We start from the raw sequence: 71,576 nt of genomic DNA, 5'->3' as shown, positions 1-71,576 counted from the left end.
AGATAAAACATATGTAAATCACTAAAACCCAGACTAGTGTAGACATATGCCTTAGGGTGTAGACAGGATGCACTGAAGGAATTCACGATAGGGGATTATTTTCTGATTGAAAGATGAAGAAAAGTTACACGTAGAATATGGCATCAGAATCAAGCCATGAGAATCCGTAGAAGACACAGAAGGCATCCTGGGCCTGGAGATGCACTACACCATGATCTACTCTCCCTCCTCCAATGAAGAAGCTCTTTCCTTAATTCCCTAGCCTTTCCCTAAATCCTTACTATTTGTCAAAGTCTTATTTTTGCCACCATGCATATAGGGCCACCTCTTGGAGGAAGGTGGTGCAATGTCCTATCCCCCTAACCAAACTGTGAGCGCCGAGAGGTCAAGGGCGTTTAGTTCTTTGTTTCCCTCAATGGTGCCTCATTCTCCACCGCACACTCGGGAGATGCTCCCTAAATACTGCAGATTGGTGATGAGCTTACCCCAGCTCAGTTCCACCACCTGTCTTCTCCACCTCCCTCCCCTTTATGCTGAGAGGGAGGAAACAAGGAAAAGGCAGCATGTACCTTCCTTCGCTCCTCAGCCGCTTCTAGTTTCTTCTGGATCTCTTCCAGGGATGGGTCTCGCCGCCTGGGCAGGGAGGCGTTGAACTCGGGCACCCCATCAAAGGAGGGTGGCTTCAGGATGACTTCGAAGGACTGGCCCGAGGTGCATTTGTTCAGCTCGATGACTTCCATGTCGGAAATGACGCACCAATTCAGGTCCACCGTGTCTGCTACAGAGGGTAGAGAAGGGGTTGCTCATGTCCTGAAGAATGCACAGGCACCCAGCCAGCACGCAGCGCATGCGCACGGAAGTGGGAGAGCTGGGGCCCCAAGCAAGCTGGAGACTGGGGTCTGGCTCAGTCCTGCACCCTAGTACCTAAGGGCGATGGCCTCTGACGGGGCTGAAGGAGTTTGTAGTCACAGTGAGGCTTCAGCCCCCAAGAGTAGGGGGCCCCAGGCAATGTGATTTCCTACGACGCTGGCTGCTTTTGCCTTTGCTTCCCCCACCAGCCTCCTCTGACTGCTGAGCTGCTCAATTTATCATCTGTGGTGACAGGCAGGGGTGCATTTCAGCCCCGCCCACCCCCGGCCACTGCCCATCTGACGCTCGGCCTGCGGAACCCCTCCGCTGCCTCCCTCCTACCCTGCGCTCTTCTTTCTCTCCAGTCAGCACTGTCTTTCCGCTGGCTTTCATCCTTCCTCCTACACTGTCTCCCACACCAGCCTAGACAGAAAAAACAACCTCAGGTCATCCGAGCATGCGTGTTCCTCGGTGCCAGACCAAACCAAACCCATCCCTGCTTCTAACCAGGTCATTAGGAGGTGACCTGGTCCCCGAGCACCCCTGGTGAGGACGTGGCCACCCAGTGCTCCTTGCTGGTGTCTTGGGGCTGTCTGGACTACAGGCCCCACACAGCATGGCTGTCACAGAATTTCCTCTTCCCACCTCTGGACTCTCCCAGAGCATTCTCTACCCTTCCCAGAGGAGACCTATTGACCTGGAAACTGACTCACATCGTCTCATCTTCTCTTCTGGTCTAGATGTTCCCCACAGGCAGAATCTCTGTCTGGCTCAGCTTTGCATACCCCCCAGTCCCGATTTGCTGGACGAATGCACAGAGGTGACAAGATCCAGTGCACTCTGGGGGCGCCTGATGCAGACCTTCGTGGCCTCCCCCTAGTGCCCAGGCTGCACCACTGCAGCTCAGACCCTCAGGCTCACCCGCTGTGATTTCATCGGCACTGGGAAGGAAACTGTGTCTGGGGATGAGAGTTTCACTGAACTGGGGTCGGGGTGCAGGATCCATGAGGACAGGACACAGGGCCCCCTGCCCCTCACTTTCCTGGCTGAGCCTTCACTGACCTTCATATTTGTAGGAAGACTTATTCAGGGGATCGGCCAGGAAGCAGGAGCAGAACAAGGAAACCAGCGGAAGCTCCTTCATCTTCTCTTTGTAGGCTGCGGAAACATCAAGTCAGGTGAGGATGACGCCTCTCCTAGCCTCAGAAGCCAGCGTCTCCGCGGGTCTGGGGCTCTGAGCAGCCCAGAGTTCCACAAAGGCACTCAAACCACGCAGACCCATGCCGAGGCTGGGGATCCAGGCCTTTTGCCCTGAGCCGTGCTGTTCAGGATCCCTGTGTGGGATTCGAACCCACTCCTGTCTCCTAGCGAAACCTGAGCCTTCCAGAGCATCAGATCCTTCTCCACAGGATGTCTCCTCCCCTTCCAGACCAGAAAGCAAAATGCACTCATGGAAAGGTCCCAAGCAGCAGTGCCTCAGCTCTCTATCCCCCAACATCTGCTCCAGGACATTCGGATTCTTTTTCTCCAGGACACAAGAGACCCACACTCCATTCTACTCCAAACACTTGGCAGCGCTGGCCTGCGGGGTTAAGGAGCTAGATTGGAGGGGGCCGTCCTCACCACCATCCCTCTAGTCTGCCCCTCATAAGGTCAGGCTGTGAGCCTTCTCTGACCTTTCCAACACAGTGCACAGAGCCTGGGGGTCGCTGGTGTCCCCAAAAGTTAGAACATATCCCCCCACCTTCTAGTCTATCTGTGTTTGGGATGTCAGGGGCCAGAGCTGCCCTGGCTCCTAAAAGTCCCTCCCCCTACTGCCCTGGGGCCCGTGTGTCTGGCTGCTCCGACTACAGCCCTTAGCTGACCCCTACCTAGCACAGCGCAGGTGTTCCCCCCATCCTCATTTCCTTGTACAATTTTTTGTTGAGATGAGAGTCTCAATATGTTGCCCAGGCTGGACTCAAACTCCTGGGCTCAAGTGATCCTCGTGCCTCAGACTCCTGATATCAGGGACTATAGGCATATGCCACTACACCTGGCTTCCTTTTACAAATTTGAAAATACATGTAACTGCAAAAATAATATATAGGCATCATAAAGTCTAAAAAAAAACACCACATATACAGATGAGCAAAAGGAAGAAAATCTTAGCTGTGACACATCCCCCACCACTTGCTCAACTTGTCGCTTATGGTGACAAGCAGTGGCGTGCCTTCTGCCACTGCCTGCATGTTCCCATGCCTCCCATCACTACCTGCACCGCCCCCCCCCACCCCGTGTGCTTCCTGCCAGCTGTGTACTTCCCTGCTTCTGTGAGTACATGTTGGGTGAAGGCAGAGGGAATAACCTATGCCCCATCACACATGGTTTTTGTACCTACCAGCAAGGGTCATGTTTCTGGGATCTGGTGGCTGAATCTAGCTGAAAGTCACAGAGTGGGTCTGTCACCAGCTTAGGACGCTGTTGCCAACCTGAGAAAAGGGGAGGACAGGATTTTACCATCGATGGATTAGACAGGTTATTCTCATAAGAAAGGTCTTTATACACTGGGGAGGGAATCTCAGGGGTACCTCATTTGCTCTTCCTCCAGGCCCTCTCCCCACCAACTCTTCCTGGGGGTCCCCCACCCCACCTCCCTCCCACATGACACTAAACAAGCTCAGATTCCATGCACTAATGATACTTCATAATTGGCTTTCCAATCTCAAGCCCCCCAGCACATGCAAGCATGAGTTTCCCGAAAACGTATGGATCATGGGGTGCTCATCTGTCTCCTTCCGTAGCTCAAGAACCTGGCGCAATTCAAGGGTTAGAGTGAGAGGCAAATCCTCTGGCAGAATCAGCTGGGAGGCATTCATAAAATAACTGTGTCCTGAACTTCTCCCTGCATATGCCCCAGAACTCTTTGGGCCAATTCTGATATGGGATGAGAAGGAATTGGACATAGGATGTTAGCAGGCCTCTTCAGATACCTCTCACCTTCCCTTTCCTGAGATGACTGACCTAAGCTGTGTTTGACCCTATTTAAGACAATCCGGGACACAGGAAAGAAAAACATTAAGGTGTCCAGTCGTCACTATGGGGCCAGCACACTGCCAGAAATCAGCATGAGGAATTGCTGTGGGGCACAGAGATAGGGCTCCACACCCCCGGAAGCCTGGGAGGGGTCCCTGGTGTCGGTAGCACCTGAGCGGTGCCTTGAGGATGAGTTAGAATCAGACAGGAGCTAGTAGGAGGGCATTCTACAAGGGAACATCATGGCCAAGGGTCAAGGTGAGAACACCGCTCAGTGTCCATGGGATCAGGTCGAGCTGGTTGACACTAGACCAGAAAGTGGGAAGAGGAGGGGGCGGGGCAGGAGACGAAAGAGGAGAGGCAGGGAAGGAGCAGATCTGGGAGGATCAGAAGAGTGGAGGTGATTGGAACCCACGAAGGCTACTACCAAGAGAGTGAGGAACGGCCAGCAGTGAGTGGCCATCCTCAGGACCATTTGATCCTCGGTCATCCTCTGTGGTCACTGTGCCAGGGGAGGGTGGCGAGAGCCAGCAAGCTCACTGCCTGCATCCTCGCCAGCCAAAGAGACTCTGAGACCCACTTAAAGCCCCTTGCCTTTCTGTGCTGGCTGGGGACTGGCAGGAGGCGGCAATGGGGCAGTGAACTCAACTCTGGCTTTAGGGCTAGACCAGTGTGCGGTCAAACACAAGCATCACCTCTCTTACCAGCTCTCGCTAGTCTTTTTCTCCATCTTAACTGTGCACAGAGCTGTACAAATTAAATGAGAAAAGCCCATGCATAGCATCCAGCAGACAGGAAGCGCTGAATAAATGTTAGTCTCTTTGCCCTGTATTTTGCATCAGAGCTGCTACCAGGTACCACACGCCCACTTCAGAGCCATTACCTCTGGCCCCGCAAGTAAGGACTGTTGTTTCCATGTGCAGATGGGGAAACTGAGGCTCGGAGGGTTTATGTGCCTGCTCAGGATGATGCAGCTAGCAAGTTAGAGTGCCCATTTGAACCGAGGTCCAGCTGGACTTAAAGTGCTTTGTTCTCCTTGTTCTCGTTGTTGTGCTTTGGAGCCAGAGGCCCCTGTCATTGCAGCACAATGGGTCTTCTTTCTGCAGAACTAAACTGGTCCTGACGGTACCAGTGAGTCCCTGAACAGAGAGGCAAGCCTGGTGCCTGCATGCGACTTCCCTGGTCATGACACCCCATCCCACAGTTTCTGCTCATGGCCAGGCTGACTGACAAGTCACAGTGAGTAAGCCCTTGCCAGAGAGGCAGTGGCCTTGGACTTCTACCTGGGGAAAGGATCAGAAGTGGAAGCGCAGACAGGTGGAGGGGAGGTAGAGAGGGATGCCTGAGAAAGAAGGCAGACTGAGTAGGAGCAGGCAGTTGGAGTCATGGAATGTGCCCCCAGCCCAAGCTAGAAATGATGATAGGACCCCGTGCTCAGGGAGCACTCTATACCCACCACATTATCCTAGTGAAACTTTGCATGAAGCTGGCTTAAGCTGACAAGACAGGCATCACAGCTTTGCTTTCAGATGAAGAATCTGGGGTTCAGAGAAGTTAAGACGCTTGCCTGAGGTCACACAGCTCTAAGGGTACAGAGCTGAGTCTAGTCTCCAGGTCTCTCAACTTGTAAGCTCTTCCACTGTAACCAGTGGAAGAACTAGATACTCACTAACGCTTTCTCTTGTGGTCCTGAGGACTCACAGAAAGCCAGCCTGGCCTGGGGATATGAGTTAACTTTAAAATATGTAGTAAGTGCTTTCTACATGGAAGGACATGGGCTAGGAGTTTTAGGAACACAGAGAAGGTCGGAAAGCCAGAGAAAGACGACCAGGGCAGGAAACAAGAGATGTTGTAGAGGTGGGCAGAGGTATGCATGGTCATGGTCAAGGGATTTGCAATGGAGACCTCTCAGTGTTACAGGGTACGGACTGCATGTTAAAAATGTGTGTTTACCGAGCAGCTGCTATGTGATAAACTCACTTCAATTTTCATAATAGCCTCATAAGGTAGGAATTACTATCCCCATTTTATAGAGAATGAAATTGAGGCTCAGAGAAGCTACGTGCCTTTTCAAGGCCATTCAGTACAGTCGGTTAAATAATGTCCCCTACATACACACATCCTCATCCTAACCCCCACAACCTGTGAATATGAGCTTATTTGGAAAAAGGGCTTAATGAAGGATCTCAAGAAGAGATCATTCCTGCTTGCCTGAGAAAGCCTTAAACCCAGTGGCAAGTGTCCTTATAAGCGAGACAGAGAGAAAAGAGAAGGCCATGTGCAGACAGAGGCAGAGATGGGAGCAAGGCAGCCACAAGCCAAGGAATGTTTGGGGTCGCCAAAACCTGCAAGAGGCAAGGACAGATCCTCCCCTGGAGTCTTCAACAGAGTTCAGTCCATTGACATCTCAGCTTTGAACTTCCAGCCTCCCAGTTAGTGGTAATGTGATACAGTAGCCCCGGGAAACTAATGCCCTCAGGAAGTACCTAAGCCAGGGCTCAACCCCATGGTTTTTTTCACCTCAGGTACTAGCATTCATTCATGGGCTGACTTGTTCCTCAAGATGATCTGTGTGGCTGGGCGCGGTGGCTCATGCCTGTAGTCCCAGCACTTTGGGAGGCTGAGGTGGGTGAATCTCTTTGAGGTCAGGAGTTTGAGACCAGCCTCACCAACATGGTGAAACCCCATCTCTATTAAAAATACAAAAATTAGCCAGGCATGGTGGCACGTGCCTGTAGTCTCAGCTACTAGGGAAGCTGAGGCAGCAGAATCACTTGCTTGAGCCTAGCAGTCGAAGGTTGCAGTGAGCCAAGATTGCGCCACTGAACTCCAGCCCGGGAGAGAGAGCGAGACTTCATCTCAAAAAACAAAAAAAGAGTGATCTATATACTTGTGCCTGTGGGTCCATGGGGCCCTTATAAATCCTCATGCCAACAGTCACATCATTTCTTTTGCACTCAAGACCCAAAAGATATGCCCGGGGGACATTCTGAGAAAGGACACAGAAGATAAAAAGGTGGGAAGCAGAGAGCACAGAGATGCAAGGAGTCTTTGCCACTGGGGGGCACCAGCCATGGCAGGAGACCCAACTTTATTCTTAATAACCTGCAGCATCTGTGCCCAGTGGGGCCGGTCACATGTGCCTCCCCAACACCTGGCCTGGTTGTGTGATGTTAGGTTGTCTTGTGGGGTTTGTTAAATGGCCATGGTCGTGTTACTATGCCACAGCAAAATACAGCCTACAATGGAGCAAGGGCCACCAAACCTCTCCTGTAACTGTCAAAGAAGGACAGTAAGGTTGTTATGCCCAAGGTCAGAGCACACAGAGTGCCAGGGATTCAGGTGGGCATGATGAAAATGAAGAGACAATAGAGGCCATAGGAGGCATGAGGCCAAGAATGCAAGTCCTCAATGGGAGATTCTAGCCAAGATGTCAGCCAGCAAAGCAATGTAAGGCAAAACCCAGTGCAGAGGCAAACCTCCATCCCCACCCCTCAGAGGCTCCTTATGTGTTTTCTGTTAGGTGAAAGCCAATCCTAGCCCTTCGATTGCCCCTGAAGAAGACCAGGAAATTCACTGCACCCAGCGGCAACAAAGATCAAAGGAGCCCCCTCTGGAAGGTCAATGTGGCAGTCATTCAGTCAATATCCAGAACGAGAGCTAGAGCTCAGGATGGCAGGCCCTCCAGCTCCTGCCTGGGGCTCACTCTCAAGCACGTCTGATGGACACAGACTGGTTGGTCAAGAGCCAAGGTCTCCCTGTGCGGCTGAGCCCCTGTGCTGGCAGGGATTGATCCAGCAGAGCAGGTAGAGAGAGGACTCAATTTATTTACGTATTCATTTGTTTAGTAAATTCTGTGCCAAGCCCTCTGCTAGATCTTCAGATGGCAAAGATTCGAGTGTGGCCTCATCCCAGGCTGTGATGAGGTTACTATGCAATTGAGGTTCTGCAGTGCCTATCACTTTGCAATGACTCTGAACCTGACTGTGTGCCGGGGATGTGGACCGGGTTTACTCAGGAACGCAGGAGGCCCACTGGGCTGCATGCAGGGTGCAGTGGGACAGAATGCTAGAATAGGAACTGGAAGATCACAAAGCCCTCCAGACCAGTGAAGGACTTTGTGCTTTATCTCCCACCCAGTAGGAAACCACCGATATCTTTTGAATGAGGGGAGAAGGGAACAGTGATGCTGATAATAATAGCAATAATAACAACTACCATTCTTGGGCAGGAAAAGCACAACTGTTATCTCATTTTTCTATTAGGTTCTTTGAGAATGAGGACATTGAATCTCAGCAGTTAAGTAAATTACACCATCACACAGGTAGGTAGGGGCAGAGCTGGGATTTAGGTCCTCATGTGTTTCACTGGAAAGCTTGTCTCTGTCTCTTTAGGTTCTGCTTCTAGTGTAAAAATATTCATCTGGCAGCATTCGTTTGGGGAAAAATTTAGGAGGGAAAGGCTGGCAGCCAAATAGCAGTATGGGTACAAAGTGTGGGTCGGACCTGCTGGATTGAGTTCCACTCTGAAGTTTTCACATCTCACCCAGCACTATTTTTCCATTTACAAACTGATCCATACATTTCCCCCAGCACCAGCATCTAAGAGTCTGTACAGAAAAGCAAGGAACCAGAGCTTTTTGTTGATGGCTTGAACCATTAGCATAATTGTTAAGAAATAAATTAGTGGGTGATAATCCCACCAAGCAGAGAGCCAGCCATAAGGAAACACGGAATGAGTAAGTTTTGATTGGAGGCAGACATGGCTAAGAGTGAAGTTGTAGGCTGTTGACTGAGGAGGGATCTCACAGTGGGATAGTGGGGAGAAAAAGGTGCTTAAAATGACGAGATCAGAGTCCTCGATTTCACCCAGAACATTTGAATGTCAGAGATGGAGAGAAAAGGCAATCACAAGCCCGTGGTTCTCAATTCAGTGCAGTCTCACTCCCAGAAACTACATGGGACCTTTCAACGGTCATGAGACTGAGGATGCTACAGGCATTTAGTGGGCAGGGGCTGTGGAGTCTAAATGTCTTGCATTGTACACATCAGTTCCACACAATAAACAACTGTCCCTTCCAAAATGCCAATAGCCTCCTTCCTGGTGACCAAAGATTCTGAGGTCACGCAGAGAACTCCTGGCAGAGATGGGATGGATTCCAGTGTCAATGCCCTTCTCCTTTATACTTGTTCCTTCTCTGCCCCTAAATACCATCCTGGATGAGAGGGGATAGCCCACATGGTCACCAGAGCAGCTCTGAATAAGAAAGTGGATATGCAGAAGGGAGGCCCCAGCAGGGCACTTGCTTGCAACCCACACTCCAAGGCTTTCAGCTGATGTCCAGGTAATTCAGCTGATGTCCAGGGGCAGACAGATAAGCACCAAGCTCTCAGATGACACGTGGCCACCTGCTGCCTGACCTCTTAGTGCCTCTGACTGCCCATAGGACAGAGTGAACAAGCATTTTATTGGTCACTGGAAGAAATACCCCAAGAATGCTTGCAGGATGTGGTCTATTTTTGAGGGATAAGCAGATAATGCATGTCCCAGTGGCTTGAATAGAGTTGTACCTGGAAAGGGTGTCAGAAGACAAATCTAGAAACTCTGGCCAAGAATCAGGATGAATACTTCATGGTTGTGGGGGCAATGAATTCTGACTAAGGTCCTCTAGCTACAAGCAGTACAGGAAGGTGGTTCTTTAAGTCTGTGCCCTATTGCCAATCTTCTTCAAAATCCAGTTGAGGTTATATATTTACCTGAAGTTAGCTGCATAAGCTATCTAAATGCCACTTTATTTGCTTTGGGATAGAATCATGTCAGCTCAGAACAGTGCCCCTGGTTATTTCATGCTGATTAAAAGGCTCTGATTGGCAGCCATGTGTCTTCTTTGGGTTTAAAATCAAAAGGAGATAAATTATTTTTTCATGAATGTGGTTTTCATTCTTTCTACAATATTTATTGAGTATTTCATTCTGTGCCAAGCCCTCTGCCAGATCCTAAAATAACCACAGGAGTTTTTGTTGGTGGGAAAGTAAAACAGGTCCCTGGGTGGGTATCTAGAGCCATTGGAGCCTTTGGAAGCTCTGCAGATGCTCTGCAGGCCTCAGCATGGTCTGCCGCGATAATGTGGACCATGCCATAAAGGGAGAAGGAGTGGGAATTAGAGCACAGACGAAGAAGGAACCAGTGAGACATACGGAGGGAAACTGGGCAAAACAGAACAGTGTGTGATTCACTGGGTCTGGGGAAATTGGCATTGTTTAATCACCTCTTAGGCTCTTGCTTCCAAGAGCATCAAGAGGAAGAAATGATGGGTGTCCCAGAGGTCAAGCTCTCTGCTCATTCTGCAGTCCCAGATCACCCTAGATCTGCGCTCAGCTCCTTTCTCTGGATTCATATTCTGCAGTTTGTTATCCAAACTCTCAAGTTGCCTAAAGCCCACCATGAATCAGGCCAACCAGTCCCAGGCTCCCGCCTTTTCTGATCTGTTCTGTTCTCCTGCCTCCCACCACCAGCCTCTGACAGCAGGACCCTAGGGGAGTGGACACGCAGCTCTCAGTTTTAATTGATGGAAAGGCCAGCAAGCTTTGGGCTTCAGTGGGGAGGGATAGGTATGCCTATGTGTGTGTAGGGGATGGAGTGGGAGCACTCATATGTGTGTGTAGGGGATGGAGTGGGAGCACTCACGTGTGTTAGGGATGGGGTGGGAGCACTCACGTGTGTGTGTCGGGGATGGAGTGGGAGTGTTCAGATGTGTATAGATGTATATACACACATGTATGTGTGTGTATATATGTATATGCAGAAGAATTAGTGTGACAGAAGATAAGTTCAGGGGCACAGACTTCCATTCTGGGCTGCTGGAGAGTGTGCGAGGCATGTGATCCAAGCGCCGTGTGAGGTCCTGGGTTAAAAGCACATGAAGGCATCAATATATAGGGCAAGCCCTTTTAATCTTACTCCCAATAACAACAATGCAATTGAATAATGCTTTATGATTACATCTATAGGCATATGTGCATCTTATAAGTAATGCTTTAACTACAAACATATTCACATTATATTTTAGAAATTCTATGTGACAGAAAAAAAGAAAATAAATCCCTGTTGTCTTGCTACTTTATGCTATTGGCATTTTCTTCTAGGTTGTTTTCCCCTCTGTCTACTATTTTTACATAAGCAAGGAACCAGGGCTTTTACAGAAGTAAGGGAATCTACACTAAAAATGTTTTAAAGATAGAGATGGGGTCTCACTGTGTTACCCATGCTGGCCTCAAGCTCCTGTGCTCAAGTGATCCTCTGGCCTCAGTCTCCCAAAGTGCTAGGATGACAGGCGTGAGCCACCGTGTCTGGCCAGGGCATATACATTTTATCATTTTATTCCCCACACCAAATCCTATACACACTTAATAGATCATCAATTTAGGTAAGTGACTTGATTTGCCCAAAGTCATACGAGTAGAAAGTGGTAAAAATGGGATTTGAATTGAAATCTTCTTATATCAAAGCCCATGCAATTTCTGAGAAAGCTCCATGCTATGTCCTCATATCCAAGGCCATCCTAGATGTAAGTGCAATGGATGATTGCTGATGGCATGTGATTGAAGGGCAAGCGAATACCCCATATCAGCCTGCCTTCTATGGGTGCATTCCATGCTTAAAATTCTCACCATTCTATCTATCCTTCAGCTCAGGCATTGCCTCAGAGAGTCCCTGTTAAAATGCACACACCTGACCTATCAAGTGTACTAAATTAATTCATCTTCATATCAGCAGAGGACAAGCAATGAAACTTGTAGAAATTCCCAGAGGTCCAGCTCTCTGCCCGTTCTGCAGTCCCAGAGTTAGTAGGAGCCATGGAGCTCTCTGGAGTTTCCATTCCTCCCTCTTTTCAGAGGAGGAGACAGGGAGCCCAAGAAGTGCCTTGCCTGAGGTTTCAGAGAGAACAGAGCCAAGCTTCTGGCCCACATTCAACTACACTGACAGAAATTCCTTATCTTTTGCAATATTGCTCTTGTTTTCTTTATTCTTTCATTCTCCAATGCTTTGTAAATTTTATGTATTACTTTTAATTTTAGCTTTATGTTAAAATCTTTTATGTCTATATTTCACTACATTAAGAATGAAAGAGTATCTAATGATTTTATTTGTGTGAGATGAAAGGTTTAGCAACAAACCTCTCTGTACAAACCTGGTTTTGTCAGAAAGATCTGGATTTTCAGTTCTGGATTATCATTATTAAGTTCTTTCTTACATTATTCATCCAACAAATATTGATTGAAGATCTACTGTGTGCACTATATAAAGCACTAGGGATACAGTGATGATCTTACAGACACATCCCCTAGCCTCAAGATGTTTGACATTTGCATTGAGCTTTATAAATATACCAATTTTAACTAGGCAATGGCTCTAAATTCTGGTGTTTTCTTTGCTTATGACCATCATTGACACCATGTAGGGTTTTTTGTTTTATTTTATTTCTTTCATTTGATAATTTTTTTATTAGCTAGAGTACTTGTTGGAGTAATTGTTTTTCAGAAAGGGATCATGTTTTGTTTTTGTTTTTGTTTTTGAGATGGAGTCTCCCTCTGTCACCCAGGGTGGAGTTCCGTGGTGCAATCTCAGCTCACTGCAACCTCTGTCTCCCTGGTTCAAGCGATTCTCCTGCCTCAGCCTCCCGAGGAGCTGGAATTACAGGCATGCGCCACCGGCATGCCCGGCTAATTTTTGCATTTGCAGTAGAGATGAAATTTCACCATATTGGCCAGGCTGGTCTTGAACTCCTGACCTCAAGTGATTCGCCCACCTCAGCCTCACAAAGTGTTGGGATTACAGGTGTAAGCCAGCATGCCCAGCCCATGGTTTGTTTCTTAAGTCCTTATGCATCTGGTTTGATGGCAGGTGCAAATGCTAGACAACCCTGTCCAGGATCAATAGCTGAATTGTGTTTGTGTTGTGGGCAGACAGAGCCTTCCTGAAAGGTGCTACCCTCTATCCAACTCTTTCTGCATACTCAGTGTGAACTTTTCTCTCTCTAGTCTGGCTGTCTAGGCACAGACCCACATGGTCCACTGACACTCTGCTCATCCTCCCCTACTGGGTCTTTCATCCTGGATCTGAGCTCAGCTCCTTTCTCTGAATTCATACTCTGCAGTTTGTTATCCAAACTCTCGAGTTGCCTAAAGCCCACCATGAATCAGGCCAACCAGCCCCAGGCTCCCACCTTTTCTGATCTGTTCTGTTCTCCTGCCTCCCACCACCAGCCTCTGACAGCAGGACCCTAGGGGAGTGGACACGCAGCTCTCAGTTTTACTTGATGGAAAGGCCAGCAAGCTTTGGGCTTCAGTGGGGAGGGATAGGTATGCCTGTGTGTGTGTAGGGGATGGAGTGGGAGCACTCAAATGTGTGTGTAGGGGATGGAGTGGGAGCACTCACATGTGTGTGTAGGGATGGGGTGGGAGCACTCATATGTGTGTGTAGGGATGGGGTGGGAGTGTTCAGATGTGGGGGTTCGTGTGTGCATGCATATGTAGGTGGGAAGGGGGCAAGTGTGCATGTATTCATTTGTCTTCCTAGAGGGACTAGAGATGTAAAACTCTGAAAAAAAAAAAAAAAAACAATTTTCAAATGGCAGGGAAGAATTTTTGGTATCCATCCGTCCCTAAAGAAAAACAGAAAAAGCAACCTTTCCCAGGCTGTCACATCTCTAAATACAGCAAATGCTAATTTAATAAGCAAACCAAATTATACATGATGCATGTTTATTTCTCAAGCTTAAAAAAATTGATTGGTTTCCTAAGTGGCATTACAAAAGTTACACTTTACATGTTGTATAATTCCCCAAAATTTCTATCCCTCCTCCCACAAAAGCAGTTTCATTTCTCCCCATCCGTGTCTTCAAAATCTCTGGGAATTCTGTTTCCAAATGAGAATCTCCAGGTAAGTATGAAATAATATAAAGATATCAGAGGGAGCAGGGGAGATAATCTTAGGGGTTCTTGAAAAATTAAGCCTTTCTTTGATTATGATCTTGATAATTAAATATCTTATTATTTAAAAGCACGAGCACAAAAGATCTGAATTTTTCCATTCCTTCTACACAGTTGGTTTAATATAGACACTATTCTCCTCCTTTCTTTATCTCTCTCTTACCTTCCTAATTTCTTTGTCCCATGTTCCTTTTCCCTGCTCAAGTACCCTATTCTCTGAACCTCAATTTGTCAATCTTTGTTGCTCTATTTTAAAAGTCATCAATCAGCCCACATCCCCCTACAGGAAAAATGTGGTTAAAATGGCCTAGTCCAGTGAAAGAAGACAGTCCCTTGGCCCTTGCGTTTCTTTGATTGAACTAAAGTGAAATCTAGCTATTAAGCAGCCATCCAACCAAAAATGCAGGACACTTCCACTGTCCCTCCACCTCCAGTCGACAACCTGGCCAGTATGGACAATATGAGACCAAACTTCTCCATCTTTGATAGGTCTTTTAGAATGAAGTAACTCACTAAAGAAGGACAGCTTCCCATAAAAAACAGTATTTGTATTTAACTGCAACTTAAAGGCACTTATTTTTTGCCTGGGAATAAGGACACACAGTGTACAACATGGATAAGCCTTGAGGACATTAGGCTCAGTGAAATAAGCCAATCACAAAAAGACAAGTACTGATTCCACTTATCTGAGGTACCTAGAGGAGTTAAATTTATAGAGAAAGAATGTAGGATGGGATTTTCCAGGGGCTGGGGCATAGGAGAATGGGGAGTTAGTGTTTAATGGGTATGGAGTTTCCGTTTTGCAAGATGAAAAGTGTTCTGAAGATTGGATGCACAACAACGTAAACCTCAATACTACTGATATTTACACTTAAAAATAGTTAGAATGGCAAATTTTATGTTATGTGTATTTACCACAGTTAAAAATTAAAAAAAAAAAAAAAAGGTTGACTATCTATTGGGAGTTTTTCATAGGCTTGTAGTCTCAGGGTTAGGAGAGGTAATTAGAGGTCACTTAGCCTAATGTTTCTCAAACTTTTTTGACTGAAACTCACAAAAAGTGCTACATTGTATATTATGATCCAGTATGTATATGTCATGATACGGACATATACACATATGTATGATTATGGATACAGACATATATGTACATTTGTACAGACAAATATCACATAACTGATATGTAACTGAAGACAGCATAGGAAGCATTATTTATCCTATTACGTGAGATGTGCTCTAGTTATTTTTTACTTTATCTTATTTCATTTTATTAAAACAAAAAACCATTTACAATCCATAGATTGATTTCATAGTGTACTAATGGGTCTCAGCCTGCAGTTAAAACACTAACCTAGACCAATCCCTAACATAATGCAAAAACCTCCTCCAAAGCCTCCCTGGTGGGTGGCCATCCAACTTCTGCTTGAATGCCTCCAGTGTTAGGGAACTCACTCCCTACAGGGCAGCGTGCTCTATGGTAGATCCATCTAGCATTTTCAGATCCTGCTCACTCCAGAGCTGTTCCAGGAGTGGCCTGGGTGGAGCTGAGAATGCCAGGAGGGCTGGGACCAGCTGACAGGTGCTCAGTGGTTTCCAAGTGGGGTGAAAGTACAGCTCCTAGCAGCAAAGTGGAGGGTTGGGGTGAGCCGGAGACTAGGGCAGCATTGCTGGGAAACTGTGGCTTCCTTCCGTGGAGCTGCCGATCAGACCTTTTCCCCTCTGCCTTCTCACTGCTCCAGCACTATGATTATTTCCTCATCTGAAGGATGATCTCATTCCCCTAGCACCCGCCTGTGGGAGAGGTTTCCTCCCCCTGGGAGGTGGGGGGCTCAGCCTCAGGTTGAGACAGATTCCCTCATATTCCCTCTCAACCTCCCACCCATCCCTCAAGCCTCAGCAGGCCACCTCTGGCCATTCCCACCTTGTATTCTCTTGGTCTTGAGACCAGGGGTATCCCTTCCTGGGGTATTCAGACAAGGGCGCATGAACATTCCTAACCTCTCCCTCCCACCCCCATACACACACACACACACACACACACACACACAGAGCATTCTGGAGACCTGCCCATGTTCAGGACAGCAAGACTCCACCACACCTGATTGTGTCTTCCTGGGAGAAATAAAACAAAGACAGCACCACCACGTGGGGAAGGCTGGCCGCTGGACATCAAAACCCTGGGTCCCAGGATGAGAAATTAATGATGCCTAAACTCCTGGCGAGGGTGGTGGGCTGCATAAGGAGGGGGGCGCTGGCCAGGGTCCCAGTCAGTGGCCAGGGCGTGGCAGTTCTGGGTGTCTGCAGTTTTCAGCTTTGGAGCCAGCCACCTCTGGCCAGGTAGGATTAGGCTGACCTCAGGGTGGGGCGGGGCCAGGAGGAGGTGATGATCTCATTGCATCCTGAGAACCAAGAGAAATAAGTAACCCGTGCATAGAGCTGAAGGAAAAGATGGGTGATAAAAATGGGAATGGGAGACAAGAAAAGCTGTGTCTGAGGAAGAAAAGGTAAAAACACAGGAGAGCTTCCCACTTGAAACGGATCTTCAGGTCACAGCCAGCTGCAGGGGCAGTCAGACTTGGCACAAAACCTTTCTCTCTAAGCAACAAAACATTTTTATGCAGAAATAACTCACCATAGCATCTGACAATTCCCACCCATCCTGCCTCTCCTGAGCTCTGGAATAAAAGTGGCACCTGGAGCCTACCCTCACCCCTTGGCCGAGCGCCATTCTTTTTGCCTCACCCCCTTTCCCCCAAGATCTGACAAAGTTTAAATGATTGAGTAAAACCAAAGGTGACACAATAGGTGCTAGGCCCCTCGCTTCTCCCCACTGTAGCTGCTGTCTTGTTTTTTCTTTTGCCTGAAAAGCCTCAAATTAGTTGCATTTTATTTCTACTTACGTGCAGTCCAGTTAGAAGCGAGCTGCTCTCTTCCTCACTCCCTCAATTAGTGGTACCCTGGGCTTCTCTCAACATCAGCACCACTGCTCGCTCTCGCCATGACATCACCTCCAAGCTCTGTGATTGGCCAGCAGTGGGTTGCTTGGCAATTGGACAGTCTCCTCTGGTGGAGCAGGGATTGCCTGAGTGAGTAACTCTTAGCAGGCCAGGGAGTGGAAGATGATGTCAGACAAAGAGCCTGCTTTCTCTGCTGCCTGTGGAGCTGGAGAACCAGAGGGGTGAGGGCAGAGAGGAAGAAAGAAAGAGGGAGTGGTACAGGGAAGGTTGGGGGGAAGCCACAGCTTGTGAGCTGAGGGGATAATGAATGATTTCCAGAATCTTTAGGTCCTTTAAATCTGGGGGTGAGAGAATATGGAATCCAGAGAAGAAATAAAAAAGAACAGATGAACCCTAAAAATAGCTTCCTGGAGGGCTTGGTGCCTGTTTCCAGCTCTGTCAGAAGGGCTGGTGGGTTTGAACGATGACTCAGAAGGCGGGGGGTTGCAGGGACTGCAAAAACCCTAGGATTGGGAGCTGATGAGGGCCCTGCACTGGAGTCTCTGGAGAGTAAGGCTTCCCTCTGGCCACCTTTGCAAAGGTATCAGCCACATCTCTGCTGACACTAGTGGGTCCTCACTGCCCCTCCCATCCAGCCCTCCTGGGCCTTCCAGAGGGAGCCACAGGTAGGAAGGTGGATTGGTCATTACACTGGTGATTCCTAAATATGGTGGATTTTTTAAAAACTTCAATAGGTTTTTGGGAAACAGGTGGTGTTTGGTTACATGAATAAGTTCTTTAGTGGTGATTTCTGAGATTTTGGTGCACCCACCACCCAAGCAGTGTACACTGTCCCCAGTGTGTAGTCTTTTATCCCTCACTCTCCTGCCACTCTTTCCCCCAAGTCTCCTAAGTGTCCATTGTATCATTCTTATGCCTTTGCGCCCTCATATCTTAGCTCCCACTTATGAATGAGAACATGTGATGTTTGGTTTTCCATTCCTGAGTCACTTCACTTAGAATAATGGTCTCCAATTCCACCCAGATTGCTGCAAATGCCATTATTTCATTCCTTTTTATGACTGAGTAGTATTCCATGGTATATATATATTATATTATATATACATATATAATATATAATATAATATAATATATAAAAATATAATATATAATATAATATATATTTATATATAATATATAAAATACATAATATAATATATATTTATATATATAAAAAACATTTCCTTTATCCACTTGTTAATTGGTGGGCATTTGGGCTGGTTCTATATTTTTGCAATTGTAAATTGTGCTGCCATAAGCATGCATGTGCAAGTATCTTTTTTGTACAATAACTTCTTTTCCTCTGGGTAGATATCCAGGAGTGGGATTGCTGGATCAAATGGTAGATTTACTTTTAGTTCTTTAAAAATTTTTCACACTGTTTTCCATAGTGGTTGTACTAGTTTACATTTCCATATGGTGAACTCTTGAGCGGAGATGACAGGTCAGTGATGGTGGCTTCTGTAGTTCCCTCAGGGAATGGGGGGGCCACTAACATAACCTTCACGGGCTGCTGCCCTCAGCCAGTGAGCTGGAGAGGGCAGGGTGAGGCAGGAGAGGAGCCAGGCAGCTGTGGAGCGAGACCCTCTCCTCCAGAACACCTCTAAAGATTAAAGCGCCCCAAGATGTGTCCATCATCCCCACATTCCACCATCCAGCCTGGCCTCATGTGTTCTTCTTGGAGGGCAGGGGTAATGTTTTTGGGTTTTTTTTGTTGGTTTTTTTTTTTTTTTTTTTTTTTGAGACAGAGTCTCACTCTGTCACCCAGGGCGGAGTGCAATGGTGCGATCTCGGCTCACTGCAACTTCCACCTCCAGGGTTCAAGCTATTCTCCTACCTCAGTCTCCCACGTAGCTGGTGCCCACCACCACGCCTGGCTAATTTTTGTATTTTTAGTAGAGACAGGGTTTCACCATATTGGTCAGGCTGGTCTTGAACTCCTGACCTCATGATCTGCCCGCCTCAGCCTCCCAAAGTGCTGGAATTGCAGGCATGAGCCACCGCGCCTGGCCAGGGAAGGGTAATTTTATTGTGGCCAAACATGTACAACATAACACTCACCATTTTCACTGTTTTGAAGTGTACAGCTCACTGGCCTCATGTGCACACACATTGTTGTGTAGCCATCACAGCTTTGCATCTCCAGAACTTTTGCATCTTCTCCAATATTCATATGTAACCAGTAAGCAATAACTCCCCTTTCCAGCTAACCCCAATCTGCTTCCTGTCTCTATGAATTTGCCTATTCTAGGCACCTCATATCAGTGAAATCGAACAGTATTGTCCTTTTGTATCTGGCTTCATTCACTTGGCATGTCTTCAAGGAGCATCCATGTTGTGGCATGTGTGAGAACTCCATCACCTTGCTCCCCCCACTCCTTGTTTTTTTAACCAAGTCTTGCTTTGTCACTGAGGCTGTAGTGCAGGGACGTGATCATGGCTCACTGCAACCTCTGCCTCCCAGGCTCAAGTGATACTCCCACCTCAGCCTCCCCAGTAGCTGGGACTACAGGCATGCACCACCAAACCCAGCTAATTTTTTGTAGAATCAGGTTTTCGCCAGGTTGGTCAGGCTGGTCTCAAACTTCTGGGATCCCACCTGCCTTGGCCTCCCAAAGTGCTGGGATTATAGGCATGAACCACCACGCCTGGCACCTCACCCTATTTTAGGAGGGTTTGTTAACCTTCTACCACCATGCCCCTATTGACTGAGAACACGAATAATAACAAAAGTTGCCTTGAATTCAGTCCATGCTTTAAAGTTATTATTTTTAAACTACAACAGCATCAATGAGCATTTGAAAATCATAGTTAATGCATGGATGTCACGTGTTCACCCTGCAGACTGTGCTGGGGAGTAAGTAGATTCTCAAGCTCTGGCACGAACCCCTGACCTGCACCCCACTGCCAGGATCTGCAGGCTGGCATCTCACCGCAGCACCCCGTGTGATTCTCCAGGAGGCCTCATGTAGACACACATCTCCAAGCCCCCACTTCACATCAGCAGGGGTGGGCCCCAGTTAGGCTGCCAGCTCCTGGCCAAGGGGTGGCCAGCATGAGGAATGAGCCCTTACAGCCTTTGAGGTTTTCAAAGCACACCAGGGCTGAATCTATGGCGTAATCCCCTCAGCAGGGCTGCAAGGACGGCAGGACGAACACTGTGCTGTTTGACATTCAGTGAGTGTCATTGAACAACACACTTATCATTCATGCCACATGCCACTAACCCAGGACCCTCAGCCACCAAGCTGAGCCATTTCAGAGGGAATCAGGACAACTAAGGATATCAGAAAGTCATTCCCTCAACATGTGGAGACAGGAGAGGCCACACTGCATACGAGGCTGAAATTTGGAGTCCAAGCAAACCCCAGATGCATGGTTGTCCAGGCTGTGAAGGGGGCCTCTCTGTCCTCCCCCAGTATCTTCCCTCCCAGCCCTGAGAAGTCTGGAACTCCACAAATCTGCTGGCTCTGGAAAGTGAGGGATGGGGAGAGAAGGCAGTGGGTTGCCATGGTGACGGCAGCCAATCAGAGATCCTCTGCTGCTAGGGGAGGAGCAAGTTCAGTCTGAGTCCCCCTCACTAACTGTGAAGGAGGGTGGGGCTGGAATGGGGGATGGGGGAGAAAGAGATGGGACATCACTGCCTAACAGCAGAGACCAAGGTTGGGGAGAGGAGTCATGGGGAGGGCTGCTTTATTTCTAGGATTACATAGTTTCCATTTGGTACTAGGTTGTGATGGTTACACACACACGCACACACCACACACACTCAGTACATCTCACAACTGCCCTGTGAGAAAGGGATTACCCACCCCATTTATTTAAAAAAAAAAAAAAAAAAAAAAAGACTCTGATGGGAAAAGTAACCTCAAACAGCCTGCCTGTCATGTAGCGAGGCCTAGATTTGAACTCTGGGGAATGGGATGCAGGAGACACTGGCGAGAGAGTGAGTAAGGAAAGCAGGGTAGAGCCGCGGCCCCAAAGACCTACTGGGTGGGAGAGTCCCTGGGACTTCCCTGAGATGGCATAAAGCAATATGTTGCTAAAACAAGAAACACAGTGATGGTAAGAAAATGTACGAAGAATCAAGTCCATAGAACCAAGGGTGAGGAGAGACCAAAATCAGAAAAGAAATCAGCAAGGTCAAAACGAGGAGACTCAGAAGGATGGGATGGCGATCAGGGAGCAGGTGGAGGGGAAGGCAAGGTGGGCGCTGTGCTCCTCACACGTCTATATGGAAGGCCCCTGTGAGCGCCGTTGAGAAAGGTGGGCTGGCCCTGGACCTGCCAAGTCAACTTCAGGTTAGACCTGTTGCTTGTGATCAATCTACTCAAATGCTGGACTTCAGTCAAAGGAGCATAGGTCCCACACCGCACAGATCAGCAACATCACCTCTGCAGACACCACCTCTCACAGCCCAAGTTGCACTATAGCACCAATACTTGGATGGGGTGTGTGCGGCCATTCCCTAAATCCCCACGCATTGCCTGGCTGCACCATGGGGACCCGATTCCTATAGCTCTGCCCAGGAATCCCAGGGCAGCCACTGCTCGGTGACTTGACTTCACCATACAATAACTCACACTCACAGCCTCTCAGGCACAAAGGAAGGGGCCCCTGCCCTTCTCGGAGGTAGTTCTACCATAGGACCAGCTGGGAAGTCACCCTGAAGACCCTCATGGAGCCTGGGATTTCTTCCCAACCCTCAGAAAAGGCGGACCTAGTCTCACATGGGAATTCATAGTATCTAATCCATACATGCGTCTCTCTTCCACTCACACCGATGTGGTTTGTAAAAACTATAGAACATCAACGGGAATTTATCAATGGGAAATTGCAGTTTGTGGGATTTTCTTCTGTAGAATTTGTTGAGTTGAACATTATCAGTTATTGACTTGAAACAAGTAAAAACACGTTTGCACTGTCTAATTTTAAAAATGTGAACTCTGTTATGTTATGTCACCTGAAGAGTGGCTCTCCTGACTCATATGCTCTGGAGACACTAGTGGCTTAGATTTTCCTTCAACCAATTAAAACACAAATCAACTCAACCGATTTGAAGCCAAGCAAAGCTGGATTGCTAGAGCTGTTTGTTTATGCCCATGGTTAGATTTGTTAACTAAATTGTAATGGCGGTTAATATTTATAACCACAACATATGATGTTTATAAAAGCAATATTTATCAAGTGAGCTAAAACCTGTAAATCACTTAGAACAGTGCCTGGCACACAGTATGGGCTCAGTAAATGTTAGCTATTATTATGATGTCATTAAATACAAGAGCAGACTGTAAATGAATCTTAGGTTTGCAAGTAACAGAAGCACATTCCAAGGCTGTTTATTTAAAAAAAAAAAAAAAAGACAATTTATATTAAAATCTAACAGTAAAACAAATTTTAAATATTCACTAGGCATGGTGGCTCTCATCTATAATCCAAGCACTTTGGGAGGCCAAAGCAGAAGGACTGCTGAGCGCAGGAGTTCAAGACCAGCCTGGGCAACATAGCGAGACCCCATCTCAACAACAACAAAAAAATTTGAGAAACAAAAACAAACAAAACCCATTCAATCCAATTAGAAAAGGGGCAAAAGATATGAAGAGATGTTTCACCAATGAGGATATATAGATAGCAAACATATGCATGACAAAATATTCAACATTACTACCATAAGGCAAGTGCAATTTAAGACCATGATAAGGCCTCACTTGAGGTCAGGAGTAGGAGACCAGCCTGGCCAACATGGCAAAACCCCATCTCTAATAAAAATACAAAAATTAACCAGGTGCAGTGGCACGTGCCTGTAACCTCAGCTAATTGGGAGGCTGAGGCAGGAGAATCACTTGAAGCCAGGAGGCAGAGGTTGCAGTGAGCCGACATTGTGCCACTGCACTCCAGCCTTAGAGACAGACAGGACTCAGTCTCAAAAAAAACAAACCAAAAAAAAAAAAAACCAGTAGGCCAGGCATAGTGGTTCACACCTGTCATCCCGGCACTTTGGGAGGCCTAGACATTTTATCTCAGGAGTTCAAGACCAGCCTGGGCAACATAGTGAGACTCCTGTCTCTATTCATTAAAAGAAAAAAAAATAGTGACAATACCAAATGCTGGTGAGAATGCACAGAAACTAGGTAGTTCATGCATTGCTGGTGGCAACGGAAAATGGTACAACCATTCTGGAAAGTTGTTTGGGGGTTTCTTAACTAAACATATACTTGCCTGATCACCAAGCAATTGCACTCCTGGGCATGATTCCAAGAGAAATGAAAATATATTCACACAAAAATCTGTACACAAATATTCATCACAGTTTTATTCATAAAAGCCCCAAACTGGAAATAACCAACGTGCCCCTCAATAGGTGAACGGATAAACAAACTGTTGTTTATCCATACCATGGAATGCTATTGGTAACAAAAAGGGATGAACTACTGATACACACAGCAACTTGAGTGGATCTCAAGGGAATCAAACTGAGAAAAAAAAAAAAAAAAAGCCAGTCTCAAAAGGTCACAAAGTGTATGATTCCATTGATAGAATATTCACAAAAGGACAAGATTATAGAGGTGGAGAACAGACTGGTAGTTGCCAGGAGCTAGGAGTGGTGGAAAGAAGGAAGGATGACTCTAAAAGGGGTAGCAAAAAGAAAATCTTTGTGGGATGGAACAGTTGTGTGTCTTGATTGTGGTGGTAGTTACACCAGTCTACACATGGGATAAAATGACGTAGAACTATAGAAACACATTGCACCCATTTCTTGGTTTGACATTGTACCACAGTTTTGTAAAATGTAACCATGGGAGGAACTGAGTAGAGGGTAGGTGGGACCTCTCTATACTATGTTTGCAACTTCTTCTGAATCTGTAATTATTTCAAAATAAATAGTTACCAGAAAAGAAAAGGGGAGAAAAGGGGAGTTGGGAATAATTTATGGAACCCAAAACAGAGGGTTCCTTCCAAAAAAGAAGAGTCAGGAAAGCAATCATGAGTCAGTCATTTCTTTCTCTCTCTCTCCCTCTTTTGTTCTCTCTCTCACTCTTTCTCTCTCCCTCCCTTTCTTTCTCTCTCACCCTTTCTCCCTCTTTCTCTCTCTCCCTTTCTTTCTCTTTCCCTGTTTCTCTCTCTCCCTTTCTTTCTCTTTCCCTGTTTCTCTCTCTCCCTTTCTTTCTCTCTCTCCTTCTCTCTTGCTCTTTCTCTTTCTCTCTCTCCTTCTGTCTCCCTCTCTTTCTGTCTCCCTCTTTCTCTCTCTCTCCCTGTTTCTCTCTCCCTTTCTTCCTCTCCCTCTTTCTCTATCTTCTTCTTTCTCTCTCCCTCTTTCTCTCTCTCCCTTTCTCTCTCTCTCCCTTTCTTTCTTTCTCCCTCTCTCTCTTCCTTTTTCTTTCTCTCCCTTTCTTTCTCTTTCCCCCTCTTTCTCCCTCTCTCTTTCTCTCTCTCTCCTTCTGTATTTCTCTGCATCTCCTCTCTCTGCAAAGCTGCGTCATTCATCTTTGCACACCACCTTCTGTGCTGCTCCTGCATGTGGCTGCCTCACAGCCATGAAGGATGCCAGTGCTTTTTGGTGGTACTGCGTTTGTTGTAGTTGGGCCACACAGAGAAACTCATTAGCCTTCTCTTAGATTCAGTTCAAAGCTCTCAGGAAAACAAAATCCACTAACCCTGCCTGAGCCTGGAGTCCATGCCTCTTCCCATGGCAGTGGGGTCGCACAGTACAGATGTAACTGCCTCCGGGAATATGGTCACTTCCTCCTTTCTACACAGAGGTGAGGTCCTGATCCCAGGTAACGCCCCTTTCTCCTCCAGATCAGTCCCAGATGGATGGGTCTATAAAGCAAATGACAAAAGCCCACCATCTATAACCTGATACAGAACACTGGGAGAAAGGCTGGCCAGTAGCCATAAAGCTTTCCCACTTAAACACAAAGAAGGAAGGACCCTCAAGACAGAAGCCCCTGGGCAGGCTACTGGTGTTGAAACCACCTTTCCAAAAATTATTATCAGTGAGAAAATTATGGCAGTGGGAGAGATCTGATCTAGCCAAAACCCACTTGCCTTTGGCCTTCAAGCTGCCCTTAATTATTTCCGGGCTTAGGACAAGCTAACTTTAGGAGAGATTTAATTTACAGTTCAAATAATAATCAATAAATAATAAAGTTGAAATAATAACAGCCCTTCCCCAAAACTTTAGCCATTGTAAAGTTAATGAGAGATCGCCAGGCTAGGAGGAGGCTGAATTTGGCTAAGGTGCAGACAGAAACGACTGCCAGCCATTATTTCGGAGGTCACACAATATGCAACATCCTCTGTCTCTCCTACAGGTAACATCACTATTGGAGAACCTAAGATGGGCCGTTTGAGGTATCTCTTCAGGTTTTTTGCGCATCTGATGACCCACCTGGGCCCTCCAACTGCTCCTGCGGCCCCACCCGGAAGCAACTCAGTGTGCAGGAGGAACACTTCCCATGCCCCATGATTGCGCCCCCAACCAATCAGCAGCAACCACCCGTTGCCTCACTACCTCCACCCCTTCCTTCAAACTGCCTTTGATAAACCCTAGCCTCTAAATGCTCAGGAAGATTGACTTGAGTAAGAACTCTGTCTCCCCCATGACGTGACAGGCCTCAGGCCAATGAAACACCATGGTCTCCAGGAATTACTTTTGTCTGTGCATTGGGCAGGAAGAGCTCATCAGGCAGTTACAGTGTCAAGTGTGAACTGCCTCCCACGGGACACACAATGAAGCTTGTGGCCCCCTGCATGGTGACTCCAGCTGACACCCAACAGAGTTCCTTGGTGAGCCAGTAAACCACTATAGGCTCTGCCCACAGGGATACTGCCCTTGTCCAGGGTCCTCCGGGCCCACCTCGGAAGGAGACTGACAAGAAACTGACTGTGGTCATGTGATGCCTTCTGAAGGCAGCTGGCAGCCTTCGGCCTTGGCCTGCAGCTTGCCTGAGGGATGAAGGCGCCCTGTGTGTGGCTGATTTGTGTTGATCTGAAGACCCTGTTCTCTGGGCTTGAGGTTTTTTTTGGCAGCACAGCACCTATAAAACCTTAACTGGCAGCCCGTCAATTTAATTTAGGGAGACTCCATTTGTTGAAAGCTGTTTCTAGACAGCTTGCGAAGCTGAGCAGCCGAGCTGGGCCCTGCCTGTGGGGTTGCAGTTTCTTAGAAGGAAGGCGGAGGGCCCGGGTTCTCCGCTTCATGGATTTCGCCTTAGGGTGCGAAGGGCAGTTGAGAAAGCCCACCTTCACCTTGTTAGCTTGTAGATCATCCCAAACCTGGTTCCAAAGGGTGCTTCACAGTGGGAGGCACCCCCCATCTTGTCCAGCAAGAGGGTGCAGAAAAATGGACCGGAAGAAGTTTGGAAGATTCAGGGTTTCCCAGCTCCCCTGGCCTTTCCTGAATGTCCTTATTCCAAGTGCCAGAACCTCACTGTTTCATAATTGGTGCACCAAATTTAGTTCTCGATGTAGGTTGCTGCCGAGTGTAACTGCTGCAGCTCTGTGAGTCCTGTGATTAACTTCGAGAATTGACCCTAAGTGGTCTCAGATCCTATACTATGAGCAGAAAGGACTTCAGGAGCAGAGTTTGCATAACTGACCTAGTTTTCCTGGTTTTCCCCATTCACTTTAAGCCCAACAGCCTCAGACTTGACCCCATGCACTTTACTGAAATCCCAGTCACCAGCACGGCCTGACATCCTTCAACATGGCCTTACAATCCCCTAAAGCCTCCGTCTCAGTAGAAAAACTGTCCAAGTTCCAAAAACCAGCAACACTGATTTCACCAGCTGTTTCTGTTTGTATATCACTGACAGGCAGCCAGCTTCCCCCATCGCAGAATGATGGGATCCTATTGTCTCCGCGCCCTGAAACAGGTCAGTTATGTGGTTATGTGCAGCTTCATTTCCTAGTACCAGGTTGCATCTTATTTAGAGTTCATTTGGCTGCAAATTAACAGGAATCTACTCCAAATTACCATAAGCAAAAACAGGAAATTCATTCAAGAAAGATATCACAAAGAAACCAACACAAAAAGGACAGCTGGCTGGAATCAGGAATCAGCAGCAGTTCTCTCTCTCTCTCTCTCTCTCTCTCTCTCTCTCTCTCTCTCCCCCCTCCCTCTCCTTTCTCTCACCCCCACCTTATCCTGCATCTGCATCTTCCATCTCCAAGACAGATCCCCTCTCTGCTTCCAAGCAGTGGCCAGCCCACATTTCCTGGGGTGACAGAGAGACAGACTAGCCCTCTCTCCATCCTGATTTCAGAATGTCCAGGCAAGAGAATCCGTCTGGCTCACTTTAGGTCAGGTGTGTGTGTCTGGTGCCAAGGATTTTGACCAGGGGGTGGCCTGCATTGTGCAAATCTGTATGGGGTAGGGGTCCTGTTCTGGGGGGAGGGTAATGGAGAGCCCAGCAGACACCCCACATGTGTGCTCCATCAGGGTCAGCAACTAAAAAGCAAACGGTAATATTGTGCTCATTACAAAAATGCCTGAACCTAAGTTCATTGCCAGTGGTGGAACATTTTAATTGGGTTAGGCAAGCTGGGGATGGGAAAACGATTTGCCTTATGAGTATCCTGACCTCTAGCACTACAGCTGCCTCTCCCCATTGCAGAATCCCCAGGGCCTGAACACCCCTAGAGATGTCAGAGCAGGGTGTGCACAAATGAGTCTTTTAACATGGGTTGTCAGAAGGGCCAGAGACTGGGAGGGAAGGAAAGAGGGCGACCTCTTCCTCAGCTGTCCAGTTCTATCTGCTGCATGCTTTTATGTGCTGAAGGTGCTGGAAGCAGGGATCTGGAATCAGCTCTGGAGTCACCCAGCACATTCCCTCCCTGCCGCACTCAGGAGCACTTGACGAGGAAGGGGCCGGACTGGTCCACCTTCCCCAGTCCCCTAGGATTTAGATTTAAGGACAGTAGGGACTTGGAAAATCATAAAGTAGGTTTTAAAAAGGGGTGGAATAGGAAGAAATGCATACAGTCTGCTGTGACTGCCAACAAAACACTGCTGTGACTCTCATGCCTCTTCCTTTGTAGTTTAGGGTCGGCCTCGTTCTGCTCAATGGGTTCAAAACCAGTTTCAGATATACATACACCAAATTCAAGCAAGCACAGCATTTTTTTTTTTTTTTTTTTTTGAGACAGGGTCTCTTGCTCTGTCGCCCAGGCTGGAGTACAGTGGCAGGATCACGCTCATTGCAGCCTCGACCTCCTGGGCTCAAGCAAGCCTCCTGCCTCAGTCTCCCAAGTACCTGGGACTACAAGTGCACACCACTATACCCAGCTAATTTTTGTATTTTTTGTAGAGACAGGGTCCTACTTAGTTGCCTAGGCTAGTCTTCAACTCTGGGTTAAAGCAATCCCCCTGCCTCGGCCTCCCAGAATGTTGGGACTATAGGGGTGAGCCACTGTGCCTGGCCTGCCTGATTCTTCTTGTTTCAATCAGATAATGGAATATCATCTTTTCAGTCCCCAAAGCAGCTTCAGTTCAATGATCAATATATCCCATGGAAACTTCTGACTCTGACGTTACCACTCTGGCCCCCCTCCAGCCTGGGCATGTTTGTGGGTGGCGTCAGCTCCTTTTCTGCCCCTCTTGCCCCATCTGCCAGAATGTGATACAGGGGATAGGAAGGAGAGTGAGGGAAAGAAAGGTCGTCCAAGGCTCTGATGGTCATGATGATGACCTTGGCATTCTCTGCGCCTTGTAGGTGTTTAGAGCTTACTTTTCCCCTTGTAGCACTTTGGAGAGTTCTTCAAAGAGCCTCCCTCCACCTGCCACCCATTTCTTATTTTTATTTACTTAAAAAAATATATTTTTTAGAGACAGGGTCTCGCACTATCATGCAGGCTGGAGTGCAGTGGTGTGACCATTGCTCACTGTAGCCTCGAACTCCTGGGCTCAAGTGATCCTCCCACCTCAACCTCCCAAAGTGATGGGATTACACACAAGCCACATCTGCTCCTCAGGGCATTGCCACATGCCCTTTGTTCTGACAAAGCTAGCAGACTGTCCCTGAAGCAGCAGCCTCCCTTTCATCTGCCATCAGAGCAGTCAGCCAAGCGTGGACACTCTCTGTTGAATTGCTCGAGCAATGGTCAGATGGTGGCCCACTGTGACCTCCCAGCTCCAGGGGTCACATAGCAAGTATTCCGGTAGTGCATTCATGTTGGAGGAAGAGAAAGACACGTCCTTCATTCTTCATGGTTGTGGAAGCTTGGACTTGGGGTGGGAAGGAATTGGAATGGTGGGATTGGGAGGAAGGATGAGATCACAGCATACCAACAACACCCTCGCTGGGCACGGTGGCTCACGCCTAATAATCCCAGCACTTTGGGAGGCTGAAGCAGGTGGATCACCTGAGGTCAGGAGTTCGAGACCAGCCTGGCCAACGTGGTGAAACCCCATCTCTACTACAAATACAAAAAATAGCTGGGTGTGGTGGTGCACACCTGTAATCCTACCTACTCGGGAGGCTGAGGTAGGAGAATCGCTTGAACGCCGTAGGCGGAGGTTGCAGTGAGTCAAGATCACGCTATTGTACTCCCGCCTGGGAGACAGAGTGAGACTCCATCTCAAAAAACAAAAACAAAACAAAAAAAAAAAAAAAAAAAGGAAAGAAAAAAAAAAAAAGAAAAAAGGAAAGAAAAGAAATCTACCTTCTAACCTCAGCTCTGCCTTTGATTTTCTAACTTTTTATAGGCTGAAGAGGGAAGTCCACTGAGATTTGCAAAACAGGCTGTCAGCCTTCCTTGGGTACCCTGATTTGGGGTCCCACTCCTCACTTTAGACTGTGGTAGGGGTGCATCCTGTTTTCTTGGAATCTTAGCCTGAAACAATAACAACAATAGCTGCTAGACACCGATTCTTGCACAGGCCAGGTCCTCTGCTAAGTTCTTGACATAGATTTTCCACAATAAACCTGTCTGGTGGGAATGACTATTACCAGTTTCCACATGAGGAAGCTGAGCCTCAGGGAGGTTAACTAATTTGGCCAAGGTCACATGGCTATATGGTGGGGGCAAATGATGAACTGGAGTTTTCTGACTGCAAGACTCTATGTTGCACTGGACCCAGGAGTAAATACTTTATGTCGGTTGATATTATGAAAGTAAAATTCATGGTTGTGTGTCAGCCTTCACGGAGTGTACAGCCTAGATGGGGCAGACGTTACCTCATGCTCCTTCTCTTCTACTCATCCTGCCTTCCTCCTCACAGGAAGCCCTGCCTTCCCCTCCCCACTCCACTGTTCCTTTCAGTTCTTGAACCGAATGTTGTCCCCGCACTTGCACAATATCTTTTACTCCCATTAGACTATGAGCTTCTCAAGTTCGAGGACCATGTCCTGTTATCCTCTTATCCTCTGCATGTATCTCAGTGCCTGGCAGAGGCTCAAACACAGTGAAATTTGGGAAGTCATGAAAAAAGAAAAAAACATAAACAAACAAATAAATAAACAGGAAACAGACTGCCCTTGACTATCCCAACCTGGGTCTGAGGATTTGGCTGCAGAACTTGAGGTCCTAGGTGTTGTCTGGGATGGAGAAAGGAAGTGGGTTTCATGCTCCCAGACTGTAAGATGAAGGGGCTGATCCTATCAAAGGCCCCTTTCAAGGACGATCGCCACAGCTCTTCAAAAGTCCAAAGAGAAGAAAGAAGGAAGACAGTGCATTGTCTCTGTCTGCTTCCTTTTTTTCCTTGGACTGGGTGGAGCATTTCAACAGAAACCCATGGGCAGTGCAGGTATCGGGGATTCATCCAGCAGGGTTCTGAGCCCAGAATGTAGGAAACATCCCAGGAAGAAGGAAACAAAGAAGAGTACTCTTGGGGACAAAAGCTGTAGATGGAGTTATTCCGCAGTAATATAGAAGCAAACTTACTATCTCCTGGGTAATGCATTTCAAGTTTTGAACACCTATCCCCCAGATGAGCTGTTAGGACCCAGACCACTGTAATTTAAGATCCACCTTCATGGACTCTGAGGGAGGTTACACGGGATTCTGTAGAGGAGGAGCCTACAGTGCTGAGGACCTATTTCATGTTGGGTCTCTGTTTCTTAGGGAGATTATGAAAATTGACCAAAATCAGAAAAAGGCATTGTCAAATTTCTTCCCCATCATGGTCCATTGACTTTGTTGTTGTGGGTTTGTAACTTTACTAACTTTGTTATGGTGTCTCAGAAAGAGGAGGGAAACCTGGGTCCAGTCTACCATCTTGGACAGAAGGGCCTAACATTTATTTTCATCTTTGACACAGGAGTTTTCTTTCTAGGAATTTATCCTAATTGAACAGGACTCCTAAAATACAATGTGTATGCAAATGTGTAAGTGTGTCAGTTGCAGTACGGCTTATAACGGTGACTTGGGGATTTTTTTTTTTTTTTTTTTTTTTTTTTGAGATGGGGTATTGCTTTGTCACCCTGGCTGGAGTGCAGTAGCATGATCTCAGCTCACTGCAACCTCCACCTCCCAGGTTCAAGTGATTCTCCTGCCTCAGCCTCCCGAGGAGCTGGGATTACAGGCACGTGTCACCATGCCCAGCTAATTTTTGTATTTTTAGTAGAGATGGAATTTCACCATGTTGGCCAGGCTGGTCTCAAACTCCTGCCCTCAAGTGATCCACCTGCCTCAGTCTCCCAAAATGCTGGGATTACAGGCGTGAGCCACGGTACGCAGACTTGTCCTGGAAATTTTAGAAGTCAATTATGATATACCCAGTACAAATCATTGGAGCCAGTAAAACTGATGCCATAGATTTCCATAAAGGAAAATGGTACACTTATGGAATGTCTATTTAGTTGAAAAGGTTTACAGCCACTAAATCCTACACATTTGAAGATATTAAATAGCAAAGAAAACAGTAAGTGAATAAAAGGGCTACAAAAATATAGTGTGATCTAATTTCTGTAGAAATCTCAAGCTTTTGAGTTTAAACATATAAAAAGAAACTGCATAAAAATGTTTAATAGTATTAACTCTGGATGGTGGAATTCTGGGTGATTCCTTATACATATTTCTGAGTGAACATACATTACTTTATGTATAAATATATGGTATATATTATAATGTACATATGGTATATGGTATATTTTATATATGGTTTATATAGTATGTGTATTTAACTATACTTATATAGTTAAATATATTTATATAAATTATATATAAATTTATATGCCATATGTAAATATATATTTATATAAATTTATGTATGGTATATATGTAAATATATTTATATACACCATATATATTTATATAGATTTAAGGTGTATATATGTATATATGTGCACGTATACACACACCTTCTATCTATAAAACCTGCCCATCTGCTCTTATTCAGTTGATTTCCATTTCCACCTTCTTACTCCTCTATCTGGCAAAGTACAGCGAAGAGTTGAGGAGGGTTGTTTTTGTTGCCCCTATGGCTTAGGAAGAGTTAATTAACTCCTAATTAACTCATTAGACTGGGAGGAGCAACTGAGTTCAGATTGGATGACAGTGACATCATGCCAGTCGCGGGAGCCAATAGCAGCGCCCCTGCCGACGAAGTTTCTTAAGCCCCGGATGCCTTAATGAGCCTCCTGCACCCACTGGGTAGTAGTAGTAGTTGCCGTTCTATACGCGGCCGGCTGGGCTCCGTGGGCGCCCGCCCTGCATACCCGGACCTTCTAGGCTGTGCCTAGCGAGGGCTCTTCCCACTCTAGTTCCTCCCCCAGCCCCTCTCTTCCAGGGCGTCACCGGTTTCTCTCCGGGGAACTTCGCCGCTTGTTTCTCAGCAGGTGACTCCGTCCTGCTAATGAGTCAAGGCGGCGACTTCCCTTGTCCCCATATTTTTGTCTTCCTCTCTCTTGGGACCCAGCCCAGGGGTTACGCCCGCTTTCGCTTGTGGGGAGGCTTCCTCATAGCCTCGCAGCTCTTAAAACAAAACCCTGTGTCCAGGGCACCAAGAAGCACGTACTAAACCAAACCTAACCGACTGGCGTCTTCATACCGCGACCCTTTCTCACTATAAATGTCACGCTTCTCATTCTAGAAAACAGAGGAGGAGGAGGAGTGGGAGGGGGGGATAGGGGTCAACAAACGTGTAAACAGCATCCAGAGATATCCATGGCTAACAGTATCTAAAATATGATAGATTTACAAATTTGGCATCGCATTGACTATAGTTTGGGTTTGGCTTTAGCCAAGTAAGCATTTCCTCATGTCTTTAAATATTCTTGTTTTTTTAATTTTGTTTTTTAAGTGGCTTCGTAGCATTCCAGCATATGGAATAATGCACCGAACTCTTCCCCTACTGTTGGATATTTAGATTACGTTCAACTATTTTCTATTTTAAATAATTCCATGATGAACGACGGATCGTTTGTACAGATTTTCTTGTCCTAATATCTGAATATTTCCTTAAGATAAATCTTACAGTGAGCCGAGATCATGCCACTGCGCTCCAGCCTTGGCGACAGAGCGAGACTCCATCTCAAAAAAAAAAAAAAAGATACATCTTAGTGAAATTATTGTTTTCCTAAAAATATTTTGCTTTTTTTGCTTATTCCAAATTAACTAAAAATCACTTTGTCTAATTTAAAACCAGACCTCTAGGTATTTCGAGTTATGACTGCTTATTCTAATTAGTTTTTTAGATTTCAGTGAAGTTTTATAGTTCTGTTTTAAAATTTAATTCAAGGTAGTTTTATATTTCGGTTGCCATTATGGAGTCTTATTTCCAGCATATTTTCTTCCTGAATATTGCTGATATCAAGTGTTCATATTTATAAACTAATGTCATTTGAATTCACTTCACCAAGTCTTTTATTATCAGTTGATTCTATTGAGTTTCTAGGTAATCATTACACCACCAAACTTTCAGTGTATATCAAAGAACTTGCCTCAGGTATTTGATGGCTTTTTTATTTTCCAGGAAAAAAAAAAAATCTCTTTATATCTCATTTTGCCCTTTTCCTTTGAATTCCTGCCTGAAATGATCACCATCCTGTTTTGTTTGGATCTGTTTTGTTAGAAACGAGACTCCTTGGTACTGTGATTCAGTTGGTCATTTAGTTTGAGATATTTTTTATCAGAAGCCGATTATAGGGTTTTTAAAATTTGAGAATCTTAGTTTTTAATAAGAATATTTAGATAATGTGTATCTGCCGGCATAGCAATGATGACATTTTCTTTTATTACTATTTCATTTGTTGTCATTCTTTCTGCATAGACTATCTTTTTCCTTCTCTGTTTTTTCATGTTTTGGAAGAAATGTACGCTGTTTTAAAAGTCTCCTAGTTTCAGTGGTCCCTGAAAGCAACCTTTCAACATATACTTGTTTCAATATCAGAAATACATAATAAAACAATACTTTACAAAAGAATTCTGTTCCTTCCCACCTCTTTTCCTCCATATGGGGATTTAAGAAACTTTACTTCCCTTGCCTCCAAATGTTCTGGGTTTGGTTACTATAATCTGGAGTTATATAATATGATCACTGTTGTCAAATTCTATTTAACATTATATATCATCTCTTCCAAGAACTTTTGACATTTGCAATATAACACATATTCAATCAAATTATTCCAAGTGGGGTTCACTTATGGCATATTTTCTGAATCCTTGCACTTTGAAAATGTCATTTATTTTACCTTTGCACAAAGGTACAAAATTCCAGATGATTCACAATCTTTCTCAAAATTCTGTACATATTTTCTCATTTGTCTTTTGGCAAAGCAGACTTATTTTTATTCCTTGGTAATTGCTAGGTTTTTGTTGTGTTGTGTTGTTTTGCTTTGTAGTCTTGGATGTTATTATAATTTATTTTGTATCCTATAATTGAAAGTATTTGCCATGAATTTGTTTGGAATGTGACAAGCACTTCCAATCTTCAATTCTATCAGTCATTTCAGTTTTAATTTGTTCTTATTTTTTTCCTATAATTTTTGTTAGACTTTAATCCTTCCTCTGCCCTCCCTCTCCTCCCCTTCCCTCCCCTCCTCTTTTTCCCCTCTCCCTGTCTTCTGGCAATGTTTCTCAAATTTATCTTCCATGTCGCTTACTCCATTTTTCTGTCTTGGTTACAGCTCTGTTCTTGACTGTCTCTTCTATGAGTTTCAAGTCCGCTGTGATCGTCTCAGTTTCCTTGCAGTTTTGCTCTATCTCACTCACTCCCTTCTCATACTCAGCCTCCTGTCCTCTTCCTCTGTCCGTTGCTGCTTAAAGAGACGACTCCTTATTAAGGATGCCAAAGCTTCCTTCCAGGTACTGCAGATGGCCTTTTAAAGAAATTATTTTCTTCCAGAGAATCTTCAGGATAATTCCTCCCCTTTGTTCTGTGGTATTTTGTCATGTCCCCATGTTGTTTTTATTTTATTTATTTATGTTAAGAGACAGAGTCTCACTCTGTCGCCCAGGCTGGAGTCCAGTGGTGTAATCACAGTTCATTGCAGCCTCGAACTCCTGGACTCAAGAGATCCTCCCACCTCAGCTTCTCGTGTAGCTGGGACTACAGACACACACCACCATGCCCAGCTAATTTCTAAAAAAATTTTTTGGAGAGATGGGGTCTCGCTTGTTGCCCAGGTTGGTCTGGAATGCCTGGGCTCAAGTGATCCTCCCTCGCTGGCCTCCCAAGGTGTTGGCATTACAGGCGTGAGCCACTGCGCCGAGCCTGTTGTTTTTAATTAATAGACTCAACACCAAGGAGGTGAAATCTAAATCCTAAATTCCCTCAGCTCCACATAAAACCCACACAGGAGAGACGGGTACAACGAACAGTGGTTGGGGTGACCCAGCTGCCAGCACCCTCCCAGCCTCTCTCAACATCAAAGGGGAGTGGCTCTGCTGTCTGAAGGCGAAATCTTCTATGCCTATAGCTCTCCTGAAACTATGAAAATGAGGACTGACAAAAACACAGAACAAGAAACTACAAACCCACATGCTCACTGGAAAAGGTGCTTCCTATCCCTGCCGCACTGTCCTATAGGAATTCCACCTCCCAGGATGCACCATGTTGCTGCCAGTACCCCCTCCTCTCTCCTGCCCAGTTGCTTCCTGGAGCTTGCAGTTGCTAGGATGGGTACTGACCCCAAACTAAGCCATCGTATCCCCTGTGACCTGCACATATACACCCAGATGGCCCGAAGCAAGTGAAGAATCACAAAAGAAGTGAAAATGGCCGGTCCCTGCCTTAACTGACGACACTACCTTGTGAAATTCCTTCTCCTGGCCCATCCAGGCTCAAAAGCTCCCCCATTGAGCACCTTGTGACCCCCACCCCTGCCCGCCAGAGAACAACCCCCTTTTGACTGTAATTTTCCTTTACCTACCCAAATCTTATAAAACGGCCCCACCCCGTCTCCCTTCACTGACTCTCTTTTCGGACTCAGCCTGCATGCACCCAGGTGAAATAAACAGCCTTGTTGCTCACACAAAGCCTGTTTGGTGGTCTGTTCACACGGACGTGGGTGACGGTAGGATGAAGGACAGAAGAAAACAGTATTCCTGGCCACTTCAAAAAGCAGCTGGAGAACAGTAGAGAGTTAGGACATGTCAGGAAACTCCCTTAATTAAAACAATGCCCCGATGCTCAGGAGAATGGCTAGATCTCACAGCCTCAATTTTTGTTTCTGTGAACCCCGAAAAGCTGAGACAGGTGTCAGTTAATTTAAAAGTTTATTTTGCCAAGGTTGAGGATGTGCGCCTGTGACACAGCCTCAAGAGGTCCTGATGACATGTGCCCAAGTTGGTCACATCACAGCTTGGTTTTATCCATTTTAGGGAGATGTAAGACATCAATCAATGTATGTAAGGTGTATATTGGTTCTGTCTGGAAAGGCGGGACAACTCAAGCAGGGAGGGGGCTTCCAGGTCACAGGTAGATGAGAGACAAACGGCTGCATGCTTTTGAGTTTCTGATTAGCCTCTCCAAAGAAGGCGATGAGATATGCATTTATCTCAGTGAGCAGAGATACGCATTTATCTCAGTGACTTTGAATGGAGTGGGAGGCAGGTTGGCCCTAAGCAGTTCCCAGCTTGACTTTGCCCTTTAGCTTGGTGATTTGGGGGCTCCAAGATTTATTTCCCTTTCACATTTCCCAAATTCGGTTTCTCCCTGGGGGTTGATTCAATTGTTTAGGCATTCACTCAACAAATGTCAAGCTCAGTAACCACCCGTCACATGCTGCAGATGTCCCTGGAGCCCCACAGTGGGAGTCCTCCCTTACTTCCTACAGCCGAGACCAGGCTCTCAGAGAGCAAAAGGGCATGCTGCAAGGAGTAACCCGGGAGCACGACTCTGCAGCACCCAGACCACCTCTTTAGACCCCAAAGGTCCAACATCGGAACCTCAGTGGCGTCTGATCCTCGGTGTAGACAGGGGAGAGGGAGGAAGGGACAAAGCACCTTTCGATGTGTCTGGGGGGCTGCTGGAACTCAGGCTCCATGGGCTTCATAGTTAAGGGAAATCCTCCCCAATTTCTGCCAGTAGGTTGGCCATCCATCACTTTTTGTTGGTCGTCGGTGTTTTCGTCTTTGCTTCTGTCTTCCCTGGTACTGGGCAAAGCCATGCTGGGGGCTGCAGGCTGTATGCTGCCTTTAACGAGTCCATGTGTTACTTTCCACCCCCATTGTACTTGAATTCGGGGTCTTTTGGCACTGCTGTTCAACGTGTTTATATTTGCATCTGTTACGCCGCCTTCCTTTGGTTGCAGTTCTGCCTCTATTCACTCCTCATAGGTCTTTAACCTGAATCCTCAGCTCCCCATCTAAAATGTGCCTGTGCCGCACGACTCCGTATCTCCCGTGCAGATCCTGGACTCCAGAGCTCTCTAATGGCCTTCCCTGCGCTTCCATCCCATGTCCCCAAACGCTGCACTGACCTCACCACGTCCCAGTGACCAGCACCAGTCGTTCAGGACAGAAACCTCGCAGCCTCCTTTCTTCACCCGGTCCAGTCTGTACACGGTCTGCCTGGCAATCCCACCTCCACCAGGATTTCTAACCGCCCACTTCTCGCCACATCCCCTGCCTTACCCCCACACCCTCTATCTTAGTTCAGCCCCTCATCAACTGAACTGCCTGGATTATACCACATTTACTGCTGCAAACCCAGATGTTTTTGAGATCTAGGGACAGTAACACCAGGAGACTAGGGTCTGAGGTTCAGCTCTGTCACTGATTAGTCCTGTGATCTTGAACAAGCCCTCTGACCCCTTTTTGGAGCCTATCTCACACGGTGCTCAGGTAGTAGGGATTACAACAGAGCCTACATGAGATGCTTTGTTAAGTAAACAAGGGAGGTTTCGCATGCCCATAGCCAATTTAAGAGGGGGTGGAGAGTAAAAAGCACCAATATTTGTTGAGCCCCAAGTATGTGCCATACCCTGGTTGAGGCACTGCTCACACACAGCCTCCCTCCATCCTCGGGGCTCCACACTGCTGCCTATCCAGAGAGCAGGGGAAGACACAGATTCGTGTCCCTAGAAGGGGGCTGTATGCAACACGGCTGCCCAGACCCTCCAACTCGTTTCCATGTGCCTTGATGTTCCTCCTGGGTCCACATTGTTCCCAGACTGTCTGTTCTCTGAACTGTTATGCAAATCCCAGCTAGCCCAGTATCCATAGAAACCAGAATCTCCCATCTTCCTCAGCCTATTCCCTGGCAGAAGAATCCCACCCAGGTGACACCCACAAACAAGGACAAACAGCGCCCCAGAGAAGGGGAGCTTCCCCATGCCCTGGGCCATCAGACTTCAGTACTTATTGTTTAGTAGTTCCTGAAGGCATTTGTCAGGTCCTCCAGTCACGGCTGGGAGAAGGAGTGAGTGGCACAGGCCAGTGCAAGAAGCTGCATTTTCTTTTTGAAATCTGGAAGGGAGATGCTAATCCCAGCGTCTCACATGGCTAACAATCATTTTTGTCCAAATAGCTCCACTGCTACTGGAAGTTAAGGTCACCTTCACAGTGGACATGAGTCAGTATTTGTCATCATCTTTAATCTCATACATACAAGTATATATGTCATCTCTGGAACATAACAACATGATTTCATTGTGCATAATCGATTACTAATTTTATGAACCTTTTTAAAGATCTCACTCCTCTCCAGAATAACCTTTGTTATGCCTAAAACATTATGACTCATTAGTCTTTTTTCCACCCTAGGGTCAAAACATGAGACAAAGTTTCTGCTCCCAATCCCAGGTTCTGGAATATTGGCCAGCAGCAGCACCTTGAGTCAGCAATCCCTACTGTGCACAAGACATAGGCTTTTGCTAGTGACATAAATTATGAATCACAGGATGCTAGAATGGAATGACCTGGAAAACACATGCAAATGTCCAGATTTCCCTGTTTATAGAAAAATACAATGGCTATATCAATCTTGCAGCTATTTAAATAGCAGAGCCAGGTAAGACAACAGTAAACTCCCAACTGTGCCAGATCCTCTTCTAAGTGTTTCACACATTTGCTCATTTAACCTCATATCCACCCTATGAGGTAGGAACTCTTACTGTCTTCATTTTCCTCACGATGAAACTAAGGCACAGAGAGGTCAAGTAACTCCCCCAAGGTCACACAGCGGTTGAGTCAGAGTTTAGGTCCAGGTTGTCCAATCTGGTATCCCAGCCTCTTAACCACCAGAAACCTTTGTAAGGGTTCTAGTGAATTTAGATTTTAAAAATGTACATTGAGGCCGGGCACAGTGGCTCATGCCTGCAATCCCACCACTTTGGGAAGCCAAGGCGGACAGATCACCTGAGGTCAGGGATTTGAGACCAGCCTGGAGAAACCCCATCTCTACTAAAAATACAAAAATTAGCCAGGTGTGGTGGCGCATGCATCCCAGCTACTCAGGAGGCTGAGGCAGGAGAATTGCTTGAACCCGGGAGGTGGAGGTTGCACTGAGCTGAGATCGCACCACTGTACTTCAGCCTGGGTGACATGTGTATTGAGGTCTCAGGTTTAAGGTTTCTGCTTTGCTTTTTCTCTTTCTTTTAAAACCTTAAGGTGAAGTATTTAAACACAAACAAAAAGTCAAATCCATCCACTGAACGGACTGCATGAAAACATCAGTACAAACCGCCCCCTTGAGAGAAAAGGATTTTAATAACATCTTTGGGGTTTTTGCCTCTTGGTTGGGATGCTCAGGGATGACAGCTAGAGCTGTCTGCTCTAAATTATAATGTATTGGGGTGAACAGAATATACCCATCAACAGGATATGTGCTATGCATAAAACATCTCTGGGAAGATTGAAAAAAACTGGTAATATATGTTGCCTACCAGAGGGGTTGCTGAGTGTTGGGGCAGAAGGAGACACACTGTTCTAGTACATTTTGTACCTTTGGAACTCACAGCCATGTAAACGGATTATCTAATCAAACAACACAAATTAAAGACAGGCTCCTGCTTGTTGTGAGTGGTTGCATGCCTGTACTTACTGCTTTGAATCCTATTTTTTTGGTTCTTACAACATAACCATTTTCTCATGCTACTGAAAGTTTTTCATGAACATGAGTTTTATGCAAACATTCTTGTTAAAAATCTGAAGAAATCGGAGCACTCCCAACACAGGTAACTTCTGCTTCTCAATCTCTCACTTTTATTTGGGATTTGTCATCACTGGGAATCACAATTCTATATTCAGAATCTCCCATTTCTGAAGAACTAGCCAATGTGTATTAATCCTGTCCTAAGTTTAGAACACAATACTTCACATTTTTACCATCATTTTCTTCATTGAATCCCCACAAGTGCCTGAGGTAGATATTGTCATCTTCATTCTACGTGAGGGAGCAGAGGGTCAGAAGATTCAGGCAGCCCAGAAATCACAGGGCTTGCATCTGGATCCAGAATCTGGACTGTGGGCTTCATGCCACTTTCTCCTTACCAAAATGCCACCAGTTGGTCTGTGGCACTTTCAAGGGCAGCTTTCCTGCCCTGCAGTGCACATCTCTAACCATACATGCACTCTACAATCATTTATTTATTTTTTATTTTTATTATTTTTTTGAGGCGGAGTTTCACTCGTTGCCCAGGCTGGAGTGCAATAGCACAATCTCGGCTCCTGGAGTGCAATGGCACCATCTCAGCTCACCGCAACCTCTGCCTCCTGGGTTCAAGCGATTCTCCTTCCTCAGCCTCCCAAGTAGCTGGAATTACAGGCATGCGCCACCACGCATGGCTAACTTTGTATTTACTAAAGATGGAGTTTCACCATGTTGGTCAGGCTGGCCTCAAACTCCCAACCTCAGGTGATCCACCCATCTCGGCCTCCCAAAGTGCTGGGATTACAGGCATGAGCCACCGCGCCTGGCCTCAACAATCATTTATTATGGTCCAGCAACATTCACAGATTTGGGGCCTGAAAGAGGAAGATGACATGCTTCCTGCACTCCCAGGTCTCCAAGCAGAAAAGACAGCGAGGTGCTCTTCCAGCAAAACGGACAGCATGCAGTGGCAGCGCAGGGAGCCCCAGGCAGGTCTGGGAAGGCACCGCCAAGCTGAGAAGGGGGACTGAGGGACAATAAAAGGAGGGTGACAGGCGCTGTAGGCAGGAGGAACAATGGGACCCTGCACCCAGGAAGGCTGGGCAGGGTCTGTGTAAACAGTGGTGACCACGGTAGCAGGAGCCAGCCAGGGAGGGGTCTCGAATGTCACTCTGGAGCTGGGAAAACTCCTGTCACTTTCCCATCACTCATCACAAGGGTCATGAAAGACTTCCACTATTGTGATATGGAGCAATCAAATTTTGTTGAGAGAAATTTCAACCCCCACAAGAGGAGGCGAAAAAGGAAATGGTCCCTGTGCACCCAATTCTGACCAGTTGATACCAGGTGGCTGACATGGACGTGACTGGGAGCCTGGAGGTCACTGAGGCTCTTGCATGCTCTTGAGACTCCGGTTTCTGAGGTGCTCACGCTGCTGAGACATTCAGGAGGTGGGGAGGGGCCCCACTTCTACAGATGAGGAAATAAGCTCAGGCAGGCAGAGCGTGCCCCAGGAGATATCATGTAAGTGGCAGAGTCAATATGACCAGGAGAGCCAGAGCAACTGAGGTCAGGACATTTCAGTGACAATGGGCCCCTGGCGAGGGCAAGGGAGCCTGGTCCGGCTGCAGCGGTGTGTGAAGAGACTGAGAAGACTCCAGGTAAAAAGGCAGAGCACGATGACAACATGCCCTGAGAGCTGCCCTGGAGAAATGCACTGCAGCGGGTTGGAAGTGGGGTCCCTCCGGGTGATGGGAACATGAACGATGGTGCATGTGGAATGGATGCAAAAGTGGGAGAAACTGGAGAACGGGGACCTTCCCATGGAGCTGTTGCTTTGAGCCTGGACACAGTAATGAGAAGGAGAGTGACGGGGTGAGTGGAAGGCGAGGGCAGGAGAGGGACTTCAGGGAAGAATTAATGAACTCGTGGACTAGGGCTTCCTGCCAACAGAACAACTGCCCCATCCCTGAGCCAAAACCCAGAACTTACATGGACCTGAGGACGGTATCAAAAGTGAGATTTCTAGGATACATATACAACAAAAGAAAAAATAAAAACTGGACATCATCAAAATTAAAAGCTTTAGTATTTCAAAGGACATCATCAAGGAAATGAAACAGTTCACAGAGAAAAATTTTATAATCATATACCAGTTAAAGGAACTTGTGCTAGGCTATAAAAGGACTCTTACAACTCAATAATAAAAAGACAAATAACCCAATTAAAAAAGGAGCAAGTGATCTAAAGATAGTTGTCCTAAGAACATATGCAAATGGCCAATAAGCTCATGAAAAGATGCTCAATATCATTCGCCATCAGGGAAATGCAAACCAAAATCACAATGAGATGCCACATCACCCCTACTAGGACGGCTAAAGATGGATAATAAAAAGCACTGAGGCATGTGGAGTAATCAGAACCCTCATGCCCTGTTGACGGGATATAAAATTGTGTCGCCACACTGGAAAACAGCTTGGGAGTCCCTCAAGGGTTAAACAGTTTCCACATGATCCAGCAAATCTGCTCCCAGGCAGATACCAAAGAGAAATGAAAACATATGTCCACACAAAAACTTGTACACAAGTGTTCCTAGCAGCATTATGTATAACAGTCAAGAAGTAGAAACAACCCAAATGTCCACCAATCGATGCATGATACATAAAATGTAGTACTATCATTCCATACAATGGAATATTGGCCGACGAAAAAATAAAGTTGAACACATGCTACAACGTGGATGAACTTTGCTTATAAGAACGTTGAAAAGAAAATGCCAAAAGAAAAATGAGTTTTAGCTCAAATACATTTTTTAAGAGGCCTAGCCTGCTCAAGTTATCCTGTTTAAAAAACAAAAAAACAAAAAACTCTTCCCCTATCTAGAGTGAAAATAAAAAACATTTTTAAAATTTTAATATAACGAATGAAGTAATTTCAGGTCAAGTTTATTATATAGAAATTATATTAATGGGTGTGATAAATACTTTAGAGGAGTGTCACACTCTCAGACACTTTGGCTCCCAAAGGGCTTGGAGTTTTTGTGAGGCTGAGCATCTTCCAACCAGGTGCATGCGCTGGTTTGCCAACATCCTCACCACACCCAACCCAGCCCCTTCACACACTGGCATTGCCTACCTGGGCCCTCCTTGTGGCTGTAAGTTTTATGTAACCAGTGTACACAATATACTTATAACCAACTAATAGACATGAGTCATGATTTGTTTAAAATGTCAGTTTTTGTGAACTGGAGGGGATGGGCAGAAAGTGGGATGCTGAGTCCTTGGTCAGGAATGTGACCCAGATTTTAACACTGCTCCTAGGAAAAAAAATATTTCCTTTTATGATGCCACTTCCTGGGACATAGTGAGTTGACGATTAAAAACTCTCTTCAGAGATGTGGGAGAAAAAACAAGCCTAGGGAAAAGTCTGCAGGCACGGTGGAGGAAGCAATTCAGGATGAAATCGCAAGTGGTAGAGCAAGCATGACCAGGCTGAAGTCAGCAGACTGAAGAGGGCAGCGAGGCCCAGTCTCCTCTTCCCTCTCCCACAGCGTTTAGGGCCATGTCCACGGCGCCACCCCTCTCCTTTCTTCCCAACCGAAAAGGGTGCCCTCTTTCCTTCCTTTCTGCCGACGCTGATGAGAATTAACCAGAGGAATTTCCTCCACAGCGACTACTAAGTGCTCTGGAACCCTGGGTTCAGAAGAAACTGTGCAAGAACAGATCAATAAGAGCTGATCTGATGGGGACGGGGTATACAGCTGTATTAACCATGGGGATGGTTAATACAGAGGCCCTGCATTAACTGTATTTCCTGTACTCTTGATGCTCTGATATCTGGGGCCTCGCTGACCTGGACAGACTGCTCCTCCCAGGCTAGCCAATCCCCTAATCGCTGGAGATAGCAAGCATCCAGCTGAGCACACACCTTTCCTACGGAAACCAACTAATCCGGAGGGATGGCGCCAGCTGCCTCCTTCACATGACTCTCCCAGGGCTGTCACACCCCAGGCCAACATTCACCTGTCCTGACTATCCTGGGGCCAGGTATCAGACAAAAAGACCAGCCCCTACGCTGAGAGCCACTGAAATTACTCAAGTCAGCTACCCCTAAACCTGTCTCCCCTGCTTACTCTGCCTTGCCCACTTCCTCCTGAGAAAACCAGAGGAAGTCTCCTGCCCACCTGTTCCCCTCCCTCCTTCCTCCCTCTGACCCACCCTGGGGCTTTCCTATGCGGCCCCTCCTCTTGGAACCATAAGTAACAAACTCTCCTTTCCATGGCAGTCCCCGCCTCATCCAATAGCTTTACCACACCTGGATGAGATGGCTTACAACAGGCCCATTCTAGAAGTAAACATTATTCCCAGAAATCCTGGAATGGGGATTCAGAAAATTCACATTGTGGAGGTGCCACGACTCGGGAGAGCCTGGCCAGTGAGGTGCCACCCAGATAGCTCCTGACTGTGGACAGAGAAGGGACTAAACATGGAGAGAGGCGCAGCCTAGAGTCACGGAAAAGGACCAGGCGGGACAGGAAGAAGAGCCTGGCAAGGAGGTGGGGGCACAGCAGTGCCCAAGCAATGTGGGCATTAGGAAGAGGGCAGAAAGAAAACAGTGCCGTGGCACAAGACCTGGGCAGCCCCAGGCCGACTCAGCCGTCCAGTTCTTCCTTGATGCTGATGTGCAGGGGGCAGATGCGCAAAGGCTCTGGAGGCCCAGCTCCCCGTGCACCCCCCAGGTAGAAGTAGGGGCGCACCTCCCCAAAGCGCGCGTGGAAGGTGTACAGGTGGCAGTGGCGCTCAGCGTCATAGAAAGACAGCTCGCCCTCCTCGCACTCCAGCTCCACACGCAGGCGGCGTGGGATGGCCAGGACCAGGGGCGACGTGGCTGGGTCCGAGGTCACGCAGTGGTCCCCCTCCACGCCCTGCGTGCGGCAGACGTACCAGAAGCCCGAGCGTGTGTCGTGGTAGCAGCTGTGTGAGTGGCCCTCAGCGCCCGAGTCCTGGCGCACACGCACCACGCCCACCCGCCAGCTCTGCAGCCCCCCCAGGGCCACCTCCCAGGCGTGCGAGCCCTGAGAGAAGACACGGGAGCCCAGCAGGCAGGGCGCCGAGGAGAAGCGTTCCGGGTTCTCCACCTGCACGCGGTAGCCGTGGTTGGTGACGCTGGTGAGGTCGTCAGACACGGAGAGCCAGCCGGCTGCGGTGTTGGGGTCAAAGCTGAAGGGTACTGCGAGCAGGGGCAGAAATGGGGAATCAGCAAACCTGAGGTCCCTTAGGCCACAAGTGGATATCTCTAGCCCCACAAACCAACCACTGTGTCCCACCTGGCCCCAAGTCCATGCAAGGAGCGGCCCAGGGCTGGAGCAGTGGCAGGGGTTGGGCTGTATCCCCCAGAAGATATGTGGCAGTCCCAACCCCTGGTACCTCAGAGTGTGACCTTATTTGGGAGTGGGGTGGTTATACATGTGTTAGTAAGACTGGAGGAGGGTCCCCAATCCAATATGACCTGTGTCCTTATAATAAAGAGGAGACAGACACAGACACACAGGGGGAAATGCTGTGTGATGGCAGAGGTGGGGATCAAAGTGCTGAGGGGGAGCCAGTAAGGCCAAGAATGGCCAGGAGGCAGCAGGAGACGGAAGAGGCAATGAAGACTCCCCTCTTCAGGCTTCAGAGGGGCCTGGCCCTGCCGACATCTGGATTTTGGATTTCTAGCCTCCAGAACTGTGAGAGAATCGACTTCTCTCAATCTCCAGTTTGGGTCCTTTGTTATGGCAGCCACAGGAACTCATACAGGCAGAGACTCAACATTCACACGACCCAGGGATGTTAGGACAGCATGGCCCATTCCCTGAGTCAGTGATATTCCTCCCTGTAAAACCAGGACACTGTGGCTCGTGTGGGCTGCAGTCGCCTTGGGAGAGGCGATCCCGGACGGAGGAGGTCTTTTATCATACAAAATACAGTTCTGAATAGACAAGGAAGCCAGTTTCCCTCTCTGAAGAGGGGACCAAGTGTCAAGGTCCTGAGAGAAGGCATTCTACGAGGAGGGTTGGAGGTGTTGGGCAGAGTGGAGAAGACCAGGGTACGGGAACTCGCCTGCAAGGGCCTGGCAGGGGGATCACCTGAGAGAGGAGGGGACCTCTGAGAGGAGGTGGGAGGTGGGCAGAGACCAGCCCTGGTGCCTCTTTGCTAACATAAAGGGCTTCCACCCATGCTTGGGACACCTGCCTGCACCCCCGCTCACCAGATTCCACAGATGCAAGCATCTTCTTCCAGACGCGGTACTGCAGGGAGCCCAGGTACTTGCAGACATCAATAAGCATGCCAGGCTGGACTGGCTCTGGCTCCATGGTGCAGAAGAGTCTGGAAAAGTACAATGGGGTATGGCAGGCAGGGCCAGAGTCATGCATCCTGGGCCAAACTGGGCCAACTGGAAACCAGCAACAGGACTCATTCCCTTCCCTCAGGCCCAAGTTTCCTGGCCACCTTCCCCAGGACAAGACTAGACTGGGCTATGATGGGAGATGGGCCAAGGCCAACAGGGCTGCTACCTCCCTTCAGAATTCAGTCCGAGGGCTCACCCTGCCCCAGGAGAAATACAAACAGGAGGTTCTGTAACATGGCTGCCATCCTTGCAGGCAGAAATCACACTTACACATCCGGCTCGCGGGATGTCTGAGTTGGAAGGGACCCTAAGGATGCTCTAGTCCAACGGTCCCAAGGTGTCCTCCAGCCTTTGCTTGCACACTGCCAGTGGGAAGTGAGCACAGGGAACTCACTCCCTCCAAAAGCACTCTCTTCCATCTTTGGATAGCTCTGACTGGGACACAGCTCTTCCTCATTCATCCCTGTGAACCCAACAACCATCAACACAAACCACTGTGGCCTAAGGCTCTCAGAGGGAGGGGGCTGGCCAAGAAACAAGCCTGACATTGACTGGCCCCGAGAAACGCGAGCCATGTACAGGACGGTGTTCTCCTTCCCTGCACGGCAGGCGGGGACCCTCCACGCTCAGGAGAACAACACTGCCCCAGAGCCAACTGGAACTGGATGCTGTGAGAGGGCTCTCTCCACCTGGCCATTGTCCACCACTCCCTCTCAAAACCAGGGCACAGTAGCTCATGTGGGCTGGTGCACCCAGCTGGCTGTTACCTGCTTGCCCCGGGGCCACTGGAGTTTGCACCCCTGGTATTTCTGCCCACTCCTGCCCTCCCCTCCACCCGCTTTGGCAACTTACCGGCGTTTTCGGCTCTTGTGTTTCTGAAAAAAATGAAAATAAAAAAATAACAACACAGAGACACAGATATAGAGGAAATATATACGTTTCTGACCTCAAAAGGAGTCATGCATTCCATGGATCATAAGTCTTAATATTGTCAAGATGTTAACAATAACATCTCTGCTATGATTTGGACATATTATCCGAAAGTTCATGTGTTGAACACTGAATCCCCAATGCAACTGTGTTGGGAGGTAGGGCCTAAAAAGAGGTGACTGGGTCATGAGGGCAGAGCCCTCACAAATGGATTACTGTCATTACTGTGAAGTGGTTTAGTTATAACTGCGTTGCTATAAAACAATGAGCAACTACTGTGTCTTGCACTCATTTCCTCCTTCTGCCATGAGATGGCCCACACCAAATGCCAGCGCCATCATGTTCCTGGACTTCCTGGCCTCACCCAGAACAATGAACTGAATAAACTTGGACTGTTTTATAATTTACCCAGTCTGTGATATTTTGTCATAGCAACAGAAAACATACTAAGACACTCCTTAAGTTGATCTACTGACTCAGTGTAATCCGTTATCCTAGCTGGCTTCTTTGCAGAAACTAAAAAACTGATCCTAAAATTCACACAAAATTTCGAGGGACCCAGAACAGCCAAAACCATCTTGAAAAAGAAGAACATTGGAAGACTCATAATCCCCAATTTCAAGACTTACTACAAATCAACAGTAATCAAGATATGTGGTGCTAATATAAAAACAGGCGTTGGGATCAATGGAATAGAATTGAAAGTCCAGAAATAAACCCTCATATTTACCATCAATCATTTACAAGAGTGCCAAGATGATTTAATGGAGGAATAAATAGTCCTTCCAACAAACGGTACTGGGAAAACTGTATGTTGACATGCAAAACAAAAAAGAAAAAAAAGAAGTTGGACTAACCCTTACTATACCATATACAAAAAATAACTCAAAATGCATCAAAGACCTACCTGTAGAGTTAAAACCGATAAAGAACTTGCATCTAGACTATATAAAGAACTCTTACAACTCAACAATAAAAAGACAATCCACGTTAAAAATGGGCAAAGGATCTGAATAGACATTTGTCCAAGGAAGATGTACTAATGATCAAAAAGCCCATGAAAAGATGTTCCAGGTCATTAGCCATCAGGGAAATGATGACATGCAATACACAAGGAGATACCACTTCACACCTACAAGGATAGCTATAATTTTTAAAAAACAAATTTTGGCAAAAATGTGGAGAAACTGGAATCCACATACACTCCTGACGGGAATATAAAATGATACAGCTGCTCTGGATAATGGCCTGGCAGTTCTTCCAATAGTTAAACCTGGAGTTACCATATGATCCAGCAAATCTACTCCCAGACGTATTTCCAAGAAAAATGAAAATATGTCCACATAAAAGTTGCTACCTGAATGTTTACAGCCATATTATTCATAATAGCCAAAATAGAAACAACCCAAATGACCACTGTCTTAGTTCATTTTGTGCTGCTGTAACAAAATACCACAGACTGGGTAATTTATAAACAATAGTTTATTTCACTCGTGGTTCTGAAGCTGGGAAGTCCAAGAGCAAGGCACTGGCTTCTGATGAGAGCCCTCACGCTGTGTCATCCCATGGCAGAAGGAAGAAGGGCAAGAGACCACACATAAGACCAAGAGCAAGCAAGCAAGAGGGGCCCAAATTCACTTTTATAACAAGCCCACTCTCTCAATAACTAACCCACTCTGCCAGGAACAACATTAACCCATTCATGAGGGCTCTCAGGACCCAATCACTTCTTATTAGGCTCCACCTCCCAACACGGTTGCATTGGGGATTAAATTTGCAACACATAAATTTTGGGGAACATATTTAAACCACAGCAACCACCAACTGATAAATCAATAAATAAAATGTAATATAGCCATGTGCGACATAACGATGTTTCAGTCAACAAGGAACCACATATATGACTCTGGTCCCATGAGATTACATCACCATATTTTTACTGTACTTTTTCTATGTTTAGATACACAAATACTTAACAGTGGGCTCTAGTTGCCTATAGTATTCAGTACAGCAACATGCTACACAGGTTTGTAACCTAGGAGCAAAAGGCTATTCCATATAACCTAGGTGTGCAGTAGGCTACACCATGTAGGTTTATGTAAACACACTCCATGACATTTGCATAATGAAAAAATTGCCTAATAACACATTTCTCAGAACATATCCCCATCACCAAGCAATGCATGATTGTATATCTATGCCATGGAATATTATTCGGCCATAAAAAGGAATGAAGTACTGATAGATGCTACAACACGAATGATGTTTCAAAATATGCCGACTGAAAGAAGGCAGTCACAAAAGGTTACATGTTATATAATTCCATGCATTTGAAATGTCTAGAATAGGTAAATCTATATAGATAGTATGTAGATTAGTGGTTGCCAGGGGCTGCTAATTCTAGTAATTACCACTCTGTTAGACTCAATTTAGGTAACAGTTTTTATGTGGGAGGAGGAACTGGGGAGTGACAGCTAAAGCAGGGCTGCTTTTGGAGGCATGAAATGTTCTAAAATTGTCGTGATGGTTGCACAACTCTGTATATACTAAAAATCACTGAGTGGTATATTTTAAATGGGTGAATTGTTTAGCATGTAAATTATATCTCAATAAAGTTGCTAATAAAAAATAAAAAGGAGTCACAAACCAAAATCATCCCTGAAAGCACTCTGGGTACTGGGCAAGACAATACTCCCAGTTCCCTAAACAGAATCCACGAGACACACAGCTTTTAGATCCCACGAAATGGTTTTTCTATCTTTTTTTTTTCTCCTTCATTTTTCTTTTTAGAGACAGCTCTGAACACAGAATGATTTCATAATCAGGGACATTTTAGAGACAGAAGGCTTCATGGTTCGAGGCTCTGAGTGAGGTGGAGAACTCCTAAAGGTCCCACCCAGGAGGTGACACTGCCTGAACAGATAACCGTCCCTGTCACCTCCCACTCCGCTCTACAGCAACACCCCTTCCACAGCAGTCAGCTGTTTTCCGGGGACAGGAGACACCTCACCACCCTGGCCAGTTTACAGAGCAGCTTTCAAGCCCAGAAATTTCCCTGCGGGAAATTTGTAAGGACCGATGGCTCATGGAGAGGAAATATATCAATAAAAGGAAGAAAAAATGAATAATACTGTTCTTTAAAAGAGAGAACAGAATCATCTTTTTCTTAAGAAGACAGAAAGCCAAGGCATCATATTTAAATAAAAAATTTAAATAATTGAATGATTTTAAAAGAATTCATTTTATTAAAAGGTAGAGACAGGCCGGGCGCGGTGGCTCACGCCTGTAATCCCAGCACTTTGGGAGGCCGAGGCGGGTGGATCACGAGGTCAGGAGATCGAGACCATCCTCGGTGATGGTGAAACCCAGTCTCTACTAAAAATACAAAAAAAAAAAAAAATTAGCTGGGTGTGGTGGTGCGTGCCTGTAGTCCCAGCTACTCGGAGGCTGAGGCAGGGGAATGGCAGGAACCCGGGAGGCGGAGCTTGCAGTGAGCCGAGATGGTGCCACTGCACTCCAGCCTGGGCGACAGAGTGAGACTCTGTATCAAAAACAAAAAAACAAAACAAAACAAAACAAAAAGGTAGAGACAGGAAAAAAATGAGAGTAGGAGAGAGGGCAAGAGAAAGGAGGAAAGAAGAGACAGGAGCTGGGCACAGTGGAGCGCCAGCAGTCCAACTACCTGGGAGGCCAAGGTGAAAGCATCACTTGAAGCCAGGGATTCAAGACCAGCTTGGGCAACACAGTGAGACCCCCTCACCCCCAGCTGACTGTTAATACATGAAAAACTTAGCTGGGCATGGTGGCTCGTGCCTGTAGTCCCAGCTACTCAGGAGGCTAAGGAGAGAGGATCACTTGAGCCCATGAGTTTGAGCTTACACTGAGCTATAATCACCCACTGTACTCCAGCCTGGGTGACAGAGCAAGACCCTGTCTCTAAAAAAAAAGAAGAGAGAGGAAGAAATAAGAGGGTTTCAAGGAACTCCGCCCTGATAAGTCTTTTTAGCTTTATGACACAAGCAGAGCAGGTCACTTGTGAGCTCTTCCAGGCCAGTACCCAGGAAGCTCCAGGAAGATGAGGTTGGCCAGGGCTGGTGGGCTGTGGCTCCCAGCTGGTGCCGGAACATCTGGTCCTGTCACTGAATCCAGACGCTGAGCTCCTTACCATGAGAAAAGAAACGTCGTCCTCCTTCATCTCCATCTGCAGCCGCTCAATCTCATGTGCCAGCACCTCTGTCTCCTCTGTGAGCTGCTTCATCTTCTCGTCGGCCAGAAGCTGCTTCTGCCTTGTCTCTTCGGCCATGGCATCCAGAATGGCCTGCTCCTCCACTCTCAAGAACTCGCGAAGCTTATCAAACTCCTGCCGGATCCGGCCTTCCAGCCATGCAGCCTCCACCTACGGCAGAGAGCGGGAGGGAGTCAGGGGTCAGATACGGAGGGAACCTCCATAGCCCAGCAACTTTCCCATTTTTAGCAAAGGAACTTTATGTTCAAAGAAATCATGTATAGAACTCCTATAGATAAAATATCAACATAATAGTTTATAAGCATCAACATAATAGTTTATAAGCACACATTTCTAAGTTCAGATTTCAAATGGGAAAGTCCAACAACCTAATAATAGGTTGTTTTGATAGGGTTTTTTTTAAAAATAAAATCACAGCTTATAGATTGCAACTGTAGTACTATAATCTCATCTACATACAATGTTCAGTTCCTTCTTTAGGTTGCACCATAACAAGGAAGTCCTGAATCATAGAAATGAATGGCTGCAAATAGTAATGATTTTTTCTAAAGTATTTGCCTTCCAATCTTAGGACTTAAAATTTGTCTGATCCAGAGGCTTTACCAAAGGAGCAGTAGGAAGTATTTATTTTAAAATAATCATTAAAATAATATACACACTCCTAATCATAACCACAAAAGGTTTTTTTTTTCCTCTTTTTTTTTTTTTTTTTTTTGAGACTGAGTCTCGCTCTTTCACCTAGGCTGGAGTGCAGTGGTGTGATCTTGACTCACTGCAACCTCTGCCTCCTGGGTTCAAGCAATTCTCCCTGCCTCAGCCTCCCAAGTAGCTGGGACTACAGGTGTGTGCCACCACACCTGGCAAAGTTTTGTATTTTTCAGCAGAGACGGGGTTTCGCCATATTGGTCAGGCTGGTCTCAAACTCCTGACTTAAGGTGATCCGCCCGCCTCGGCCTCCCAAAGTGCTGGGATTACAGGCGTAAGCCACCGTGCCTGTCCTCACAAAAAGTTTTTTCAAAGGGAAGAGGAAACCATAAATGTAATTAAAGAAAAAGCAAATAAATATTTCTCAGCTTGGAATAAGAAAGACATTCCTTGGCGCAGTACAAAACTGAGAAGCCTCGAAGAAAGAATGAGATAACTGAATACATAGAAAAATAAGAGGTGTGTATGGCAAGAGACTATTCATAAAGTTAAAGACAAAAATATAATTCCATGACAACTGTTAGAAAAACCATTCAAAATGTGTGCTGTGGCAATGGTAGGTTAGTAATCTCATCTTTGGACTGAAAGTTAAATATTGATGTTCCTCAACGTATGATGGGGTTACATCCCAATAAGCCCATCATAAATTGAAAAACGGTTAAGTCAAAGCAATGAATACACCTAAACTACTAAAAACATCATAGGTTAGCCTAGCCTACTTTATTTATTTATTTATTTATTTATTTATTTATGAGACAGAGTCTTGCTCTGTCGCCCAGACTGGAGTGCAGTGGCACGATCTCGGCTCATTGCAAGCTCCGCCTCCTGGATTCACGCCATTCTCCTGCATCAGTCTCCCAAGTAGCTGGGACTACAGGTGCCCGCCACCACGCCCAGCTAATTTTTTGTACCTTTTTAGTAGAGACGGGGTTTCACCATGTTAGCCAGGATGGTCTCGATCTCCTGACCTCGTGATCTGCCTGCCTCAGCCTCCCAAACTGCTGGGATTACAGGTGTGAGCCACTGCACCCGGCCTAGTCTAGCCTACCTTAAACGTGCCCAGGACACTCACATTAGCCTACAGTTGGGCAGAATCATCCAACACAAAGCCTACGTCATAACAAAGCACTGAGTGTCTCATGTAATTTATTGAATACTGTACTGAAGGGGAAAAACGAATGGTTGTATGAGTACTCAAAGTACAGTTTCTACTGAATGCACATTGCCTGTGTACCATGGTAAAGTCAAAAAATCATAAGCCAGGGACTGTTTGTATGTTTATAGCTCTGAAAATGTAACAAAAGGATTCACTGAAAAAGTAAAAATGGCCAAAAAAATTGAAAATGACCCACTGAAAAAGAAATGACAAACAGGAAGTATATTTGCAACATTTATGACTAATGGCTATTATTCTTAATGTACAAAGCACTCTTACAAATCCACTGAGAGAAAAGACAAATATTCCAAGGGAAAAAAAGAATGTGAATTAGCGTTCACAGAAGAAACATAAATGGCCGTTATGCTTGTGAAAACGTGTACAGACTTACCAATAATCAAAGAAATGCAAATGAGGACAAACAGCACAGCTAACCCATCAGACTGAAAAGACTGATGTCTGCGTTGGAGAGAGTAGAATCCAGGGTGATTCTCTTTTTTTTTTACATTTAAGTTCCAGGATACATGTGCAGGATGTGCAGGTTTGCTACATTGGTAAATGTGCACCATGATGGTCTGCTGCACCTGTCAACCCATCACCTAGGTATTAACCCCCGCATGCATTAGCTATTTATCTTAACGCTTTCCCTCTCCTCGATAATTCTTATCACACAGAAAAATCAAGAATAGAGCATGGCAGGAAAAACCAGCAAGTGCAAGGTCAACTCCTGCCCACTCACCGTGGGCAATGACGGCCTCACTGTAAAGGAATAAACACCAGAACTTTCACTTTTCTCATCGACTTGATAAACTGAATTTAACAGACAAAGTATTAATCAGGCTGGAATCCTAGGGGCTTCCCACGTGACCTCATTACCCTCAGCCTCAGCAAAAAGCTCAGGACTCCTACACTCCCTGGGTGGGCAGGCCGTACTGCCACATGGACAGACAGACACTCCCCAAGTATCCCCAACCCAGTCCTGGACAAGGCAAGCCAGTCATATAGCTTTAGCCACAAAAGGAAACCAAGTAAGAGAACAATGATGAAGCTACATGACTCCACGATGACTACTGGAAAAACAACTCAACAAACTCCAGCAACAGCAGGTTCGTACTTGCTATTTGGAGTTGGAATTTCAACATGTATTTATAGCTCTGACATCGGATGACAAAATAATCCACTGAAAAAGTGAAAACTCTCTCCCACCAGTTTGTCAGTCTATTAGACATCAGAAATGTTAACGACTTCTCTCTGTTGGGCACTTATATGCATTATTTTATCTGAATTTTTTTTTTTTTAATCCTAGTAAGAGGGAATTGCCCTCTTTTTAGAGGAGGGGATTAGCTTGGAGGGGGTTGAGGGATCCACTGGGGAACTGGGCTTAGGTTTGGAAATAGGTCTGCTTTGCGGTTACTGCCCTGGCGCCCGGTGTGTCACACAGTCCTTTCTTCCACTCTGTTCCACCAGCTCTGTGGCTCAGGGTAAACTCCACAGCCAGATGTTAATGAGGCCCTTTCCTGGGCCTAATCCTCAGCTTTGGACACATAGTGGAGGGGACCACAGGCTCCTGAGGACAGTGCCCAGCAAACCGGACCAGGCATGGCTCAGCTGTCGCTAACACGAGTCTAACAGAGTGGTAATTACTAGAGGCAGCCACCTCAGAAAGCCAAAGACCAGAGCCAAGATCAAAAGTCAGAAACAAGCCTGCCAATCCACACGGGACCTGGAGGAAGAGAGGGAGCCAGGCAGAACAACCGGAGTGGGCACAGAGGAAGCCCATTCATTCATTTGATTAAGTTATTGGTCACCTACTCACTTCACTCAATCAACAAACATTTTTATTGGTCATCTATTGTGTGCCAAGAACTCCTCTAGTTAATTGGCAATAGTGTGCCCTGTTTTCATTATATGCTGATGGGAAGGGATAAAAAGCAGATAGAAAACCAAAGGTAATTACAGGTAATGAAGTGTCATCAAGGAAATAAACCAGGTAAGTATACCATTGAGTAACAGAGGAGGGTGATCAGGAAAAGTTTCTTGAAGGGGACATCTGAGATTTTAATGGCAAAGATGCTGGGCTCACATTCTGGGGTGAAGACTTAGTTTGCTTAAGGGACAGAAAGAAGATGAGGCAGAGAAGTAAATGAGGTTGAGGATAGGCAGGGTCAGGCAATGGCCTTGGAGGCCATGGTAAGGAATCTGGGTGGTACCGAGGGTGACTGGAAGCCACTGGCAGTTTTAAGCAGAGGAGGGACACTGCTGGTGTGTTTTACTAAACGATCACCCCAGTCCGTGGAAAGCAGAATACAACAGAATGAAAGCACGAGGCACAGGCAGGAGGCCCAGTGAGAGATGATGGTGACCTGGACCAGAACATAGAGAGTTTGGCAGAAATAATGTACTTTAGAGGTGGGGGAATAGGATTGCTGATGGAGTGGATGTGGGAACTGAAAGAAAACAAGAAATTACATGAGTCCCAGGTCATCACTGAACGCACAGGTGGCGGTGGTACAATGCATATGCCACAGGGCAGATGGTGTTGGTAGCTTTTTAAGTCACTCCTGTGGCTGATGGCATGATCACACCTGGGTCTTTAGAGGAGCCAAGGCAGAGAAGCCACGGTCAGCATCCACGACGTGGCTGCACAGGACCATCACAGGTAAGGGAGCCCACCTCTACCCAGTGGGTTATGTGAGACAAAGTCAGGGCTGACGCAACTTCAATCCTCCCCCAACTGCCCTGAGTGGACCCAATCTCCCCACCCAGCCCCATCGTTCACTCACCTGATTGTGCTTGGCGATGGCCTCATAGGAGCGCCGCATGGCCCAGAAGGCCTTGGCCTTCTCCCGCAGCGCATGCTCCATGTTCCTGCACTTGGCCTGATGTGGGAATGAGAGGAAGACAGGTTAGGGCTGGAGGTTGGGCAGGGAGGACAGACACATCACATTTACAACTGGGACTCCACTTCAACACAAGTGTAACTCAAATGCATTTGCCGAACCCCAGCCATGCCAAGTGCTGTGGGCACAGATGGTTAAGTACAGTCCTGATCCTGAATCAGACATCTATGGGATAAAGGGCCCTCAGATATCCTCTAGTCCAGCCTGGTACGGACTGGGAGATGGGGCTGAGAAGTGATCTGCTCTCATGTTGGTCACAGCACCAGCTAGAAGAGTGTCCCATGAGGGCCAAAAGCTGGTTCATGCTGGGTCTGAATCCCTGAGCTGTGCAGACAACTGCAGACAGTGTGGTCACAGGTTCCCTTTGCAATTTCCTAAACTGAACGGGTCTGCAATCTCTAATGGGCAGTGACTGACAATGGGGGTGGAGCCGGTCATTTCCCATGGGGTTCAGTTACCTCCCATGAGGCCTTACCTCAACATGGCCCTCCATACCCCTCCCGCATCCTGACATTCTAACACTGCTTGGATCGCGTGGAATACTTCAATCAGCAAGCACAAATATTTTTCGTTTAGTAGTTTTTGTTTCTTAAACTTTAATGATTGTTTCTGATGTTCTTGGACGACCTGAAGAACCACGACAGTGTTTTATGTTGGATTCCTGCCTCTTGTATCTGAGACCTATCATTTTCTTTCCCTCTTTATCCTTTTCAATCTACATTCTCAGAAAGCGTCTGAAGTTTTTTCTTAAGAAAAATAATTCAAACAATTATAAATGGTTATCATGTATTCAGCACTTACTCTGTGCCAAGGACTATGCCAATTACTTGAGAATTTATGTCATTTAATCATTACTCCTCTCTAGTAGATAAGTTATATTACTGGCCCCATTTACAGATGAGAAAGTGAGGCACAGAAGGGAAATGACCAGCCCAAGGGCACACAGCTAGTACGTGGAAGAGTCAGGACGTGAACCTGGACAGCTGTGGAGGCAGCTGCTGAGACACCCAGTGAGCACCCAGTGATTCCTCCCTCCTGTGAGATGAGTGTTTCAAGGGGTGACTGGTTATGCAGCCATAAATTATACAGATGTGTCCCCCAAAACCTTATTCCCATCTGGACCTGATTTAGATGACAAATCTGGACTTCGGGCTGATGCTGTAAAGGGATGAGATGTTTGGGGAGCTTGGGAGAGGGCAAGTACATTTTGCATGTGGGAGGGACATGACTCCTTGTGGGCAAAGGGCAGATTCAGGCAGGCAGCCTCTAAAGTGGCCCCAGTGACCCTCACTTCCTGGTACTCATGCCCTTGTGAAATCCCCTCCCCTGTGGGCTAGTGACTTGCTTCTGACCAAAAGAATGTGGCAAGTGATACTAAGTCACCTCAGAGGTTAGGTGACAAAGGCTGTGCACACCCTGCCTTGCTCTCTCTAGCTTGCTCACTGGGATGGCAGCCAGCTGCCCATGTGGTCATCTGCCCTGGGAGTGACTGTTGGGGCAAGAAACTGAGAGTAGCTTCTGACCTACAGCCAGTGAGGGACTCATGCTCTCAGGCCAACAGCCAGTGAAGATCTGAATCCTGCCAACAGCTACACATGTGAGTGTAAATGAGGAGCCTGCCCTAGCTGAGCCTTCAGATGAGACCACAGCTCTGTACCTACAGCCCCTCATGACAGGCCTTGAGGCAGAGGCACCCAGAGCTAAGGCAGGCCCAATTCCTGACCCACAGAAACTCAAAGATAATAAATGTTTGTTTTAAGGCATGAAGTTTTGGGGCAATTTGCTAGGAAATAGAAAACTAGCCCATTGGCTAGAATTAGCCCACAGTACCCTGACTGCAGCCCCTCATGAGACACTTTGAGGCAGAGGCACCCAGAGCTAAGGCAAGCCCAATTCCTGACCCACAGAAACTCAAAGATAATAAATGTTTGTTTTAAGGTGTTAAGTTTTGGGGCAATTTACTAGGAAATAGAGAACTGGCCCATTGGTCCCACTCAGTAGCCCATTCCTTTAAGTTTTACAGTACAGAAAACAAAATGGTTACTGATTTCATTTCCTGCAGTTCTGTTTTATTTTCAACTCATTTCGATCTTCTCATCTTAAGTGAGAATATTTAAGATTTTTAAACATTGTTTTCTATAGTATATCATCTATAGTTTGCATGAATGCCCCCACGAAACCACTGAAATGTCATTCCAATGTTTTATTTTATAGAATGAGATTTTTGACACAAAATCATGTAAGAGTCCAAAAGGACAATTTGGTGATTTGCCAAATTAGTGTAAGTGACAGGAGTGAAGCAGCTGCCCATATGCATTACCCAGAGGTGTGCAGGCCCCAAAACAACACAGCCCAGCCCCTGCCCTTCAACCCTGGCCCTTAGGAAGTCATGGGACAATAAGGAATGGAAAGGGAATACTCCCTTGATCTTCTCAAACTTTTCAACCACTTAAGAGAGTTGTGGTTTCCTTCAGAAAAGACCAATCCTAAAATGGCCCTTCTCTGAGATGTCAGTTGATGAGACTAACCAACAATTATATTACTATTACTAGCAAGCAATTACTGTTGAGCATGTACTATACACAAGGCACTAAATTATGCACTTTACAAACATTCTACTTAATTCAATTATTTAATTTGAATTCTCCCTGTAAGGTAAGCACTGTGAGTCCAACTATACAGAGGATCAAGTTAGACCCAGAGGAGTAACCCTCCTGGGGACACATGTGAACTCGTTTCTCTGTAATATATTCCTGGGGATAAAACTGCTGGGCCACCAGATGTGTCTTCAACTTTAGTAGGTAATGCCAAATTGTTTTCCAAAGCAGTGGTACCAATTTTTACAGCAAGAGCAATGTTAATGGAAAATGTTTATTGACCACTTCGATGTTTATTTTTAAGTACTCGGTAAAGTACTGCCCATTTTTCCATTACGTTGCCTGCCATTTTCCTAACTGATGTGTGGGCATTTATTATATACACACAATGTATGTCCTTGATTAGTTAGAGGTGTAATGGGTATTTTCTACTTCATCATTTATCTTTCTTAATTGAAATATGGCCATATGTATTAGTCTTTTCCTTTAGGATTAGTACACTAATTTTAAGAAACACCTCCCTACACTGAGATCACAAAAACAATCATATTATTTTCTCAAAGCTTTATGGCTTTGTATTATTATTGTATAGCTCTGTATTATTTTCTCAAAGCTTTATAGCTTTCCTTTCACATTTAGGTCTGATGTGGATACCTGGAGTTTATTTTTGTACATGGTGTGCCCAGGTAGCTCATTGTCTCAGCACCGTTATTTAAAAAGACCATCTCTGCTCACTGGTCTGCAGAGCCACCTCTGTCTTAAATCAAACATACATCTGTTACTTGGTTCTCTCCATCTGTTTCTGTGGCCCATCTGTTTATCCTTGTGCCGATATTACACAGCCTTAATTTCTGTAGCTGTAACAAAGAGGATTTCTGATGGGTTTCTCTTCAAGAATGTCTGGGCAATTTTTGGCCCTTGGAGGGTCATATAAATTTTAGAATCTGTTTGTGAAGTTACACAAAAATAATCGTGTTGAGATTTAGATTAGTACGGTATTGTCTCTATAGATCAATTCGGGGAAAACTGAAAGGCTTAAATACTGACTCTACTAATCCACGAACATAATATATCTCACCAGTTACTTAATGTTCTTTGATATCTCTCAATGAAGTATATTTTTCCCTATCAGAGTTTTGCATATTTTTTGTTAATTTCTTCCTAGATATCTTATTTTTTATATTATTGTAAACATATTTTTAAATTAAAAAAAACACAAAAACCAAAACAGGGTCTCCCTCTGTCACCCAGGTTGCAGTGCAGTAGTGCAATCATAGCTCACTGCAGCCTCCTGTGCTCAAGTGATCCTCCCACCACCTCAGCCTCCCAAGTAGCTGGGACCACAAGCATGCACCACCACACCTGGCTAATTTGTTTTAATTTTTTGTAGAGCCAGAGCTATGTTGTGCAAGCTGGTCTCAAACTCCTAGGCTCAAACAATCCTCTGGCCTCAGCCTCCCAAAGTGCCGGGATTACAGGTGTGAACCTCCATCTATGTTTCATTTTCTATTTGCTAGTGATACATAGAAATACAACTGGTTTTGTATCTTGATTTTGGATTCAGCATTCGCCTAAACTTATTAATATCATGATTTAACTGTAGAATCTTTATTTTCTACACATAGAAATCTCAGTGCAAAAATACGCAACCCGTATTATCTACACGCCAGTTTTTCTTCCCTTCTTTCCAAACCTTACATCTTTTATTTATAATTCTTGCCTTAGTTCCTTGACAAGGCTATCCTGCACAAAACTGAATAGAGTTGGTCATAATGGGCATTCCTGTCTTTTTCTTGATGTCAATAAGAAAGCTTTCAATGTTTTGCCATTAAATGTGATATTCGCTGTTTTTTTGCTAGATATCCTTAATCAAAACTAATAAAATTCCTTCAATTCCTAGTTTCCTGCTTTTCTAATCACAAAAAGATGGTAAATTTTATCAAATGTTTTTTCACTGAGATAATTATATTAAGCAACACAGAATTAGGTTTCGTTTTCTTATCCAGTCATATCAACATTTTCATTTAACTGGAGCATTTAACACACAATTACCGATATGTTTGCATTTAAATCTGCCACCTTGTTCTGAGCTATTTGTCTTGCTTATTCTATTTTTCTTTTTCTTCCTTTCCTTTTTTAAAATTTACTACACATTTTTTTACTCCACTTTTCCCCTTCTGTGCATCTAGTAGTTAACCTAGGAAATATGACATGTAAGAAGTGTGAATTTGAATGCATCTAAACAATATTCTTTTGTTTGCTTTTGGTATTAATTTTAACCCTAAATATGCTTGGATTACAAATAGAACTACCACTCAAGGGACCTGCCTGTAGCCCAAGGAGCATATGAATGGGCAGTAGCAGGGGCCCAAGACAGATCTGAAACATCCCCCAGCCCCAAGCTCAAGAGAGCAAACAAGCCTTGATGTTAGCATCACGTTATAACATTGAAGGTTTTTTTTTTTTTTTTTTTTTTTTTTTTTTGGTTTGAGATGGAGTCTCGCTCTTGTTGCCCAGGCTAGAGTGCAATGGCGCGATCTCAGCTCACTGCAACCTCTGTCTCCCAGATTCAAGCAATTCTCTTGCCCCAGCCTCCCGAGTAGCTGGGATTACAGGCTACGCCCAGCTAATTTTTGTATTTTTAGTAGAGACAGGGTTTCACCAGGTTGGCCAGGCTGGTCTCGAACTCTTGGCCTCGGGTGATCCGCCCGCCTCGACCTCCCAAAGTGCTGGGGTTACAGGCGTAAGCCACCGCGCCTGGCCTACGTTAAAGATTATTTAGTTATAAACACACACAAAATAGGTTTTTATTCATACTAAAGGATCCAGAATGTGATCATATAGACTACATGATTTCCCAAAAATGACAAATTGATTCCTTAAGCATCAAATTTCAATTGCATATTGAATACTTTAATATGCTACCCACAATTTTCATTAACATGTTACCCACAGTTTTCATGAACAGGGCAGGTGCTCTGTGGTATAGCTGGAAGTAGGAAGGTAGGGGCAAGGGAAAGAATGAGTATCATTGTACAAGGTCTTCACAGCCCTTTTGCAAGTACTTACCAAAGTGTTAGAGTTGCATTTGAAACCAGCTCTGTCTGGTCCGAGCCAGGTTTTCTGTCCTGTGAGACTCTGTTGCTCTGCCTGTTGCTCTGCCTGGTTCCTACCTGCTTCCTCCAACTAACCCAACATCACCTTGAAAACTCGGCTCTAGTACCCCTCATTTCCTCCAGGAAGCCCCCTGATCTTGCCAGCTCTGGTTCCATTCTAGGGGCTCACAGCACCCTGGACACCTCTGTCTCCGCACTCACTACCCAGGGTAATAGCTTCTCTTTCCTGAGGGCAGGTCTTACTCTCCAGGTCCTCCCTACCTCGCACAGTGGTGCTCAGTACGCTTCTGCAGAAGGAATGCTTGCTCTGCAAAGTGAGAGACTTTGTTTTGTCCCCTGCATATCCAAGTCCCTGCATAAAGTAGATGTTCAGTTAACCACCTGCCCAGTCAATGAGTACATGGAATGCCTGTGTTTTTTCTGCTATACCACCGTGCCTCCTGGACTGAAGGTTAGGAGGGCTGGTTAGGAGCCTTGTCTTTGTCGCTACCCGCTGGTGAGTTGGTAAAAGTTCCTTCTCTCTTCAGCTATCAGGCTCCTCACCTTAAAAATGAAGGCAGAGAAGTTTCTACAGTCTCTCAAATTTCACCATTTGTTTTCACGCAGATTGATGCAGCAGCCAAGAGTTCTGGCACCTGGCCATCCAGGTTCAAATCCCAGCACCTCCACCTAGTAGCAGGTGATCTTGAACATGTTCCTTCACTTCTCTGCACCTCCATTTCCTCATCTGGATAAGAGGGATAAAAAATACTACCAAACTCAAAGGACTGCTGTGAGGACTCCACAAGTCAATACCTGTAAGATGCTTACACGAGGGTGGCTGGCACATGCTGTGCATTTGGCATAGCTTTTAAGTGCCACCTACATGCTAGGTAACCTAACTCTCCTGCTGGATATGGTCCACGTTTCTTAAATGAACAGCAAAAAATGCATGGAGGATAACTTGAGCTCATCCAAATTCCTTTCTTATGCAACTCCAACTCAGTCTCCCGGATCTGTCTTTCCCCTATGTGTTCAGACCTCGTTCCGAAGCAGGTGTCTGCCATGGGGCCCACTGCTGGAGGCCATCACTCAGGAGCCTCAGTGTGCAGAGTCTAGTGAGACACCCCCCACTGTCCCCATCTCCTAATATGACTGGGCACAGGCCTGGACAAGCAAGCAACGTCCTCTGGTGCAACCGAAGAGCTGGTAAGTCCTTGCCTAAAAGCTGGCGATCAGGATGGGGTGAGTGGTTAGGAAATGGGGAAAAGCATTGGAAGGGGGAAGACTTGGAATGTGGCTCAAGAGGTACCGAGAGGACTCTCAGGTTAGATCCAGCCAGATGGACTCTAAGATGTTGACCCCAGAAGGGGAGAGAGGGCTGGAGCTGGGACAGGGAGAGGCTGTGGCAAAGAGCGGTCATCATGCCAGTCCTGTGAGATGGATAACACAAGGTCTGGATAAGACAAGGGTCTGGACAAGGCAGCTCAGCACAGGGCTTCTGTTGAAGATGTAAGCTGGAGAGCACTGGACTGAGAGGCAGGAATCCTGAGTTCTGACCTTAGAACTTTATGTATGTATGTATGAGACGGGGTCTTGCACTGTTGCCCAGGCTGGAATGCAGTGGCCCAGTCATAGCTCACTGCAGCCTCGAATACCTGGCCTCAAGCAATCCTCCCATCTCAAACCCTCGAGTAGCTGGGACTACAGGTATGTGCCACCACACCCAGCTAATTTTCTTCTGCTTTGGTACAGGATCTTGAACTCCTGGCCTCAAGCAATCCTCCTGCTTCAGGCTCCCCAAGCACTGGGATTACAGGCATGAAACACAGTGGCCTTGATCCACCTCTCACTACTGAGATGTAACCATTTCCTCACAAGATGTAACCATTCCGTCACAATGGAATGACGAACAGTCTGTGTCTGAGGATATTTTCGTTTAATGGTAACCTAAACCGTCACAATGGAATGACGAACAGTCTGTGTCTGAGGATATTTTCGTTTAATGGTAACCTAAACCAATACTAAGACAATCCAACTCCAAGTCACAGAATAAACAGCGTTGACACATGCTTTCAGTTCACAACTTCAGCACCAGCATTTGTATTTTCTTTTTTACGAGACAAGAGTCTTGCTCTGTCGCCCAGGTTGGAGAGCAGTGGCATGATCTCAGCTCACTGCAACCTCCACCTCCCAGGTTCAAGCAATTCTCCTGCCTCAGCCTCCCAAGTAGCTGGGATTACAGGCACCCGCCACCATGCTGGGTTAATTTTTGCATTTTTAGTAGAGACGGGGTTTCATCATACTGGCCAGGCTGGTCTCGAACCCCATGACCTCATGATCCACCTGCCTCGGCCTCCCAAAGTGCTGGGATTACAGGCATGAGCCACCATGCCCGTCCACCATTCGTATTTTCTTAACAGCTTACTTGATATCAAGCCATACAACTTTCTTGTCCTGATAAAGAAAGAAGAGAAATACACATAGCAGGTAAAGAATGTGCCACACCCAAATGAAGGCCAATCTCGTAAGAAGAAAGCTCCAGAGCTCTTCAGAGAAATTTGGGTGGATTAAATAGTCACTTGGAACAGAGTAATGGGAGAATCAGAAGTATCTTGGCCAGGAGTAGAGATTTTGTTCCAGCAAAATAAAACTTTAGAATTAGTATTTTAAGTGGAATGTTATTGATTTTAGTTTTGTATTCAATCTGTTCACTTCCTTTGGTTTTATTGCTTATATGTGGCGTGAGCAAGTGCTATGTATACCAGGTTTGCGTTTGTATGCATGTAAGTAAAAAGATAATTTAACTCTCACTGCTGGACTATTTTTTCCTTTAAGAAGAATGTGTACTTGTTCAAGTTTGAGAAACACCGCACTAGGATTTCGGAAGGTTCTTCTAAGCACTGTTCCTTGCTATAGCTCTGCTGCAAGCATGATGCCAGATTCTCAAATTTCATCAGTCCTTCCATCATGTGCCACTGCACCTACGACAAAAATCCCAGCTCCTTAGCACGGCCCTCTGTGTCCTGCGGGATCTGTCCTGCACTCCCTCATCCCCACGTGAAACATCTCTCGGTCACTGCACACCCCAACGCTGTACCCCGCTCCCCAACCCCCGACATACACACTCCTGGCCGCCCCTCAATCAGCTCCTCTCAGCGAAATCACTTCCTTGGAGACTCGTTCCCACGCTCCACGAAACAAAAGCAGCCTCCCCCTTACAATCTCCCACCACATCCTGTACTGTCTTTCACAGGAACATTGAGCTGAAACTATGTAATTATTAGTGAGATGATACAACCATGCCCACGAAGGCAAGGTCTAGGACTGTCCTGCCCTGTACTGGACATGCAGTACTGGCACACAACCAGTACCTTCTGCCGTCCTGACAGTGGTCAACAGCCACTCAAACCCCTGACACACAGTCAGCTGCCCACACAAGTCTGAGATGAGAGAAACCTCTCTCAATGTCCAGGATCAGTGTGAACTGAACAAGGCTCCAGGTGATCTTTAGAGCTACTTGCTCTGTGACTCTGGACAAGTTTCTTATCCTCTCTATGATTCTATCATTGTCTATAAAATGAGGATAATAGCACCTAACTGTAGCAAGCTGAATAATTATTCCCCCCAGATGTCCCCATTGTAATCCCCAGAACCTGTGAATATGTTACCTTGTATGGCAAAAGGGACTGTGCGGACGATTAAATTAAGGATCTTGCTGTGGGGAGGTTATCCTGGATTACCTCGGTGGGCCCAATGTCATCAAAGAGTCCTTATGAGAGGGAGGTAGTAGAACTGGTCAAAGGCGGCAAAGTGACAACAGACGCAGAATGGAAAGACACACTTCAGAGCTGGAGGAAGGGGGCCTGTGTAAGCTGGAGAAGGCAAGGACAGAAATTCTCCCTGAGCTTCCAAAAGGACTGTAGCCCTATAGACACCTCGATTTTAGGACTTCCGACCTCCAGAACCATAAGAGAACAAACTTGTGCTATTCTAAACCACCACATTTGTGGCTGTGTATTACGACTGTAACAGAAAACTAACACAGGACCTGAAAATAAGTTTTTGTAAGCATTAAATTTGTTGACGTGTGAACGCTGAAAAGCATCTAGCACAGGGTGAGCACTGAAATGTGTCTGCTGGGATGATTTTGGCAAAGTAATCTTTTTCTAAAGCATACATCCCATCACAAACTCCCCCGTTTAGAATCTTTCAGGGCTCCCCACAGCACACAGCTGAAAACTCCCTCAGCGAGGCACACAGCTTCTTACCTAGTCCCTTCTTACCAAGTGGTGGGGGAATCTTCCCATACTGCTCCCTCACAACCACCTACATTGAATCACACAGAACTACATCTTGTCTATTGACTGTCTATGCCCCCTGCTCAAATGAGAATTCCATGAAGCTAAGAAGAGGCCACGGCACCCAACAGCCATCAGTACCCATTTGTCTAGTAAATGAGTGATTTGTACCCTGCATCAGGCTGACCACGCTTGGCTCTCATTCTTCTCAGATCCATTTGGGACTAGACTACTCAGCCCCTGACATCATCCTGAGTGTCCACTGACTTGACACCATCGTTCTTCTGTTAAAACCCCCAGCTGCTGTTCACAGCAAGGGTGAGCCACAGGCCTCCTGGATCCTCCTGCACTTCCATCCTCATTCTAACTACCCTGAAATTCCCTCAGTGCCTGGAAAGTCAGGCTTTCCCACTTCCAAATGTTGCTGCCTCTACCTGAAATACGCTCTTTCACCTGGCTGACACCTTCTCTTCCCTTGGGTGTCTGCTGGAAGCTCCTTGAGGCTGGAAATTGTCTATCTTGCCTCCTGCAGTATCCCTGGGACCCTGCAGTAGCAGGCATCTGCTGGTGCATGGCTCTCTGCTCTTTAATCCTAGCTTGGCCCCAACCTGGGGGCTCTGCCTGGATATTCTCAGCCTTGACCCCCGCCCATCTCCTGATCAGCACTTTGGCCAGCCAAATAGGGATCAGTCAAGACCTGAACCATGATCCCTGCTTGACCTGGGCCCCAGACCCCAGGCTGGCCAGCACTTATTCCAGCTGTCCCAAATCAGGATCTGCTACTTCTGCCAGTGGAAACAGGAAAAGCATTGACATGGACCCATGTTAAGCAAAAACGGTGACAGGAGTAAAAGGATTACTCACTGAGACATGCGTACTGACAGCATCCTTACATTCCCCTTCACTTTGTCAAATGCATATGGAGCAGTAACAGACTTCTGTATTTAAACAGGTATTGCAAAAAAAAAAAAAAAAAAAAAAAAAAGGCAGGGCTGCAGAGGGGCCCAGAGACCAGGCACTGGGGACTCGGGCAGCTCCTCCTCTCCAGTCCATGCAGCTTCGGGCCAGCTACCCAGTGTTCTCCCAACTGGGGCTATGACTCATGCATTAGCAGGTGATGAAATAAATTCAATATTTCACATGCTGGGTAATTTTTTAAAAGTAAAGTAACAGAGGCCAGGCGGAGTGGCTCACGCCTGTAATCCCAGTAGTTTGGGAGGCAGAGGTGGGCAGATCACTTGAGGCCAGGAGTTCCAGACCAGCCTGGCCAACATGGTGAAACCCTGTCTCTACTAGAAATTAAAAAAAAAAAAAAAAAGTGTTGGTATATGCCTGTAATCTCAGCTACTCAGGGGGCTGAGGCACCAGAATAGCTTGACCCCGGGAGGCGGAGGTTGCAGTGAGCTGAGAGCACGCCACTGCACTCTAGCCTGGGCGACAGAGGTCTCAAAAAAAAAAAAAAAAAAAGTGAAGTAACAGAAAATGCCAGAGTGCCATGGACATGTTCAGAAAACTTTTGTTTCAACTGATACATATGTTCTGGGTCACAAAGGAAAATGCACTGCTTCCTATGGGCTAAGATTAAATGTTTTGGAAAATGCTGACTTAGGCTAACCCTTATCTTCTGTTCATTTTTCCTTCCTATACCGAAGAATTCTCCATGTTAGTTTTGTCCTGTAAGTTGCTCCTGGGTTTATGTATAGCCACTAGAACTGTAGGTATGGAGATGCTGGCTTACAAACCAGAATAAGTCAGTCAGCCAGCCAGGGTCAGTGGCCTCTCCCCCAGATAATACAAACCGTGGGATCAGCTTGGCAAGTAGGTGACTGGTTTGGGGGAAATCTTAAGGTTCCACATCCCTGGCCAGGTCTGTGGCTCCTCCTCCACTTCTAAACTGAGTGTGCCAAGCTACAGGGCTCGTGGGCTGCACCCACTTCCGTGCCGCTTAAAGGGACCTGGGCCACACCCGGCTGGCACAAGGGATGCATGGCCCGGGCCCTTCAGAGGCAAATGTCTTGGGAACATCATGTAACCTCAGCTCTCACTTTCTGTTTGCATTCTCTTCTCCTAGCACGGACCCCTGGGCCGACCTTGAAGAAGCAGCCAGGCCCTGTAGGGAACCTGGGTCGGAGAGGTGGGGTCCTGCAAGCTGGGAGCGAGACGCGGGCACACTGGGCTCTGGCAGGCAGGACAAGCGGGAGCAGCAGAGCCAAGGGGTTCCGGGTTCCAGTCCCGGCTCGGCCGCCTCGTGCAAACCGCTGCTCTTACCCGAAAGTCGTGGGCAGTGTCCTTCACCGGCTGCACGCGGTGCCCCTGGTGTCGGGGGTCGGCCTGGCAGGAGCAGCACAGCAGCTCCTTGTCCTCCAGGCAGAAGAGGCTGAGCTGGCCGCGGTGCAGGCGGCAGACACGCGAGAAGCGGTAGCTGGTCCAGCGCGCGCCCTCGGCCTCCTCGCGCAGCAGCTTCTCCACAAGGTTGTTGAGGGTGTGGTTGGTGCGCAGGTCGGCGGGCGACGCGCGATCTTTGCACACCGGGCAGGTGGGCGACACCTGCACTTCCCAGCAGCGGCTCACGCACCCGCGGCAGAAGTTGTGGCCGCAGCGCAGAGTCACTGCGTCGCGGAAGGGGTCGTAGCAGACGGCGCAGAGCAACTCCTCCTTGAAGGAGCGGGAAGGCCCGGGAGACACGTCGGGGCTCCGCTCCATGGCACGAGCAGCCGGCTAGGGCTCCCGGAACTTTTGCTCCGGCCCCTCCCACCCTTCTGGCTGCCAGCGCCCGCAGCCCGAGTGCTGGGAATCGCCCAGTCCTTTCCCCTAGAACGCTGAGAGACAACGGCGCTGGCCAATCGTGCGGGGCGGGGGGGGAAGGCGAGGCGCCCGGAGGAGCCCCACCCACTTCCGGTGTGCACACGAAATCCTGGGAGAGCGGGATCGGCCTTGTGCCCGCAGTTCCCGCCTGCTCGGGTCCGGGCGGGTCCCTGGCCTGGGTAGCACGGAAGGGTCTCCCAGGCGGCGCGGTAGGTCTTCCGTGTCACTGGAAACCTACTTCCGGCTGGAAATGGGAAAAGGAGGCCGTTCCTTAACCAATCCCCGGGAACCTCAGGCCCGCGGCTGGGAGAAACCAGAGATCCCAACTTCCTGCTTCCGAAGTAGTGGCTGGGTCTTAAAGCACCGTGAGTGCAATTACCACTTAAGGTTTACAGCGCCTTTTTGAGGACCTATGCCACTCTTGCATTAGTCGTTTACTTATTTTAGCCAGTCTTCTAGCCTGCCGCGGTAAGGAGAAACAAGAGAGGGGAGGCGGCAGAAGAGCTCCGAGAAAACCTGATTCTTGTCCTGTGGTTGAAAAAGTGAACAAGTGATCATGTTTCAAAGTCCATTTACTCATGAGTACAATAGCTGTAATATCTATGTTTCCATGAAATGTGAGGATTCAAGTGAAATAAATGTGGAAAGTACTCATGACAAGCACTGTTTTAATGGGCAAGTCCCGTTAAAACAGTGAAATTGAGGACTTCTGCAAAGTTTAGCTGAGATAACTAGAGTTCATGCTCAGTTCTTGCCCGGTACAATAGGGCTGGATGATTCCTTCAAATCCTCATTCCTGCTTCAGTTTGATCACTTTACAGCCTCCGGATGCAGAATACTTTTCACATGATGCACTTTCATTCCTGTTCTGTTGGGAGACAATTCACATGTGTCATGTTCCTGCATGTCTTGAGAGAGCAGAGGCACTAACTGCCTTTTTCCAACTATCTTTTCAAGGATGTTTCTGCATTGAATAGCCCAGGAAGGCAGAATTCTTGGCTCTCCAAAGATCTGGCAGATTTATTCCCAATTATAAGAGATTTGAGTTTCCTAAACTTGGGGCCCCTCTCCTATAATGCAACCTACTGTGGCCTTCATCACATAGTCTTGCAAGAATTAGGGCTCAGAAACTGGCCCGATGATAATATTGTAACTACTATTATTGCTGTTAGTATTGTCCTTTGTCTCTGATCCAGGAGTCTCATATCTTTTACCAGTATTCATGAAATTTTGGCATGCAAACTTGTTAGTGTTGAAACTCAAATAAGAACAACCCAAAATGATGGCCTCAAAAGCAGAAGTTTTTCTCTGCCCTCCTGCCCTCCTATCTCTCAGTCCCCAAGGATAGCCATAGAAACTAGAATTCTTTTTCCCCAAGGCAGGTCATAGAAACCAGAACCCCTTTTTCCTAAAGCCAGTCTTGAAACCTTAAAGTATTAGTCTAACTTTCTCTCTGCCTTTCTGTGGAAACTGTCCATAAAGAAATTATCTGACCTACTTTGTTTGATTGTAGGCTATAAGAGCCCGATTCCAGAGAGGGTCCTGCCCCATACCTGTTAGGAGTAGAAGGTGTCTGAGTTACGAGCAGTGAATCTGTATGTCTGCAGCAACCTCAATTTTTGCCTCCTTAAAAGAAAGAATTAGACTGAGGGGCATGATATGGTTTAGCTGTGTCCCCACCCCAAATCTCATCTTGAATTGTAATCCCCATAATTCCCACATGTCAAGGGAGAGACCAGGTGGAGGTAATTGAATCATGGGGGTGGTTTTCCCCATGCCATTCTCCTAATAGTGAGTGAGTTCTCACGAGATCTGATGGCTTTCCAAGTGTTTGGTAATTCCTGCTATGTTCATTCTCCTTCCTATAGCCTTGCAAAGGAGGCGTCTTGCTTCCCCTTCACCTTCCACCGTGATTGTAAGTTTTCTGAGGCCTCCCCAGTCATGCGGAACTGTGAGTCAATTAAACCTCTTTCCTTTATAAATTACCCAGTCAGTCTAAGGCAGTTCTTTATAGCAATGTGAAAATGAACTAATACAGGGCATAAGGGAGAAAAAGAAACTGAGGCAACTTTCAGAGCAAGAGTGGAAGTTTATTAAAAAGTTTTAGGACAGGAAAGAAA

At 46.5% G+C, this 71,576-nt stretch overlaps 2 protein-coding genes across 7 annotated transcripts in view; both read right to left on the bottom strand.

The window, feature by feature from the left end:
* STMN4 (stathmin 4) overlaps positions 1-16,881 on the bottom strand; it is a 21,135-nt gene extending 4,254 nt beyond the window's left edge. For 2 of the 6 annotated variants that reach the window (XM_050802560.1, XM_050802562.1), the window contains exons 1-4: positions 16,757-16,876; positions 3,230-3,320; positions 1,912-2,007; positions 570-778 (exon numbers count right to left, since the gene is read on the bottom strand). In XM_050802560.1, the coding sequence (XP_050658517.1) occupies positions 570-778; positions 1,912-2,007; positions 3,230-3,242 (318 nt within the window). In that variant the 5' untranslated portion in view covers positions 3,243-3,320; positions 16,757-16,876. Of the gene's footprint in view, positions 1-569; positions 779-1,191; positions 1,273-1,911; positions 2,008-3,229; positions 3,321-16,756 lie in introns of all 6 variants that reach the window. The other 4 variants (XM_050802561.1, XM_050802563.1, XM_050802559.1 and 1 more) reach the window with 3 other exon arrangements.
* A 25,520-nt stretch (positions 16,882-42,401) lies between these two features.
* On the bottom strand, positions 42,402-69,433 carry TRIM35 (tripartite motif containing 35). Its single transcript, XM_050802511.1, has 6 exons — positions 68,920-69,433; positions 56,542-56,637; positions 51,817-52,047; positions 47,574-47,596; positions 46,581-46,699; positions 42,402-45,560 (listed from the first exon to the last, which is right to left on the bottom strand). Exons 1-6 carry the CDS (start codon positions 69,352-69,354, stop codon positions 44,983-44,985), a joined length of 1,482 nt encoding a protein of 493 aa, XP_050658468.1. The 5' UTR covers positions 69,355-69,433; the 3' UTR covers positions 42,402-44,982.
* Between the last annotated feature and the right edge of the window lie 2,143 nt (positions 69,434-71,576).

The sequence above is a fragment of the Macaca thibetana genome, chromosome 8 (assembly GCF_024542745.1).
Source record: "Macaca thibetana thibetana isolate TM-01 chromosome 8, ASM2454274v1, whole genome shotgun sequence".
NCBI lineage: Eukaryota > Metazoa > Chordata > Mammalia > Primates > Cercopithecidae > Macaca > Macaca thibetana.
Note: the sequence above shows the minus strand (reverse complement) of the source record. Positions and strands in the feature narration are given on the sequence as shown.

Bases quoted from the DNA above. Each gene is read 5' to 3' on its own strand.
- TRIM35 (XM_050802511.1), bottom strand. From the start codon at position 69,354: ATGGAGCGGAGCCCCGACGTGTCTCCCGGGCCTTCCCGCTCCTTCAAG. The intron at 52,048-56,541 runs GTGAGTGAACGA...TCTCTGCCGTAG, and splicing joins CCATCGCCAAGCACAATCAG to GTGGAGGCTGCATGGCTGGA. The intron at 47,597-51,816 runs GTAAGGAGCTCA...CATTTTTTTCAG, and splicing joins ACGACGTTTCTTTTCTCATG to AAACACAAGAGCCGAAAACG.